General features: G+C 36.1%; 4 protein-coding genes across 4 annotated transcripts; 1 reads left to right on the forward strand and 3 right to left on the reverse strand.

Moving 5' to 3' along the window:
• The first annotated feature begins 24447 nt into the window (after positions 1–24447).
• Positions 24448–25916, forward strand: LOC127105133 (40S ribosomal protein S12-2). The gene is made up of 5 exons (XM_051042295.1): positions 24448–24553; positions 24652–24696; positions 25013–25310; positions 25404–25469; positions 25604–25916. Exons 2-5 carry the CDS (start codon positions 24689–24691, stop codon positions 25661–25663), a joined length of 432 nt encoding a protein of 143 aa, XP_050898252.1. The 5' UTR covers positions 24448–24553; positions 24652–24688; the 3' UTR covers positions 25664–25916.
• A 2830-nt stretch (positions 25917–28746) lies between these two features.
• On the reverse strand, positions 28747–29907 carry LOC127105132 (uncharacterized). The gene is made up of 3 exons (XM_051042294.1): positions 29431–29907; positions 29211–29349; positions 28747–29122 (listed from the first exon to the last, which is right to left on the reverse strand). Exons 1-3 carry the CDS (start codon positions 29800–29802, stop codon positions 28938–28940), a joined length of 696 nt encoding a protein of 231 aa, XP_050898251.1. The 5' UTR covers positions 29803–29907; the 3' UTR covers positions 28747–28937.
• A 1848-nt stretch (positions 29908–31755) lies between these two features.
• LOC127105134 (ras-related protein RABC1) lies at positions 31756–35694 on the reverse strand. The gene is made up of 6 exons (XM_051042296.1): positions 35405–35694; positions 35266–35334; positions 34839–34904; positions 33925–34046; positions 32347–32475; positions 31756–32133 (listed from the first exon to the last, which is right to left on the reverse strand). The coding sequence occupies exons 1-6, from the start codon at positions 35538–35540 to the stop codon at positions 32026–32028; spliced, it is 630 nt and encodes a 209-aa protein (XP_050898253.1). The 5' UTR covers positions 35541–35694; the 3' UTR covers positions 31756–32025.
• Positions 35695–51328: 15634 nt separating this feature from the next.
• On the reverse strand, positions 51329–55790 carry LOC127105135 (mitogen-activated protein kinase kinase kinase 3). The gene is made up of 11 exons (XM_051042297.1): positions 55248–55790; positions 54522–54842; positions 54058–54145; positions 53860–53922; positions 53576–53736; positions 53414–53489; positions 52919–52978; positions 52706–52813; positions 52387–52611; positions 51994–52097; positions 51329–51877 (listed from the first exon to the last, which is right to left on the reverse strand). The coding sequence occupies exons 1-11, from the start codon at positions 55652–55654 to the stop codon at positions 51610–51612; spliced, it is 1881 nt and encodes a 626-aa protein (XP_050898254.1). The 5' UTR covers positions 55655–55790; the 3' UTR covers positions 51329–51609.
• Positions 55791–72089: the final 16299 nt, after the last annotated feature.

Consider the following 72089-nt stretch of genomic DNA (forward strand, 5'->3'; position numbering starts at 1 on the left):
CACGGTGAATAGGCCTCATCTGGCCTGTTGGTAGTACCTCAAGTCTTTTCCTTGTGTTGACTGATCATTTGAATAAAACTCACAAAGTGTCCTGGATGATGCCCGAGCTTCTTGGAGCTAATTCTGATTGACGCGATGCAATATGGTATGAAATGCTAAATGACCTAAATAATGAATGCATGAATGGGGAGGGCAAATTTTGGGGTGTTACAGCTGCCCCTATTCAATCAACTGGGGACCCGAAAAGAAGATAGCTGCGGCTTTCGCACTTTCGAGGTATCGAGGGATTGAATACAATAAAAGCCCGAAAATTTGCACTGAAGTGAAGTGAAGTAACAATTCCTTGAAAGAAGAATCCGTCTGGTACGGTGAGAGTCAGTCTGAATACCGAAAAAGAAAGCTAACCTGGATACCAAAATAAATGGTAACACAGAAATAACCATGGCCTGAATGCCGCTCATCAGTCTGAATACTGGAAATGACTTCGATCTGAACATCGGGAGATATGAGATTATTACTATCGGTCTGAACACCGAGAGGCTGGCCTGAATGCCACAAGTTGCGTCGACCTGGACGTCAAAAACTTCTTCGATCTGAACATCGGAAAACTGGCCTGAACGCCACTTCGGTCTGGATACCGGAACACTGGCCTGAATGCCACTTCGATCTGAATATCGGAAACCTGACCTGAATGCCACTTCGATCTGAACATCGGACAACTGGCCTAAGTGCCACTTCGATCTGAACATCGGAAAATTGGCCTGAACGCCACTTCGGTCTGGATACCGGAAAAACTGGCCTGAACGCCACTTCGACCTGAATATCGGAAAACTGGCCCGTACGCCACTTCGATCTGAACATCGGAAAATTGGCCTGAACGCCACTTCGGTCTGGATACCGGAAAACTGGCCTGAACGCCACTTTGGTCTGGATACCGGAAAACTCATGCCTGTCGGTATCGGCAGAAATAGGGAATGATAATAGAGGCGGCGCATGGGCCAATGACACTTGCTGGGGATAACAAAGGTAAGTCATGAACAATCTTCAGTCTGAGTACTGGAAACAACTTCTGGCTTATCACTTGGGATACCGAGAATGTTTTATGCTTACAATGTGTATGTTTGAATTTTTCAATGGCGTAATGCTCCATGAAAATGGAAATGCTACGCGATTTGGAGGATGCAATGCAATATGATTCTACATGCAGGGATGCGAAATGCTGGGTAGAATGCCAAGCCGAGACAAGGGGATCTGCTGGAGAAATGATTACCATCCTCTGGGCTCTGGCCAGGCTGCTGGAGATACACACCACAATGAACTCTGCAGGGAGATGACTAGCCATACCGAGACTCTGATCGTGGGAAGAATGGCATTGGAAGCCTGCTGCTGAGGAAAGCTACAATGATTCTGGCAACCACGATTTGCGAGAGATGACTCAGCAGGGGGAGCAAACACTGATACGGTACCGAGGTTCTGCTTCAAGGAAAGAAACCATGGATCTGGCATTGGGATTATCGATCTGGCATCGAACTCTAAGGAGCAGCCACTTCTGCTGGGAAGATACAGTCTGGCACTGTCAACTCCGCTGGGGATATATAGTCTGGCACTGTCAACTCTACTGGGGAGTGTATGTCCTGAAACAAACGCTTGGGGAAGTACAGTGGTGAGAACCTGCTGGGGATTGAGGAATCCAACGCTCTGATCAGCTCTGCAGGGATAAGACACCAGATTCGTCTGTTGGTGACTTCACTGGGGAAGATATTCACGATCATCTGCAGGGAATTTTAAGGAAATGCCCCGAGGGTATCTGTTCTGAATAGACGATCCAAAGCACTTAAAATTTACAGCAATTTTAAATGTTTATTAAGCATGTACCTGTAAAGCCCTTATGTGTCATGATGCACTGTTTATCAAAAATTCGGACGTCATTTTTGCAAACAAAACAGTAAAATGAAAATGAAAACAGAGATATACTGAATAACATGATTTTATTGATTGAATGGCCTCTGAATAGGCATTTACATTAGGAAGCAATCCCTGGAAAGAGGTAATCGCACAAAAGATAAAAACAGAAATTAATCTAATGGCAATATGAAATGGATTTCTATTGGGTTCCAATTCTGCTATGACTTGCTCGTCTTCAAGATCCTCCAGATGATCAGCCTTCTGAAAAGGTGATTGGACTGTTTCCTACCTTTCGAAAATTTCCAATCATTGGCACGAGATGAGATTCAGAACTAACTCAGAACGCAGTCATTCGCTTAATCCCTAACTTTTGCCTGGATCGCCCTTTTCGGGTTTTCAATCCACCGGGATACCCATTTTTGCCTAAGTTGCCTTTTCAGGTTTTCAACTTACCGGGTGTACGATCTTTTCATTTTTAATCCCTAATTTTTGCCCGAACCTTTTCATTTTCTTGGTTCGTCGGGATGCCCATTTTTGCCTGGACTATTCTTTTTACTGTCCAGCGGGTCTATTTTATGCGAAGTATTTTTTAACTGCGTCTGAGTTCACAGGGGAAGTGAAGTTTTCACCATCCATAGTTGCAAGCATTAAGGCCCCACCATCAAAAACCTTGGTGACAATATACGGTCCATCATAGTTAGGAGTCCACTTGCCCCTGTGATCTGTCTGAGGAGGAAGGATCCTTTTCAAAACTAAATCTCCAACTTGGAAACAACGAGGACGCACTTTCTGATCAAAGGCTCTCTTCATCCGACTCTGATACAACTGCCCATGACAAATGGCTGCCATTCGCTTCTCTTCGATAAGACTCAACTCATCGAACCTTGTCCGAATCCATTCAGCTTCGTCTAGCTTGACATCCAACAGGACTCTTAGAGAAGGAATCTCCACTTCAACAGGTAGGACTGCTTCCATACCATACACAAGGGAGTAAGGGGTTGCCCCAGTCGATGTACGTACTGAAGTGCGGTACCCATGCAAGGCGAAAGGTAGCATCTCATGCCAATCTCTGTACGTGACGACCATCTTCTGCACAATCTTCTTTATGTTCTTATTTGCCGCCTCAACAGCGTCGTTCATCTTAGGGCGGTAAGGGGAAGAATTGTGATGCTGAATGTTGAAGTTCTGACACAACTCCTTCATCATTTTGTTGTTGAGATTAGAACCATTATCAGTAATGATTCTTTCGGGAATCCCATAGCGACAAATGATTTCTTTCTTGATGAAACGGGCAACCACATGTCTGGTGACATTCGCGAACGACGCTGCCTCGACCCACTTGGTGAAATAGTCGATGGCAACAAGGATGAAGCGATGCCCATTGGAAGCAGTCGGCTCAATCTTTCCAATCATGTCAATGCCCCACATAGCAAACGGCCACGGCGAAGACATCACATTCAGAGGATTCGGCGGTACATGCACCTTATCAGCATAAATCTGACATTTATGACACTTCCGAGCATACTTGAAACAATCTGATTCCATGGTCATCCAATAATAACCCGCTCTCAACAATTTCTTAGCCATTGCATGTCCGCCGGCATGAGTACCGAAGGAACCTTCATGAACTTCCTGCATTAACATGTCCGCCTCGTGTCTGTCCACGCATCTGAGCAAAACCATGTCGAAGTTCCTCTTATACAGCACATCGTCTTTGTTCAAGAAGAAACTGCCTGCCCATCTTCTCAAAGTCTTTCTGTCATTGTTGGATGCCCCTGCAGGGTACTCTTGATTCTTCAGAAAGCACTTGATATCGTGATACCAGGGCTTGTCATCGACTACCAGTTCAGCAGCAAACACATACGCGGCCCTGTCAAGGCGCATCACATCGATCCTGGGAGCATGGTTCCAACGAATTACCTTGATCATGGAGGATAGAGTAGCAAGTGCGTCTGCCATCTGGTTCTCATCACGAGGTATATGATACAATTTTACCATTGTGAAGAAAGTCAAAAGTCTTCTCGTGTAATCTCTGTAGGGGACCAGAGTAGGCTGGAGAGTATTCCAATCACCATTCACCTGATTGATCACCAGAGCTGAATCTCCGAAGATGTCCAAAGTCTTGATTCTCAAATCAATGGCTTGCTCAATACCCAAGATACAGGCGTCGTACTCAGCTTCATTATTTGTACACTCAAAAGTCAAATGAGCGGTGAAAGGCATGTGGGCACCTTTCGGAGTTGTAATGACAGTACCAATTCCACTTCCTCTAGCATTGACAGCCCCATCAAACAACAAAGTCCACTTTTCGTTTGGATCAGGTCCCTCCTCAACAACTGGCTCTTCACAGTCTTTTATCTTGAGGAACATGATGTCTTCATCAGGGAATTCAAACTTCATCGGTTCATAATCATCAATCGGTTGCTCGGCAAGGTAGTCTGACAGAATACTCCCTTTGATGGCCTTCTGTGACGTGTACTGAATATCATACTCTGTTAAAATCATCTGCCAACGAGCGACCCTTCCGGTGAGAGCTGGCTTCTCGAATATGTATTTCACTAGATCCATCTTAGAAATCAACAAGGTAGTATGGTTCAACATATACTGCCTCAGTCGGCGAGCAGCCCAGGCCAAAGCACAGCAAGTTTTCTCAAGCTGCGAATATTTGATTTCACAGTCGGTAAACTTTTTGCTAAGGTAGTATATGGCATGCTCATTTCGACCAGACTCGTCATGCTGTCCCAATACACACCCCATCGAGTTCTCAGTCACTGATAGGTACATTATCAGAGGTCTCCCAGGAACTGGAGGTATAAGGATTGGAGGTTTTTGTAGATACTCTTTTATCTTATCGAAAGCCCTTTGACAATCTTCATTCCACCTGATAACCTGATCTTTCCTCAGTAATTTGAAAATTGGCTCACACGTGGTTGTTAGGTGAGAGATGAACCTTGCGATGTAGTTCAACCTCCCTAAGAAACTACGGACTTGCTTCTCTGTTCTTGGCTCTGGCATTTCCTGTATCGCTTTTACTTTGGCTGGATCCACCTCAATCCCTTTTTCACTAACAATAAAACCCAACAGTTTTCCAGATCTCACCCCGAAAGTGCACTTATTCGGATTAAGTCTCAGTTTGAATTTCCTCAAACGCTCAAACAGTTTCTGCAAATTCACCAAATGTTCTTCTTCTGTCTGAGATTTGGCAATCATATCATCCACATAAACCTCGATTTCATGATGAATCATATCATGGAACAAAGTCACCATCGCTCGCTGATATGTTGCTCCGGCATTTTTCAGACCAAACGGCATCACCTTGTAGCAGAAGGTGCCCCATGGGGTTATGAAAGTTGTCTTTTCCATGTCTTCTGGTGCCATCTTGATTTGGTTATAGCCAGAAAAGCCATCCATGAAGGAGAATACCGAGAACTGAGCTGTATTATCCACCAAAACGTCGATGTGAGGTAATGGGAAATCATCTTTAGGGCTAGCTCTGTTCAGATCCCGGTAGTCGACACACATCCGTACCTTTCCATCCTTCTTAGGTACCGGAACGATGTTCGCAACCCAGGGCGGATAATTGGTGACTGCTAGAAACCCTGCATCCAACTGCTTTTGCACTTCTTCCTTTATCTTGACAGCCATCTCTGGTCTTGTTCTTCTGAGCTTCTGCTTGACCGGAGGACAACCTTCTTTGAGAGGCAAGCGGTGTACCACGATGTCTGTGTCCAGCCCAGGCATGTCCTGATAAGACCAGGCGAAGATGTCAACGTATTCTTGCATCAATTCAATCAGCCCTTTTTTCACATTATCTTCTAAAGCAGCCCCTATCTTGATTTCTCTCTTGGCGTCCTCGGTGCCGAGATTAATCACTTCAACAGACTCTTGATGCGGTTGAATAACCCTTTCCTCTTGTTTTAATAACCTGGTAAGCTCTTCAGGGAGTTCACAGTCTTCATCATCCTCTTCTTCAGCTTGAAAGATTGGATTTTCAAAGTCGAAGCGAGCCATAGCAGAACCGTTATCAATAGGATCCGGTGATGTGCATCTGCATGAGTGATGGTATGTGCTTATGAGTGTGAACAAGAAGTGAAAACTAAACAAAACATTGCCATTTTTTTTATTTTGAAAAACTGCAAAAATAGAAAGACAGGGAACGAAATATTTGAATGCAAAAAGACGTCCTTTATTTATGATAAAAATGCAATTGTCACATAGATGGGCCCTACAATGAGTCATTACGCCCTGGGCGGAACGTAAGACTTGGATATGCATGAATAAACAAAGAAAATTACTCTTCAAGAAGAGTGACTTGGATAATCTCTTCAGAAGACCAATTGTTGATGACTTCACCCGGGATCTTCGGACGCACCCAGTTGTCAATGTCACAATCACTATCCCCATCTTCTTTATTGACTGCAGAGACTTGACCATACTGAATGATGCCAGCACTGGAGAAGGCGATCGGCCCCTGAGGTGTTGTAGAAGTCAAAACTGGCTGATACCCAATACCGAACTTATCTTCTTTCACTGGTAATTCCAACAGACGCCCCCAACCGGGAGCAACACCTGAATCCACCACGGCCCGTGCCTACTTAAAGGATGAGATAGAGGCACCCGCCTTAACCTCTTCCATCGGAGCTGCATCCTTGACTTGAACTGACTCAAAAGCCTGACACAGAGTCTCATGAATTTCACCTTCTACTTCTACATACTTGAATGTAGACAGGTTACTGACCAGGATGTCCTCCTCACCACAGACGGTGATAATTCGTCCGTTGACCGGAAACTTAATCTTCTGATGTAGAGTTGAAGAGACTGCCCCAGCATTATGGATCCAAGGACGACCCAGCAGGCAACTGTAGGAAGGACTGATATCCATCACATAGAAGACAGTGTTGAAGGTTTGTGATCCAATCAGAATTGGCAATTCTACCTCTCCAAACACCGATCTCTTAGAACCATCGAAGGCTCTCACAATAAGATCTGAAGGTTTCAAGACCAAACCCTCTACTTCTAACTTCGACAGGGCTCTCTTGGGTAGCACATTGAGAGAGGAGCCTGTATCCACCAGAACATGCGATAGCACGGTGTCTCTGCATTCCATCGAGATGTGCAGAGCCTTGTTATGATTGCGTCCGGCTGGCGTCAAGTCAGAATCGGTGAAACCCAACCCGTTGTCGGCATGCACATTGGCGACGATCCCTTCTAGTTGGTTTACTGAGATCTCCTGAGGCACATATGTAGCATTAAGAACCTTCAGAAGTGCCTCCCTGTGTGCCTCCGAACACAACAGGAGTGAGAGAATGGATATCTTGGACGGAGTCTGAATCAACTGATCGACTACCTTGTAGTCGCTTTTCTTTATGATTCTCAGAAGCTCGTCCACATCCTTTGCAAAAGTGGGCTCAGAACTTCCCTGGGGTGCAGAGGTACCCTCGTTCACGACTTGCTTGCCTTTGGCTTTCAACGCGGCATCAGCACTATCAGCTTGAATAGCGGGTGGTGAGAACAGTCTACCACTCCTGGTGAATCGCCCGATTCCACCAACATTGTCCACTGCGGGACCGTCAAGTTCAGGCTTCTGACCCTCTTCTACTCTCAGTGGCTGTTCCCCCCTATGATCGTGCGTATACACGCTCCCCCCATAATGCCAAGGAATGGCCCTTTCACTGGTGAAAAGTAAAGGACCAGGGGTTGTGATGGTCATAGTAGATCGTCGCACTGGTGGCACGAGTTGCGCTTCTGGCACACTGATTTGATTAGTTGGGTAGAAAATAGTGATAGTAGCAACATCACAATCGTACTCAGAAATCTCATTTATTGAAATGCAAGCATCCGAAACATCGGGATCAAGTTCAATTACATCAGGATTATCCACATTGGAAAAAATAAATACATCATCACGGGTTACAGAATCAGTAGGAACAATATCTGCGAATTCATCAGTAGCATCTTCAAACCCTTCTTCCTCAACCCCTTCCACAAACTCTTGGACAGACAAATCCTCAACCTGGAGGATACCTTTGTCGAGCAAGGCCTGGATACCTTGCTGTAGCTTCAAACAAACTCTACTCTGAGTGGCACAATCCAAACAACCCTTCCCACAACCGGGGAAAACATCGGCCTTCAGCAAGCATCCTTTGATATCCAACAATGGAGTCCTCAACTTCAACACATCCTTAATGGACTTGGCTTCTCCCTCTACCAAATTAACGTTCGCACCACCATGCTGGGGCATGGGATTATTAACGACATTCGGAGCTGGTGCAAGGTCGATGGCCTTTGAATCTATGAGGTCCTGAACTACGTGCTTAAAAGCTTTGCAGTTCTCAATATTATGGCCAGGTGCCCCAGAGTAGAAGCTACACCTAGCGTTGGCGTCGTAACCCACCGGAAGTCTACCAACAGGAGGAGCCAGAGTGCGCAGTTGCACAAGTTGTAGTTGTTGAAGACTAGAAAGCATCTGAGCGTACGACATTGGAAGGGTGTCGAAACGCCGGTCCATCATCCTTTGCCTCTGTTGATAAGCGGGTCTGTTACCCGGTTGTTGCTGCTGTTGATACTGAGCTGGTTGACGTTGTGATTGTTGTTGTTGTAGTGGTGCTGCAGCTGGAATGGTCACAGCCGCAACATACGGTTGCTGATGATAATTCTGAAAGTTATTCCTCCGGTTATCCCTGTTCTGATAAGAAGATATGGCATTTGCATCCCCTTCTCTCCTCTTCTGTCCCTGAATGAACGGCTTCTTCACCCCTGATGAGGATCCACCTCCACTCTGGCTCTTATAGGTCTTTAGGTAATTCTCCACCCTTTCTCCGGTAGAGACCACATCAGCAAAGTTGGAAGCATTGCACCCCACCAGACGCTCCAGATAAGGTCCAGGCAGCGTATTCATGAACATGTTGGCCATTTCCTTTTCCAACATAGGAGGCTGAACACGGGAAGCTGTATCCCTCCAGCGTTGAGCGTATTCCCTGAAGCACTCATTACTTTTAAGAGACAGATTCTGAAGTTGAGTTCTGTCCGGAGCCATGTCTGCATTATACTGATACTGCTTCACGAAAGCCTCTGCCAAATCCCTCCAGCAACGGATATGGGCTCTGTCCAGCCTCATATACCATTCCAAGGATGCCCCAGCCAGGTTGTCCTGGAAGAAGTATATAAGTAGCTTCTCGTCGTCAGAGTATGCAACCATTTTACGGAAATAGGCTTGCACGTGAGTTTTGGGGCAAGAGCTGCCATTGTATTTGTCAAATATCGGGACCTTGAATTTTGGTGGCACTCTCACACCTGGGACCAGCCCCAAGTCAGCAACATCTACTCCCAGAAGATTCTGTCCTTCCACTGCTTTCAACCTCTCTTCCAATCTTTTAAACATGGGGTCCATGCCAAAGTCTTCCTGAAGCAAAGGGAACTGATCATCCTGACCATCCTGAATAGGTTGTTGATCTAGGTTGATATGCGGGGTCGGGATAGGCCCCGGTCCATTGGGACCATTAGCCTCTCCAGCTGGAGGATCAGCCAACGTCTCCGTTGAGTAATAGGGGGATCCCTTTGTACCAACAATCTAAGCTCCTGCTGTCCTTGTGCCACCCCTTGAACCAAGTCCATGAACTGATTCATGCGAATCTTCATCTCGGCGAGCTCTGCTTGTAGGCTCTCCATTGCTCTCTGTTGATTCCTTCGGGTACCGTATCGGTGAATGCCTGAGTCAGCTATCCTGCTAGTGGGACACCACCAAACAAAATGAGAACACTGCAGCGTTACCTGTTATGCAAAATATGACAATGAATATGTAAATGCAATGACATGTTTATCAATTCCAAAAGGCATTCTACCCCCTTGATTCCAGTCTCACATCAGGTGAATAGTGCAAGAAGAAAACCCCGACTAAAATCAAGAAGAAGATTTAAACCCCCTTGAAAAGGATAAACATGTGTTAAATGATATGAATGCAAATGATGTGATGATGTGAATGCAATGCAGTGGCATGTCAATCAGGGTTGTTGTATCTGCTTGAACATCTGTCGGGTTACACTGTCTGAAGAGAAAACCACTGAGGAATATAATACAAGATCAAAGCTCTGCTCCAGAAAACCGGGTTGGTTGGAGGTTAAGGTTTCCTGAATTTAGCCCGCCCCTCACTGGTAGGTTCTAAGAACAAAAGTTCGTCAACTTCAGCCCTTCAGTCGCGAATAATACGTTTACCACTGAAGGTTTGGCATTATTACGGGATAAAAGACCTCCACTGACTCCCCTCAACAGAACATCCTAAAGCAAGTTCCCAGTCTCGGGGTCCTCGGGTTGATCAGTGAGAATGCGCCCACCAGAGCTAACATAATCACGTCTCGGAGGAGAGGCCTCGACTGAGTTCTCGGGAAATGGTCACCAGAGTCGACAATTTCTAAAGGAACATCATGTCGTTACGGAACATCCGTAGGACATAATATATCCAAGAGAAACCTCGTCTGGGTGTGGTTCTTCACGAACGACTTAACGTAGCAACATGCCACGCAAGCCTCATGATCATCCACTCTAAAACCTGTGTGTACACTCAAGCCTGGGTAATGGGCTTATCTCTCGTAGAACATCCCATCCCAACAAACAAACAACAGCTCCAACAGATACATCAAATGAATGCAAGCAAGTAAGTAAATAAATGTACAAAAGCATGAACACCCACTAAACAAGAAAATCACACAAGCTAGGAGGGACTCGCTTAGGGAAGATGGACCAGCAAGAGGTCAACTTCTTAAACTCCCCAGCAGAGTCGCCAGCTGTCGCAACCTGAAAAATACAGTGTGCGAGAAAACAACCGGCGAAAGAAAAAGACAGAAGAGTCGCCACCGTGCGTTATTCATCCCAAAGGAGGGAAAGGAAACGCTCGAAGTAAACCTGAAAAAAGGAAAGGACAAGACGGGGTCTCGCAACCAAATCTCGGGTTCGGGAGTCGGTTACGCGAAGGGAAGGTATTAGCACCCCTACGCATCCGTAGTACTCTACGGGATCCACTTTTGTGGTTTTCGTCTAAAGGGTGTGGGTTTACCTAATGTGTTTATTTACTAAAAAGGTTGAGAGGAATGACTCGCGCGGATGTCGCATCCACTGCATATGTATCTCATCTGAATATGAGAATCAGAGTCTTCGTAGCTCGGCTGACCTATGGGTTGGGGGTAATTGTGCTCGCTAAGACATCGCGTCTTATGCCTACATATCTCATCTGGAATGAGAATCAGAGCAAGCCGTAGTTCGGCTAACTACGGGGTTATGGATTGGGTTTTGGACGAACAACGTTACTACGCAATCTACCGGATGCTCGACCTTTGGAGACTTACTCGCCTGTAGTAGAAGGAGTAAACGTGTGTTATGGTTTTTAGGGTTTGGGATGCTCAAGGGCAAACAGGCAGTCCTTGACGAAGGAACCGCGCTACCTGTGGGGATACGAATACAAAGCACAAAACATGTATCTCAAAGTAAAATGCCACCAAGGGGCTCAAACATTGCCTCCTATCGAGGTCTTCCAGCTAAGAAAGCAATAAAGTACGAGAAAGGGAAAAAATTACCACACGGATAAAGATCCGAAGTTTCCGCAACTAAAAGATTAGCAACCCTGAGATCTCTCCAGCTAGACCATCAAAGAAAATCAGTCAATACGAGTAATCAGAATAAACCTCCGAATGGTATCCCTGCAAGAGTGTATGAGTCCTCAGAAAAACTCGACAAAAAGGTTAGACAAACAAGATGAGATCCAGGGAAAACAATGGCATGGCAACACCAAAAACAGGTTAGAACAAAACAGAACAAAAAGCAGATACTGTCACGTTCGCGACTGCTTCGCCTAGCGAAGGCTTAGCGAAGCTTCGCTACAGGCTCGCCTAGCGAAGCGGCTAGCGAAGGCCTGCGGGTTTTGGATTCCTCCTTGATAACAGTTCGATCTCTATGATCCGAAACCCTGTGGTATCCAACTCATAAACGAAAATGATTAAAACATTCAAGATATTGTTATACATATTCATACACAAATATAAACCCGTGGGCAAAACCAGATGTTACCTCATATATTCACAATATTCAAATTCGAGGCGTAAAGTAGTAGGAACAAAGGCATACCTGATGAGAGAGACTGATTAGGATTGAATGGTGCGGCCAGATCTGCAAAGTAGCACTAGGGTTCGTGTGAGGCGGAGTGAACTTCTCAGAGCTGCCTGAAGGTTGCTGCAGAGTAGTTCCTAGGTCTCTTTCTCCAGTCTCTGGTCTTTTCTGTTCAGCCAGTGTTCACGTTTATTTCATTGACTACTCTGGTATTTATAGGCCAAATTTCGCAGCTTGTGGGCTTTGAATGAGGACAGCTCAGGCCCAAAACTTTCTGATATTTTCGGAAATGCGCGTCCTTCGCCTAACGAAGGATTTGCTCGCCTAGCGAGCATGACAGTACTCTTCGCTAGGCGAAGCATCTGCTCGCCTAGCAAGCATGACAGCTCAGCAGCAGATTCTCGCTTCTTCCAGCTTGGCGATTTGCACGGTGAATATGCCTCATCTGGCCTGTTGGTAGTACCTCAAGTCTTTTCCTTGTGTTGACTGATCATTTGAATAAAACTCACAAAGTGTCCTGGATGATGTCCGAGCTTCTTGGAGCTAATTCTGATTGACGCGATGCAATATGGTATGAAATGCTAAATGACCTAAATAATGAATGCATGAATGGGGAGGGCAAATTTTGGGGTGTTACAGAACCCTTAAATGTTTCCACTTTAGAGGGCGCTTTCTTTAAAAAGCGGCCTCTAAAGTGGCCCTTAAAGGGCTTAAAGAGCCACTTTAGACAGCGCTTTCACCAGGAAAAAAAGCGTTGTCTTTACCTATGCCAGTGCCAGATTAGAGGGCGCTTTAAAGCGCTGTTATAGGCCAAAAAAAGCGTCCTCTTTTCCCTTATCTGGCGTAGTGTCTTTAGTCTTTTACTCTCGTACAAAAACCTTGGTATTAAACCTGTAAATTGAGACCATAAAAAGAGTGATTTTATTTTTAAACGTAATTAATCCAACTTAATTTTGATTCCTTCATTCCGCTTACTTTACATACCGATACCTAAATAAATTAGCCAGACATGTTAAACAGATCTAAACAATCATCATGCTTAAATAAAAACATCTCAGGCAAATAATGTAAATAAACAATAAAGTAGGGCATATATAAATTCAAACAATAATTAAAGAACCTGAATAATTAATAGAGTCTTGAACACTCCACCACAGACCGGTTGGATTTGTTCTTGAATTCTTCAATCGGACAGGAAAATAAAAGTGAAGGAAAAAAACCTAGGGTCTAACGTAAGGTTAGATCCGGTAAAAGATACACAATAATTTCCGGTGTAGAAACTATTGTGTGAAAAATTAATTAAGTGCTGAAAGGTTGACTGGAAAAGAAAATAAAAATTGCAAAGAAAAGTAAAAACTGTAAAAAATAATGCTGTCAAGTATGCTTGCATGGCTGGAAGAGAAAAAGCACGAAGAAGAGAGGAGAGCCGCAGGGTTTTCTCCTTGGCTCTATTTATATTATCCCAATTTTGTAACGGTTTCCAAAACTCCTTCCGTAAAAGTGGTCTTCACGTTTCCAAGGGTCAAGCGTAACAATAGGCTTCAACGTGCCTCTGTTGCGCTTCTGAAGCCAAAAATATAGGAGAATGGTGTGACGTCCGTCACACCATGTGTTACGCTCGTAACACAAGGCAGCAGGGCATGACGCTCGTCACACCATGTGTGGCGCTCGTCACAGGCTCAACGCTAGTACTTTTGGGCTGGGCTTTGGTTTGGTGAAATTGCTTCTCTTCATTTCTTTTTGCACCTCCTTTTCTTCCTTTTTCACTTGTGCTTCAAATAAGCTACCTGAGATAAATAGAAGGAAAAATACCAAGTAGTATCGAATAAAATGAAATAAATTGAAGTGAATAATAATATAATTTAATTAAATCGAGTCCAAAAATGTGATATTATTTCATGTTATCAGAAGGCAATCACATGGATTTTTGGATATCTACTAAAAACAAAAAGTATTGGACTTCACTATGGCAGGTTCCCTGTCATACTAGAAGGACATACTGATGAGAGTTGGATAACTTACATGGGGGATCATAAATCTACAATTGGATGTATATTTACACTAGTTGGAGGAGCAATTTCTTGGAAGGGCAAGAAAGAAACATGCATTAATCCTTCAACGGAATCAAAGTTTGTGGCTCTTGCTTCCGATGGTCAAGAAGCAGAATGGTTGATAGACCTTCTGTAAGAAGTTCCATTGGCGAAAGATAATGTTTTAAAGGTTTTGATACATTGCGATAGCCATGCCACTTTAGCTAGAGTATTCAGTGAAGTGTATAATGGAAAGTCTAGACACATGGGACTTAGACACTCCTTTGTGAGAAAAATGATTAGGGATGGAAGCATTTCACTCACCTATATATGAATTAGCTATAATTTGGTTGATCCATTTACTAAGCCATTGGTCATAGACTTAGTAAAAACATCCCTGAGAGGTATGAGGTTGAAAATCCTTGAATAAGAATTCCAACAACAGAGGCAACCCAATCTTATGTTAACATAACTTTTGATAATAATGTTGACTATTTTAAATTGAGAGTTGAGTTTTTTCAAACTCTTAATGAGGTCAAATACTGAGAATAAGCATCTCATGGAAAAGGATACAATATGAACTCACCTATGTGCATTTCAAGATGGTGTCATCTCAAAGTGAGAGTTAGAGTTTCGTTCACGAAAAAATTCATGAAACAGGAAAGCATATGGCCAAAATAAGTGTTAGGAGAGATATGTAGGGGAGAAACCCTTAAATAGTGTGCGTAAGGTAATGTCGGTCTAATCATGTGGATTAATGGTTTAAAAGCATTGCTACCTAACATTTCGATTAGACTTTACGTTATTCTCACTAAGGTTAAGTTTTAAATCGAAAGATGCCTAATTGTATTAACATTATTTATACCTCATTTTCTTAGAACAAATGGGGTATTGTTGGAAATTATGGACAATCAATGCCCATGGGAGTGTTCCAATATGACAAGAAGTGCGCAATTGAGTTAATGACAATAAATGCATTGTCAATAGTCCCACATAGAAAGTGATATTCACTTTAAAAGCATTTATAAAGAGTTTAAAACATTAAACTCAATAAAGTAACTAAAGAGGATAAAGTACCACATGGACAAATGTGGTGGTCCTAAGCATTATGTCACATGTCTCATCCAAACAACCCCTCATCGATGTTGCCACTAGCAACGCCGACTCCGTCTCCAGGATCGGATCTGAGGGTGTGGGCATAGGGGGCTAGTGGTGGCTTGTAGGGGCACTTAGACATGACACATCAGAGCAATCGGGCTATTCACATCATTATACGGCGGCGCCAGTGGCGCTCCGACAACGCTCCAACGGCCTGCATGCAGAGAGTTTAATTATTGCTCCTGGTTTTGATCATTTGAATTTCGAATTCGAAATATACAACACTTCATGAAGTGGTGTATAATGTAACCATAGGTGAACCATTACAAACTTATGCTGAAAATGTGTTGTTTCATCAAGAGTTGCAACCTTGTGAAACAACATGTAACAACCTATATAATATATATCTAGAATAATATCATACAAGTGTTATTATTTGGTACTGACATAATCATAAGTGCCTATTGACAACATTTACATACTTGACCAATTATACAAAACAAATACAACAAATGGTATAAGATATGAAAAGTTCCAAAAATAAAAATCTAAGATCTAAGTACAATATATGTCATTGTACAAGATATACAACGAAATATCACAATGAAAAATTCCCTTGAAACATCAATGCACAACTCCTCTTGCACAATAAAACCTGCAAACAAAACCTGAAAAGCAACAACAATAATAAGGTGAGATAATAATCTCAGTGAGTTCCCTATCTTATGGGTCCATTCATCTTTACAAAGTTTTATAATCAATTTCATAACTCAAGTCTTCAAAAGATAAAGACTTAAGCAACTAGGGTATTTTCACATTTGTATGGAAACATGTATACTTGTGTTCACCAACTCAAAACAATCATTATTCGGAAACCTACCAAGGCATCTTTCCCCGACCAACCATATGTCTAGGATTCTCGACACAGGTCACGGATCCTGGTATCATGCTTCGAATTTCTTGAGTACTTCAAATTCTTCTATGGGACTCTAACCCATTTGGTTGAACATATGAGACTCTAACCCATTTGGTTGCACTATGCGACTCTAACCCATTTGGTTGAACATGCGAAGTAATAATACATATTTCCCAATTCTTACTTTTCATAAGCATCAAACTTTGGAGCGACGCGACAATATGGTTGTTTCTGAATACATGACTAGTTCATCAATGCAACGTGATTGTATACATCAATCACTAGGTGTTCATATCCACCAAGTCTCATAACAACAAATCATGTTCCATACAAGCATATTAGTTTGTGACTAGATTATAACTCTAGTGACTACTAGTCAACGGTACACACCAAGGTACCCTTTGCGTCCAAGCATCACAATCTAAGTCATTTTTATAACCTAAGTTATCTTTATAGTTCATATACATAGTTATAACCCTAGGTTTCCTCACTCATCATTATAGACTTTTAATCATGTTATTACATAAACCACACAACAACAATCCACAATATAAAGCATGCATCATGATAAAATTCATAACCTACATAAGGCACAAACAAGTCAAACATAAATCAATATAAGTAGTTCATAACATACATAACAGTTTATCATCACTATCCTATCAATCATTTACAAATAATCGTGTTTTTACTTCCTCACCTAATAAATTATTGAAATAGATTTCCAATGCATTTGAGCGTGCGTCAAACAGAGTTACGAAGCTCAAGTTATCTAGCAATCTAGCCTAACCAAGATTTAGGTTAACAGTTATTCATACACAAGTATTCAACAACAAAAGCCTTGGTCTAGTGGTAAGGCTTGCACCATGACAATGAGGTCTCAGGTTTAACCCCATTGGTGGAGAAATTCATTTTTTTTCAAAGAAATAGGTCTATAGGTCGACCTATTAAGGCAGTGTGTCAACCTATGAAGGTCTTAGGTTGACCTACGGGAGGCAGCACATAATTCAGGGGATACATGCTTCAATATTAAGGCGTGGGTTTCAATCTATAAACATATGTGTCGATCTATACTGAAAGATAACTTCCATAGGTCGACCTAAACAAGATTTGAAGATGAAAACCAATACAACACACTGCATAACAAGACTCTGATCCTTGACATTTAAAAGAGAAGTTACTCGGTCAAATCTGCTAGACTTAGAACATCTTAACATTGTGTATATTTTAGAAGTTATTAAGTATTAGAGTCTTTATAAGTTGTATTTTGTCTACACCTATGATTGTATATCAAGTGTAGTTGTTACCCTAAATCTCTTAACAATTTGTTATAGAGTCATAAGTCTCTTACTTTAGTGCTTGAGCATTTGAAGTCTCTTGCTTGTGTGCTTGAGCATATAAGTCTGTTACTTGAAGGTTTGAGCATTGGAAGTATCTTGCTTACGAGCTTAAGCATAGAAGTCTCTTACTTATAGGTTTGAGCATTGAAGTCTCTTGCTTGGTGCTTGAGCGTTTGTTATCAGTTTGGTTATAGTGAAAATCCCTTGGAATTACAAGGGGACTGTACTACTCTCAGGTTATGAGAGAAACCAGGATAACTATTTGCGTCTCTTGCTTTACTTTACATGCTTCTAAACTATTATGTTGCTATCATTTGTTTACCTCTGAGTCATATTCTATTTTCGAATCTGATAAGGATATTCAAGAATTTATACTCTGAGTGACTCTAATTCAGACTCTGAACCAAGTGTTCAGAATCTGACTAAGATCATTCAGAAGTAGAAAAAAGAAAGAAAAAGAAAACACAATTCAACCCCCTTCTCTTATTTTTCTTACCTTCAAAATCTGTTTAATTAGCATCAACAACAACAAGATTAAGCCTCTGGATTTAAGGTCTAAACAACGAGTCTCAACAATAAGAACAATAACGACAACACCAACACTACTAAACCTATAACATAAACATGTTTAAACAACAAAAACAACAAGAGAAAACCTTTAGGGTTTTGGATCTCAATAACACACCAACAACAACAATATGAGTAGTGATGTTTAACAGACCAGGAAGAAGAAGTAAAAAAAATAACTTGGATCTCTAAAGAAAAAACAAGAGTCCTAAACACAAAACATCTTCATGTTTTGCTCCATAAGCCCCATATGTTGGGCAATTTGTTTTGCCTTGTGTTTACACAATAATATGTTATACTTAGTTGCTTCCAATAACAAAGTGGAACATGATTGAGACTGATCATAAGTTAGGAGATGAGTAGTGTGTCAGGCTTATGAATTTTGTAGATGTTGTCCAAGGCAATTCTAGAATTAGTATTTCTTATTCCCCTGATATTCCAATAGAATACATTCATGAGGAATGTTTCTGTTGTCCACCTTGTAAATTGGTGTTGTATGACTCCCTTGCAATATATGATTCCAATACATACCTTCATTGGGAAGTTTTAATTCATAAAATCCCTTATCCGGTGAAGTTGACTTCCATAGTGATAACTCATTCTATACAACATTGAGTTTTATTGCAGTATCACACATCTTTAAAGGTCTGTAACCTTTTCCTATGATTATACTCCAATGAAGATAATTTTTGCAATATCCTAAGCCTTTGTTATACTCTTCTTGGATTATCTTAATAGTAACTATTTCCGTTTTTATTCAAAGTTTTGGCAGTTGCGAAAATGGAATCTCTTCTTGTGTTGAAAAAACCTACACATAAGATTTCAATATGTTCTTACTCGTTCCGATGTAGTAGTGCCAGGAACAAATCATTAATTTTTTATTGACCATTAGATCCTCTGCCTATGGTGCACACGCCTAGGTTTAGTGTAGAAAAACCCTTAGCACCGAGAGCAAAACCCTAGCAGCTATTATCATTATTATTTTGAAAAAATTATTTTAAATTTAATTTTATATGCAATTTAAAATATATTATTATTATAAATTTTGAAAGATCATAAAAAGTTATTTGAATTTGTGTTGTCAATAGTCATGATATTGCGTTTTTCTTTACAAAATAAAAATATGATGAATTTTCAATACTTACTTCATATTGTAATTTTTTCAATAATTTAAATTTCATCTAAAATTAATTTTAATTATTTATTTTTCTTACCATTAAAGTTATTTTTTTTAAATATTTAGAAAAAAACTTTGAATATTTATTGGAAGATTATTTTTTATATTCCAAAATTAATTTAATATAATGTTTTTTAATTAAACATTATAATAGATATAATAAAAAGAAATTGTACATAAAAACTATAGGACATATACTCTAATACAATGCAAATATAATCCTAAAGGATAAGGAAATTAAAATTATTTAAACGTCTTGTTTGAGGGACTTAGAGTCTCTTCAGACAGACTCCTCTAAAACGTCTCGCATGAAGGACTTAGAGTCTCGTCAGACTGACTCCTAAAAAACATCTCGCCCAATGGACGTAGAGTCTCGTTAGACAAGCTTAAACTTAAAGTCTTGCTCAAGGGACTCGGCAAAAATCTGACCTGAGAGACTCAAATTAAAGTCTCGCTTGAGGGACTAAAGTGAAGTCTAGCCCAAGAGACTCATATAAACACCTTGTCTGAGGGACTTAGAGTATCGTTAGACATACTCCTCTAAAATATTTCGTTTGAGGGACTTAGAGTCTTGCCAGACAAGCTCTTATAAAATGTCTCGTCTGAGCGACTTAGAGTCTCGTTAAAAAACCTTCAACTTAAAGTTTTGCCTCAGGGACTTAGAGTCTCGTCAACATAAGTTTCAATCTAAATGCCTCGCCTGAGTGACTTATAGTCTCGTCAATAAGGATTCAATCTAAACGCCTCACATGAGGAACTTTGAGTCTTGTCAAATAGGCTTCAACTTAAAGTCTCTCCAGAGGGACTCTGCTAAAGTCTAGCCCAAGAGACTCATCTAAACGCCTCACTTGAGGAATTTGGAGTCTCATCAGGTAAAACTCACCTGAGCACATCGTCCGCAAGTCTAGGTTCCATTGATGCAAAGTTAATTAAGCATTTCTCCCTTTACCAAGTCCTTGTGGTTGAAGAATTGTGTAGTGACATATTTGTAAGGGCCCCACAAGGGGCGAGGAGACCATGTCGCCCACAAGGGTCGATGGGATCATATCGCCCATAAAGAGTCAACATCGTCCACGATATGCCTCACTCGCCCAAGATTAAAAAATATGGGAGGTGGTGTGTCTTGGTCAGAGATAGTTGAGAGAGGGAGTCCAGGGAATCACCCAAGTCCTCATAAGAAATAAGGAGTCAACGAGCCACTACCATTATTAGGGTGGACGATTGCTATTTTTGAGAAACCCTAAATCTAAACCCATTAACCCATATACATAGCTCAACCAGAGAGTTGAAAAGGGACATTCTGAATGTCCCACGAATACTCCCAAATATAGACATTTTTACCCTCGTGAGTTTGCTCTAATGTCATGGAAAACACCATCCATACAAAGTTTCTCACGGTCGTGAGCTTGACCTAATCACCACAAACCCTAAAACCTCTAGTCACCTATAATAGCATGGGATGCCACATATTTGTATTTTTTTAACAAATACAAAGTTGTATCACATTCTACTTATAATGACCAAAATTTAATTTGGCATCACACAAAGTGAATGGCTATACTCAAGTCATGATAAAAAAAAGCAAAGTCATTTGCCAACTGAAAAAATAAGTTAATGCTCTCCCAAAATTTGTCTAATCTAAGAATTTAAATTAAGATCATATTCTTTATTCACATTCACACGAGTAAAATTGTGGACTTCAATTTACGGCGAAGAGAATAAATGATTACAAATTAAAATTTCTTCGACTAGAAAGTAAAAAAAGTTATAAAAATAAAAGAACAAAATGAATAATAGCAAAATCCTAAATAGTTTAGTTTAATTATTAAAAAATAATTTTTTTGATTGTATGATGTTACCACTATGTTCCTGTCCATATAAATAAATAAAAATGTTGACCGAAGGCTTATAGACACTCTTTAAAGGTTAAAACTTTTTTTAAAGAATTTAAAAAAAAGATGCTTTATTACTTTATAAGTTTTCGTTATTGACCTACCAACAATTATTTTTATATATATATATATATATATATATATATATATATATATAACAGTTTTGAAGTAAAAAAATATAATTTTTTATGAAGTAAAAAAACAAAATCTAATTTTTTTATTGAGATAATAAAACATTCAAAAATTAGCTATTTTTTTATATAAAAATGTAATAGACTTTGTTTGATTTCATATAAGAAAATATAAGGTACGCTTAGGACTTTTCATTCAAAATACGGTTTATCGTTTCTCTTTTACAAGTGTATAAATTACATTTTTCTCATATTTAGTCACCAACTATATTAAAAAATCTATTGATTTCGTCTGAATTATCGTGACTCTTTTTATTCTCTCAATCTCTTTTGCATCAATCTAACGGAACAAAAATTCTCGTTGTTTTGTTGATTTTTATTTTTTTGCAAAGTGCGTTATTTTTTAATTATTTATGTTATTAATAAAGAAATAAAATGAAATAAATATTTATTTATAATTCTTTTATAAAAAATATTAAAGGGTGTGTTCTAGAATAAATAATATCAAATGTTTATAACCATATAATTGTTAAATAACTAAGTAATGTATAAATTAAATTGTATTAAAGTTGTATGATAGAAGGTTTAACTCATAATTATTTTATGATCATAAAGATAAAATTGTCATATGATTCTTTATTAATTAAATAGTGAGTGATACAAATACTAAAACATATTAAAACATAATTAATGATATCAAAATTTAAATTTATGATAAATTAATAAAATTATTTTGTACTGTTTTTATTTATAGTAGTTTTAATTAATTCATCGTTTCATTCATAGTGTTTTAAATAAAATATTTTGTTTACTTATAATCATTATTATAATTTATTTTTAATAAAAAGAGGAATTTTAATAGGATTATTTTAAATGATTGTTAATTTAGTTTAAAATATTATTTAAATTTTAAAAATTAATTTAAGTTTACTTATATCACTAACTGAATTTTTAGAATGAAGAAAATTAATTTAAAATTAATTTAAATTTAAGATACATATTTTTTTTAGAAAATCATAATAATTTGTTAATTTTAAAACATCATAAATTCTCAAATAAAATAAATTAAAAAAATGTGAAAATAGTTGTCACTGATTAAAAAAGGTGTGTCATTTATGACTTATTTTAACTTATATAACTTACAATAATTATACATTAATATGTGTCACTAATGAATTCAAAATATTATCAATGAATTTAAAGTATAGTATCACAAATAGTAAAATCTAGAATAAATATTATAAAATAAAATGTATGATCCTTTATATATATATATATATATATATATATATATATATATATATATATATATATATATATATATATATAATAAAATAAATTTATAAATATTATAAAGTTTACAATATATATAAGTATATATATATATATATATATATATATATATATATATATATATATATATATATATATATATATATATAAAAGTATAGAATAAATATATACATATAGTAAAATCTAGAATAAATATTATAAATTAAAGATGTTAGACAAAAAAAACATAAGTAATGTATGAATTAAACGATATTAAAATTATATGCTAATATGAACCATTCATTATTATTTTATGATCACCAAAACAAAATTATTATATTTTTAATTTTTTACCAAATAGTGTGAGCTGTATAATAATAAATGTTTTTTTAATTAAATAAATTAAATAAATTTCAATATAAATAAAATTTAATTGGTATGCACGGATATAATAAAGATTTTTCAATTACTGCCACCGATTTATTTAAAAGATTTAACTTTTATTTTAAATATTTAAAAAGTAAAATAAAAATGGATTAAATAGTGAGTGATATAAATATTTTTTTTCTAATTAATTTTAAAAAATAATAATAAATAGTCTTTGATTTTTTAGTATTTAAAAACACTATATTTTATTAGATTAAATTATAGTTTTAATCCCTTCGTTATAGTGCCTTTACAAAATCAATCCTCCTATTTCATTTTTGAAAGATAATATGACACATTCATTTCAAACTAGTTAATTATATTTTCCATGTCATTTAAATATATTTATTTAATCTAAATTTATGAATCATATTTTTTTATATTAAATATATTTGTCTAATCTAAATTTATTTAAAAAATAAATATTCTTTTTTCATTTTAATTAATAATTATAGCACAATCCATCTAATAGTGATTAAATCAAAATATCAACTTAAAATTCCATAATCTCTCTATTGATATCTCTAACAAATGAAACTTATTTTGTAGAATGCCACAAATCTTTTATCATTATCATAGTCATCCTTATCTCATGTGGTTGAAGGAGTGACAATACCTTCTTCAACCACAAGAATTTAGATACAAGAAATTTTCAATAAAACATCTTCATTAAAATAAAATGACAACGATGATTAAAACGTGAAAATCCACTTCTGAAGTTACATAGAAACACTTGAAAAAAATGAAAGGATTTGTTGTCTGATCTTTTGATCTTTTAGATCCAGAGGAATAGTGTATCTGTTTTTTTTTATGTTTCAACTAAGGAGGAAGAACATAAATAATGTTCAGTGGAGGAAGAACAAGATTTTTCTCTCTTTCTTATTTAATTTCTTTTTTCTAATTAACAATTTATTATTAAATTTTGAGTTTCATTTTTTTTAATTATATTTTTTTGTTTTATTTGTGGTACAAATATAATATAGTTTTTTAGTTTAATAATATGAAATTTAATATCACATCATCAAATCATAAGTCATATATTTTAAATATTATAAATGAAGGAGAAAAATGTTATTTTTATTAAATTATATGTATCCAAAAGACGAAAGTAATATTATTAGAGGATAAAATTGAAAAAAATGGATTAGAATTTGAGATGGATATTTATTTTAGGACAATTTTTTATTTCAAATAGACCACTCATTGTGTAGAATGGAGAGAGTAATTATTAACAAAAAAAAATATTATTTATAATATATAATATTAGTGTATTTCAATTAAATCCTAAAAATAATTCTTTTATTTTAAAATTAATAAATTCTTTTAATTAAACAATTTTATTTTATTTTGTAATTTTATTTTTATTATATTTTAGAAATAAATACAGCATTTTCCTAAAATATATAAGTTTTGAAGTTAAAAAATATTTTTTCTTATGAGTAGAAAAACAAAATCCAAAATTTTTATTGAGCCAAAACAACATAAAAAAAATTAGTGTTTTTTTTTAATACTTTTTTTATTTAAAAATGCAATAGAGTTTATTTGATTTTATATTAGAGAATAAAAATAACAGGGACATTTAGGACTTTTCATACAAAGTAGGGTTTAAGAGTTCTATTTTATAAATGTATAAATTACATCTTCTCACTTTTACACATCAGTTATATTAGAAAACCTAGTGATTTCGGCTGCTTCATCGTCAAGGTTGGTTACTCTTTTTTCTTCTCTCAATCTCTCCTTCATCAATCCATCTCACAACGCGAATTCTCAATTTTTTTTTGTTGATTTTTGTCTTTATGCAGGAAGGAAGAAGAGTCTCTTTGAAATCAACTAGCAAATATGTCTGGGTATGACCTAATTTTCTTTAATCCGTACCTTATATGTTTTATACTGATTATAAGGGTGATATAAGGGTTTTGGTGATTCAATGTTTGCGAGATTTTACTTGATAACGGTGAATTAAGTATATAGGGTAGTTTCGGTCCAACATTTTATAAGGGTTTTGGTGATTCAATGTTTGCGAGATTTTACTTGTTAGCAGCTTTTTGAAATAGTTGGATCTGATCAACATTTTTTAGTATCTGTGATTTGATCTTTATGCATCCGTTTAGATTGAGATTCTTGGATTATTTGCTTACTGTTGGTAAACTTTTGGTTTTTCAGTGAAGAAGCAGTTGTTGCAGCCGAGCCTGTTGTTGCTGCACCTGGAATTCCAGGGGAGCCAATGGACATCATGACTGCTGTTCAGCTTGTGCTGAGAAAGTCCCGTGCTTATGGCGGCCTTGCAAGAGGTCTTCATGAGAGTGCTAAAGTGATTGAGAAGCATACGGCACAGCTTTGTGTTCTAGCTGAAGATTGTGACCAACCTGATTATGTCAAATTGGTCAAGGCTCTTTGTGCTGAGCACAATGTTAGTTTGTTGACTGTTCCAAATGCAAAGACCCTCGGAGAATGGGCTGGTGTAAGTGCCTCTGCGTTGCTGTACATTATAAATCTTTGTCACAATTATTGAATTTGTATATTATTGTGTATTGATTTGTGTTTCTTCTTGCAGCTGTGCAAGATTGATTCAGAAGGAAAAGCGAGGAAGGTAACTGGTTGCTCCTGTGTGGTTGTCAAGGTATGACTTTAATTTCAAATTGAAATCTCTGAAGTCGGTTATCATCATCCTATGTATGTATCATCCTATGTATGTATCATCCTATGTATGTATCATCCTATGTATGTATGTTTATAATTATTTCCATTTTGCAGGATTTTGGCGAGGAGCACGAAGCATACAATGTTGTTTTGCAACATGTGAAATCTAACTGAGTTGCACTTTTCCTAGATTTGTTGTTCTCAATATGAAGTTTTTGTATAAGTCCTAAGATTTTTGTTTTTATGGATTATCTGCCTAGGGATTTTGATGGTTTAATACTTTACCATTCTCATGTCTGCCTTTTACTCATTTGTTGAGACTGAACTTTCTTTTGGGATCCATTCTCTATTTATACACTTACTATCAGCTTGATGCAAACCCACTTGAACTTGCAGAAATAGAATTTTGATGTTTTTCATTGATTAATACCATAGTTGTTTATGCCAACTTTTTTGATTTTTTTTTTTTTTTTGAGATTTTGACACTAGAAAAATTTGTTTTAAAATAAATGAGCCCATAATATTACTAAATTGCGATGAATTGTTCAAATGTGTGGAGAAGTGAAGTCTAACTGTAGCACATTAAGTTTTTATGATTATTGTTGTATATCTCGTTTGTAATGATTTTGTAATAATAGCATGCTGATTTCTTTTATCAATAGCTTCTTTACTCAAGTTAAAAAACCTTTATGTTGATGGTTTAGCAATTACTAAACAATCTTAACAAGCACGAGGACAATTTTCCCAATCAACTATTCTTTTCAGTTTATTTGCTTCTCTTTACTTTTCCTCCAATCAAGACCATCCCAAAAAACAACTTAATGAAGCAACATCTTTTTTGTAGCGACTTCTTATTTATTACGAGAGGAATTGAAGAAGAGAGGAAAGAAAACCTATGTTGACTCTGCACAGTTATTTGCATCTAGACTCATTCAATTATTATTAGGACTGTTGCCTATACTCTCTTATATTTCCTTCAAAGATATGGTCATCTATTGAGAAGGAGTTGATATGTCCACAACTTGAAGTTTGTCCCTGAGATAAAGAAACTTGAGATGAGATAGGTTTAGTCAAAACATCAACATATTGGTCCGTGGCAAGGATTTGCCACTACTTTTAGATTTGTGTTGATCACTTTCTCCTTGGAAAAAAGATGACCAAATTCATATGTTTTATCTTGGCATAAAGGGCATGATTATGAGAGAGAGCAACAATGTTCAAGTATCCACAAGTCTTCTGAGGCTGTGTTAGCAAGACTTATATACTTCGCCTTAGTGTTAAACCTTGCTACTAAATATTGTTTCTTGGACCATCAGAATACAAGAGTAGGTATTAGGATTATGCATGACCTAGATGTGGATTTTCTATCATTAGGATACGCACCCTAATCAACATCTGAAAATGCTTCGAGAGAAAAGAGAATGAGAGTAAATTCTAGATTAAGTAAAAGTCCATGATGCAAAGAGCCTTTTAGGTATCTAAGGATCCTTTTCACTACGACCCAGTGGGATCATTAAGATAGTCAGAGCCATGCCTTGAGAGTTTCAAATTTGAGATCATAGGTGTAAGTAGTCCTTTTGCTTCAGACAAATTTGCTTTTGTGAGTAAATCTCTTGAGAAATGAAGAGTGATCCATTCGTTTGGTGACTAACCTCCATACGTAAGAAATACTCCAGGTTGAAATTATGGTGTGGAAATTTGGGTTGTGGGATGAAGTTGAGTTGGACATGTGGTTCAACTAATGGTTTAGATGTAGAAGCTATATGATTAGTTTACTGAGATTTAATAGGAAATTTGGAGGGTTTGGATTACAGGGTTGGACTAATAACAAGACCAATATTAGAAGAAGGAAATAGTTGTGTGTAAGGAAACTTAACAACATTGAAGAAGACATCCTTTGAGATGTAAATCCTACCATTGCTTGCAAGGCATATAACCTTTATGGCTAGGTGAGTATCCAAGGAAAATGCACTCCATGGAGTGAAAATTGAACTTGTCAGATGATTATGGCCTAAGCAGACACAATAAAAAAATTTGAGAAACTTGTATTCAGGTATCTACTTGTAGAGCATGAAGAATGTAGACTTCATGTTCTAAAGACCAATAGGCATTCTATAGATTAAATAAACTACACTTAGGTAAACATAATCCCAAAATTTGAGACGCAACCCTGCTTGAGCAAGAAAGGTGAGATATGTTTCAAGCACATGCCTATGCTTGCACTCAATTGAGCCATTTTGGTGATGTGTGTGAGGACAAGCAAACCTGTGAACTACGCCTCTTGTGCTATACAAAGTGGCGCGAACTTGAAACTCACCACCACCATCTATTTGCACTGCTTTCACCTTAGTACTAAATTGTACTTCTGTAGCAGTGACAAAGTGTGTGAAAGTGAGCAGGACATTTGATTTTAACTTGATAGGATAAACCCAAGTGTATTTAGTGCAAGCATCCACACAAGTGAGTAAGTATTTATAGCTTGAAGTGGAAAGCATAAAAGCTGAGGCCCCTCCCCTACATTAGGATATAACAAGTCAAAAGGGGAATGCCAAACTGAATGAGATAAAGAACTAGAAGTCTGAATTTTTTTCTAGGCAACAAGAACTACACAATTCAAGGCTAGTTTTATGAGGATGTTGCACAGAGAAAGAGTAGTTTTCAAGGCTTCATGACGAGGATGTCCATGTTTGTCATGCCACACATTGTACAGAGAGGATTCCACATCACTATGCTGAGTAGCTTGATCACAAGTTAGAGAGTTGAAGTCCAAGTTAGAGAGTTGAAGTCCGATGAAGAGGTTGCAGATCACTAAATGCATAAAGGCCATCTTTACCTAAAGACCCTTGCAGCAGAACTTTAGATTGAACCTGATATTTGACGAGACATTTATCAGCATGAAACTCAAAGAATACATTATTGTTTTTAGCAAACTTGCTAATAGAGATAAGATTCTTAGTGATGTCAGGAACAAGCAGTAAGTTGTTAAGTGTCAATTGTGTGCTTTATAGAGGTTATAGACAAACCTTAACCATTGCCAAGAAGGACCTGATTAGAACCAGGTAGGTTGACTCCGTCAAGAAGGAAATTTGAGTTGTTTGTCACATATTGTGTGGCTCATGAGTCAGAATAATACCATTACCATTGTTGATTGGAAATATTGAAAGAGTTTATCAAAATTTTATTGCTATAGTAGAATAACAATAGAGCCAAACAAAACTAAATTCTGAGAAATACCTTCCCATCCAACATCGAAGACAACAGCAAAAAAAGTTATAACACTTGATTTACATTTCAGAACCACAAGAGTTAAGGAATAAATAAGGTATAAGATATTGTTTACTATTATTACATTTGAAGTTGTAATAAAGGTCCAAACCTGAGAAACTTTTCATATAGCTGGTAGTGTTAACTATTGATTAAACAATAAGTATAAAAATCATGCAAGGCCTTAAGATAGTGTAATGAAATGCTGCAGAGAACTGATCAAACTTGGAGGCCAGTGCTTCGTGTCTCTAACATATGAAAGATCTGTAAAGTGAGGATCAAGAAGAGTCGCAATTGTAAACTGGTTTTCAGCAAGCAATGCCGCATGCTTATCTGAGTATAACGCTGCTGCAAGAGCTGCGTGAACTTCTGCTCCAGAAACAAAAGTAGCATGAGAGAAATGAGAATTTTCATTTTTAAGCGCGATTCTGTAATGAAAATGCGAACATATTCATACCTGGATACCCCTTTAGGGATATTGAAACGTCTTCCATCTCTGCAATTGCTTCTTCTCTGTCACCAACTTCATATAGGGCCAGTGCTCTCCCTACCCTTGCATACTCTGAGAATGCCAAGTCTTTGTAGCTTTCAATCACCTGAAAAAACAAGTAGCATGAATACAGTACAGATTTGACAGATTATTAAACCATAGAATATGAGCATAAACTTATTGACACCTGAGAGAAGTATTGAAGAGCGCCATTGAAGTCGCCGAGAGCTTGCAATTCCCTACCTTTCTCCAACAACTCAACGCCTCTAGAAACTCTCTGTGAGATTAAAGCACTGGCGTCTCTTTCAGAACGAGTTACTGGATCATATTCTGTGTCAATTACACTGTTATCTTCACCAAATGCAGGAAAAGGAAGGAAAAGGAAACTAGAAAGAGGGAGGGAGAAAAGGAACAAGCGTCTGTTTGGAAGTTGAGATATGGAAAGGGATGGTAGAGGTGATGATTTGGTCTGCTGGAAGTTCTGTATTTTGTTAGTTTTGGGATTTGGCAATGGAAGATGGGAAATGGGTGGTGCTGCTATGCAGCATGCACCTACCATAGTTGTCACTTGTGACCAAATATTGTAGGAATGCTTTTTCTTTTAATAGATAGATTTGTCACATGAGATATTTTTTTGTTATCTACCTCATAAAATATCCAATGCTTAAAATTGCATTTTGTATGGTAAGTCACATTTCCATATAATTTCACTTTGAATTAGATTAGTTTTTTAGTTTGATTTAAGTTTTAGAAAGGTTTTTATTATATATATTTTTTCTATTACAATTTTATATTTCTTAATTATTGAGATAATTAGTCTCTTGTGAATCACAATGCCTATACAATGATTTTTGACAGAATTAACGATTACATGAATCACTTTTCGCCATAATATTCTATCAATGATTAAGTTTTTATCCAAATCATTAATCTCGCAATCTTTTTTAATAATTTCTTTGATTGTATTTCTAAGTCTTCCTCTTCCTCTAATTGTTTGTCTTCTCTCTATCTGATAAACTCTCCTTACTACATAATTTATTGGTCTTCTCTCTACCTATCAAAATCACCTAAGTCTATTTTCCACAATCTTCTCCATTATACACACTCTCTCTCTAATATTTTCATTTCTAATTCTATCCTGTAGAGTCTTACCACATATCCACGGCAGAATCCTGATTTTTGTTACACTTACTTTATTCTCGTGTTATTTTTTAACCGCCAAACATTTTGTCTCATACAAAATCGCATGTCTTACCGCAACCCGATAAAACTTTCCCCTCAACTTGAGCAGTACCTTTGCATCACATAAAACACCTTATACCTTTCTCCATTTCAACCCCTCAGCTTGAATTCGATGGTTACATCCCCTTCTATTTCTTCATCATTTTATATTATAGATCCAAGATATTTGAATTGTGTTACTTGAGAGATAATATAGTCTTCAACTTTCACCTCTAGGTTCGAAATACTACTTCTTTTGTTGAACTTACATTCCATATATCCCGTCTTACCTCTACTTAGGCAAAAACCATGTATTTCTAAAACTTGTCTCCAAATTTTCAACATCTCATTTAAATCCACATTTGACTCTCGAAAAAACATGCATCTTGGTTCTAACTCTTGGATGTGTTCCGTGAGTACATCCAAAATTAAGGTAAAAAGGTAGTGGATTTAGGGTTGAACCTTGATGCAAACCAAGGAAAATCGTTTGTCTCTGCACCTTGTGTCCGCATACTAGTCGATGCTCCTTCATACATATTTTTGAATAACTCGAAGATATGCAATCTTAACACCCTTTCTTATCTAGAGCTTTTCACAAAATCTCTCTAAACACTCTATCATATATTTTTTACAAAATCAATTAAAATTAAATGCAAGTCTTGTTAGTTCATCCTTATAATGCTTCATCACACGCCATAATAAATAAATCGCTTCCATTGTCAACCTTCCAGGCATGAAACCAAATTGATTCTCGGAGACTCGAGTCTCTTTTTTTAATCTCCGTTCAATCACTCTTTCTCATAATTTCATTGTATGACTCATAAAACTTAATCCTCCTATAATTTACACAATTTTGTATATCCTTCTTGTTCTTATAGATTGAGACTAAAATGCTTCTTTTCCATTCCATCAGCATGCGCTTTGACCTGATTTCATTTATTAAAGAGTTTGATGAGTGACTCTATGGCTTCAAAAAAAAACTTCCACACCTCACTAGGAAGTTTCATCCCAATTAGATCTCTACCTAAATAAAAATTAGCTAATCCAAGCATGGCCCTAGATAGATAGATAGTTAACATGCTTTTGATCATTTTCAACCCATTAAGATGGCAACAGACAAAATGTCCTCATATCAAGCTTATCAAATAAGTTCAAATCTTATTATTTGAATATATCTTCCGTGATTGCTTTTATTATGTTACTCAAGCTCTGCAACATCCACAGTTGGAGCACATCTTTGCTCAGACATTATTATATACAATTTGACTTTATTTGAATCATCTGCTGTGACTTAAAAAACAAAATAATTGCATATCTTCATATGAAATTGATGTGACTAAAAGAAAAACAAAAGCCTCAGGAAATTGGGGACAACCTTCATCACTATATTGCATCTACATATACAAGACAAAACAGAAACCTACAAATTTAAAATGGCTTTCACTTGTGCTAAAATAAACAGCAAATTATGTTAGAAATCCATGAAATGGATTCAGCACGCCCTTTTCTGTGAGACCGTGATTACTAAATTGCAGCTTCTGAATGAAACAGCTTCTTAAAATCAGCAACAGCCACTTGTGGATGCATCAGACTTGGGTAGGTTGTCCTTAAAAATGTTCTTTTTTACCCCCTTAGATCCCTCGGCTAAGAGGCTAGGTGTATCAAGAATCTGCATACAACCAGTGAAAAGAAATCCCTGAGTCACCATCATATATTATTCATCACAAATTACATAAAGGAATTCAACCCGTATCTCAATTCATTTATCGTCTGCCATTGAGAACTTGTTTAAAAAAACACTCCTTTCCGATATTGCAGTGCACACACTTATTGACCAAAGTTAGGTTTGTATTTAAATGGGCACATATATCACTTAACATACCTTCAAAACAAGCTCTTCAAAGCATTGCTGCACGTTTACTCGAGTTTTAGCACTGCATTCGATAAATAAGCAACCATATTCCCTAGCAAAGTTTATTCCTTCTTTCTTTGTCACAACTCTATCCTCCTCCTGAAAATAGGCACACATGCATAAACACTCAATAGTAGAAACCTAGGTTGTTAATCTCGGATAGTAGAGCGTAGCGCCGGACCCCTAAAATGCTATAGCGGCATAGCGGATAGCGGGATGACCGCTATTGTGAACTTTAAAAACCAAAGTAAATACTTAACATGAATACATAAATACTTAAAATAAGTTCCAACAATATACATAATGCCTTAAAAACAGAAGTTGCAACAACATACATAAATTCCAACCGCACCACAATATAAGTTTCTATCAAAATCAAATTATACAATTAATATCAACATCCGCCTCATCTTCACTTTCACTTCTAAGTTCCACCACATTAATATCATCTTACTCATCACTTGATTCAATTTCAAACTCTTCTTCTTCCACCTCCAACTCTTCATCTCCATTAGACACTAATGTAGCAAGTCTAGAGTTATGTCTACCAACTCTTGTTGGTTCATTAAGAATAGGTGAAGAGGAATGCCTAGAGAAATAAATGTGAATGTATGAGAAAGTGAAGAAAAAGATGAATAGATGAAGAGGAATGTGGAAGAATAAATGAGAAATATCCACCGCTTGTTGATTTTTGGCCGCTTGATGATTTTTAGGTTGAGAAGAATGTGGAAGAAGAAAATTTGCAAAGAGAGAGAACGGCAAATTAGATCCACTGCTTGCTGATATAAGTGAAGAGAGAAGTGAAAATGATCTAAAGCATCACTAGGAGCTTTTATATTAAGTCAAATAAAAGAGAAAAATATCAATTTGGCCTTAAAAAAATTCAAACTTACAATATTGGCCTCATCTTCAAAATAGCAGTCTGTAAACCGCTACAAAACCGCTATTGCGCCGCCACGACTTCACAAATAACGGCCGCTATTTCCGCTATCGCGGATAGCGGTTAGCAGCCCAAAAGCGTGGTGCCGAGGTCTTGTACTGCTACGCTATAGCATGCTATCGACAACCTAGGTAGAAGCTAAGCTAGAGTTGTAAAACTGAGGCCAAAATGGAGTCCATGCAACTCATGATTTGTATATCCTCCTGTTGTTTATGGGAGGATAAGCAATCATGCTAGAAGCACCATATGCCAAAAAAACACAAGTACATTAAATCGAACAACAGGAGGAAACTCCTACCAAGACGTGCTGATATACCCAAATGGAAAACAAAAACTTTATTCCATATCAGATGGTAAAGAGGAAACTTCTGATAAAATTTTAGGTGTTGTGCTTTATCCAAAAACTGTCTCACCCTCCTTTTGCAGAACTTTCTAAAATGAAAAGACAAAAAACTGGTTGGATAAACTGCTATTTACCGCAATCTGTGATTAACTTAAAAACATTTTAAACTACTTACCCAGTCAAAATTTTCTAAGATTGAATGCCAAGGTTAATACAAATAAATATTAAGAGACAGCATGTGACAGTAAACTTCCTTAAAGAATACCTTATCTACTTTGTTTCCAACAAGCATCCTCATGCAGTCTTGATTTGTCGAATAAAGCTCTATTTCCTTTGCCCATACTTCAGATAGATCTGTAAATGTTTCTCGCCGGGTTACGTCATAAACTGCATCAGTTTTGGGAGCAAAATATCAGGTAACCAGCTAATCCAAAACCTAATTTTCAACGCCCATCAACTTAAAGAAAAGGACATCTCCCAACTCCAAAGATCATTCAACAGAACGCATCTAATAGAGATATTGCAGTCATTTTAGAAGGGAATCTTATCACTAACAAAGAAAATACAGTTTGGACATTGAACACCACAGAACAATTAAATGAAAGACTAATTCAGTAACAATTAACAAACAAGGTGTTTCCAGGATCTACTAGCTGATATCCAAATTAGCCTTCAACACATGATTTTACAAAGCAAGATAAATGATATCAACTCTCACAAGATCCAAATCAATAGAAACTAAACTTGAAATGAATAGATATAGAAATAAAAATAGAAGTGGTATTCTAATAATCAAAATCATCATCTCAGATCACCAAACATTCCCGGCAAAGGTCAGAAAAATGACAAAAAGATTTCCGATGTGAACTAACTCGCAGGTAAGTAGATGTCAACGTGTTTTAACTTTCCAAGGCAGCAAAAAAGCTTAAACTATGGAGAAACTCTGGCCTTAACCCTACTAGAAAACAACTAATACAAGACAAATCACATAATAGATATCATTAGTAGTGGCAGCTTAACAAGAACATATCAACTCTTCTCCGGCCTAATAATCGACAACAAACCCAGAATAGCATTCTACTATTCATCTACTAGTAGTACCGGTCTAAGTTGCCGTCAAAATTCAAGGCATTTCACACAAAGGAATAATAAATGTTCAATTGGAAAAAAGAAACTTACCCATAATGATTCCTTGCGCCCCTCTGTAGTAAGAGCTAGTGAGTGTTCTAAATCTCTCCTGACCAGCTGCATTATTCAGTAATAACAAAGACTTCCAATTTCAATCAAATATGGTATTGGCCATCACACATCTGAAAAAAGACGTGTCTGTGTGTCTATGTCCGTGTCGATGCGTCACTGACAAGTGTAATTACTTTCAATTTATTTAATTTTTTAAATTATTACCAGTGTTGTGTGTTGTGTGTGGTGTCCGAGTGTTGTGTGTTGTGTGTTGTTTGTGGTGTCCGTGTCTTGGTTCATAGTTGGCCAGTCAATTAAAAAAGCTTCCATGATAGCCAAATCTACAGTTAGGTTCTAATCTAATAACCTAATAGACAAGTAATTGTAATTAAATAAAGGTATAGATAAATACACTATAAGTTTATACCAGTATCCCAAATTGCAAGCTTGAGTTTTTTACCCTCCATGGAGACATATTTGACCTTAAAATCAACACCTGTAATAGGAGAGATAAATCAAAGTGTGCATAAAAGTAAAGGAATGAATTGAGAAGAAGAAAAACGGACCAATGGTGGGGGAGAGATCTTCAAAATCATCGGAGGTGAATCTGAGAAGAAGACTACTTTTGCCAACACCAGAATCCCCAATCATTAATAGTTTGAACAAATAATCGAATTCTTGATTCCCCGAACTCGAATCCATCGCAACCAATCAAGAATGATAAGGAATGAATCTCAGGCGGGTCGGCGATGCAGTATGTATATGTATCTATCACTTTATGTTTCAAGAAAATATTAAGCATTTGCTTAACCAACAAGCATCCCTCCAATTATTATTGTATTTACTTTTTCTGAAAAAATATTGAGTCATTTTTATGAATATATAAGTTTAATAAATAAATTAACTAACATATATCTAAGATGATATCATGATGATGATTTAATTAAATGTATTTTTTTTTGTATAATCTAGCCTATGAATATTTAAGGTTTAATGTATATCCCCTAAGTATTTTGAACACATGTTCAAAACTAATATTTGACCAAATAAGAGCGAAGGAAAAATAGTAGTTATTTTTATCAATTGGAATTAAAATAATATTTGTGCAATATAACCTTTTTTACTTTACTTAATAATTTGGTTATTTAGTTTATCTTACGCGCGCACACACTTCTGATTTATTATTATTTTTTTCAAAACTCCTTTCGGCTTCATTAGTCAAATTTAACCTTTTTTTTTTGTTTTGTTTTAAATTGTAGAAGGAAGTGATGAAACTAGAAAAATATAATATAATGAATAAAATAAGACAAGATGCGTAAAGTAAGAGAAGGTTGAGGATTAAGAATTTGAGTGTGTTCATTCAACTTGACTTTATTTTGTTAATCCCTAAAACAATTTCTCTACTTTATTTTATTAAGAATTTGAGTGTGTTCATTCAACTTGACTTTATTTCGTTAATCCTAACAAAATTTCTCTACATCTCTCTCACATAATTTCATTATCTACCTCAATTATTTTCTTAGTCAATTTCTCAGATTATTCCATCTTCTCTCCTTTGACATATTTCTTTTAGAGTTATGCATGCATGAGATAGCAACAAGACACTTTCACAATAATTTGTTCTGTCGGCAGAAACGTAATTTAGGAATTCTTATTTCTTTTATAAACTTTATGAATAATGAATAATACAGTCTACTGGTATTTAGACCATATATTCCGGTATACATATAATACAATTTAGAAATTAATAAGCTAGACTATAATGCATATAATCAAAACAATAAATTGCTCAAATATTTGAATAACACTTATATAAAATAAAAAATGTCATTGAAATTTTTGAGTTACATTTTCGGATGAATCATGCATCACCCGTCACTAGATTAAAATAAAAAATTATTTCAAAGATCCATCTTCAAATATTTTTAACAAATATATTAATATTTGAACAGTTCAATGGACATTAAGCTGCATCTTCGGAGGATTGGGTCGAAATTTTAAAATTTATATAACGTTTGTATGTCTAATTTTTTTGAAATTGTATTTCCAAAATAATTTGATAAAACAGTCACATGCATGATCACACAATCATACATGTTTTCTACTTCAAACCCTTACAAAAAACGATTTCATTCTCAATTCACATTTTCACTTCAAATCTTCAAATGTGTTTCATCACATCAAAGAAAAAATATCATTTATTTCAAGTCTCATTTGTCACATTAATCTTGTTTTTAATCTGAAAAATATGTGTTTATTTCAAAGATACATTTTTGGAGTATATATGAACAAAGTCATCAATTAGGTTCTGCCTTCTACCTGATTTATGGCAGGTTCCAGAAATGTATCACTGAAATAAGATAATAGGGTGTCGTACCGGAGATATATCTCCAAAACCAACACTGATACACATGATAGAGTTTTTGAGGTTCACATTTGTTCACAACTTCTATAAATTAAGGGGCTATTGTTTTTTATTTCACACACACACAGAAAATATTTCAAATCTCACAAATAAACATCATCTGGTATGTCGCGAATGTCTACTTCTCCAGCGCGACATCCAGGCAAAAGTTTAAGCTCAATGAGTACGTCTCTTTTGCAGATCTGAAATACAAAGTGCATAATCTCCTATCTTACGGAGGTAATCAAAAAATTATCAAGCTCGAGTACCATTCACCGTCGACTGACAACGAAGGGAAGATTGAGTTCAACAACTTTGAACTTAAGACGAATGCAGATGTAAGGGCTATGTGGAGTACATTTTTCTGTCTCAAAACAAAAGTTTCGTTCGAGTTGGAAGCGATGATTTCCATATTGATCGAAAATATCGTGAAGATGTTGAAGCGTTCACCTGAATATTGAAATGTAATGTTTCATTTTAGGTTGAAATCACCTATGTAATGTTGATTATATGTTATAAGTGGTAATTTTATTTTGTCAAAATACAAGTTTTGGATTTCTACCTCTAATACTAGTGCACGTATGTTACGAAAATGCATCTACAAATAAATTTCGAAGATAGGTGTGAAAAACAAAAGAAATGGGGGGTTTGAATTAGGTTTTAAAAGCAAAAGCTTTTTCCAAAACAAAAACTCTACTAACAAGTTGAATAATGAAGAGATAAAAACACAGTGATTTTTATCCTGGTTCGCTTGAAACTCAAAGTTAATCCAGTCCACCCGCCAAGGTGATTTTCCTTATACACAAGGACTTAATCCACTATAATCAACAGATTACAATAAACACAAAGAATACCATTCTTTGTCTTCTCAAAGATCCAACTAAACCTTAGTCTCCTCAAGGATTCACACAGAAAAGTTTTCTTTGTCTTCTCAAGGATAACCTCCTTAAGGAATCAAACAAATAGTTTGAATACAAGTTTATGTGTTACAAGAAGGTTCTTCAAAAGCAAATTTTACACAAATGAGTAATAAATACTTAAAGAACACTGAATACAAAAGATGAGCTTTTCACAAAGAAAATTAGTTTGTGTAGCTTAGCAGCAAAACGCGAGCGAGCGAGCGAGAGTTCTTCAAGTCTCCAATACATGCTTATATAATGTAAGCATATGACCGTTGGAAGGGAAAATGGGGAAAGCTCCTTGAGCGGCTACCCACTGTTGGATGAGAAAGGAATGATACCACATACATCCTTTTACCCATAAAAACAATGATAGGTGTGATGAATAGTATAGTCCTTGTCCACGAAATCAGGTAGTGGAAAGGTTGTTCGATTTATACTATGTACTATTTGATCATGTTCCCATTTTATCTTATCTTCATATTCATTGGCTTCTGATAAAAGATGATTGAAGTATGAAGTGAAGAAATAGAGAGATGGATTCAGAAACTTCAGAACCTTGGGTCAGAACCTTGACAGCATCAGTAGTCTAGCTTGAGTTCTTTAGAATCTTTAGAATCTTCAGAAACCTCACTCAGAACCTTGATAACTTCAATCGCCTGTCTTGAGATCTTCAGAATTTGCAGCTACTTAACACAACTTCAGAAGCTTATCATTCTTCAAAAGCTTGTTGATCAGAGTCACGTCCAGAAGTAAAACAACTGAGAGAATATTACAACAATAACATAATGTCTCCTCAGAAGCTTCTGATGGATGAGATAACACAAAAGCAGAAAGAATATTGCAGCAGCAATACTGACGTCTTTCAGAACTTCAAATTGCAACGCAGAAGCGAATTTGGAGCACAAAATTCAGAAACTGATGATGTTGCACATCAATATGATCAGAATCAAATATGTTTATTAAAGCTACACAATAACAAACCATTAGGGTTCCAAAATTATTCTCACACAAATACAACGTTGTTATCATCAAAACTCAAGGTATAAATGCAGAACCAAATCTTATTCTAACAATCTCCCCCTTTTTGGTGATGACAAAACATGTATTTTTATGAACAATTTTGTATAGGGTAATCACATAAGAATATATTTTTACAGAAGCACAAAGCTCCCCCTAAGATGTATAGTCCTATAAAGATAAACTCAGAATGAAAGAACACTTTCCTGATTTACCTTTTGAAGTACCATAATGAATAATTAGTCAGAATTTGGTTTAACTTCAGAAGTTGATTGACGTTGTCCAGGATACTGGTTGATAACACCATTCTTTTGATAGACCTTCAGAAGGGCTTTCTTCAGAAACTTATTTGAAGAGTCTTTCTTCAAAAACTTTCTTGAAGACCTTTCCTCAGAAACTTCTTTGAAGAATCATTCTGATTCTTATGACAGAAGCTTTAACAAATCATTCTGAATCTTGAGAGTTAACCCTGCAAAAACACTTAACAAACTTTTCTCGAAGTGTTTGTTAATAGAAACATTAAAATAATATTTGGGTTTTTTACTTAGGAATTTAGATTTCAAAATAAACTCTTAATTCTTCCCCCTTATAAGGTTATGTTTTGTCCCCCTCTGTCATCAATCAAAAAGAATAAAAAGACAAAATAAATAAAAAGAAATCAACAAAAAATTTCATTAAAACATGTCAAACTAGCATTGTAGAGTACAAAAACAAAAGCAAAAAAAAATGCAAAAACAGTTAAAGTAAAAACAAAATTCTAGGGGTTCTGAGGAGGAGGTGGGGGAGGAGGAAGTCTTGACAGAATCAACTGGAACATCAGATCTTGCTTATCCAGACGCTCGTTAACCTTTGCATTATCAGCCTTAATCTGCTCAATGGTTCTCAGAAGAGAAACCAGAATAGGCTGAGATGCAGAAGCTTCAGAGACCACAATCTGGTTTGGAGCTTCTTCCGTTGCAGCATCTTCAAGTTCAGGAGCAGAAGGCTCTGGAGCAGCAGATTCTTCAATGTGCTGAGCAAATTCTTGGAGCAGCTTCTTCTTCTTCTACTACCATGGGTTTTGGAGAAACTTCCTTCACTTCTGGAGCAGGAAGACAAAGATGAGAGTTCCTTACCTTCCATAATTCCATCAAGGGCACGAACCCAGAACGAAACTTATTTTTAGCTAAGGTATACCCAATATCCTTCATGCTGGAGGCTTCAGAATTCAGCCAGCTTCTATAAACTTCCCATGCTGAATCGTTAGAAGCAGGGTTTGTAGAAGAATGACTAACAATCATTTCTTTCTCCAAACGCTTCTTGGATTCTGAATCAAATTTCATGAGAATCTTATCAAGGTCAGGAGAGGATGCTGTTTGGATTTTGGGATATTTGATGGTTAAATTGATTCTAGACTCATCAAAGTCAGGACCAAAAATGGATGGATGTGAGGGTAGAATGATGGGGGATGATTCTGGTGAGGTGACTTCTAGTTCAAAGTCGAACATTCCCTCAGGAGTTCCTTCGGAAACATGTCCGTCAGAAACACTCCTTGCAGGAGATGTTCTAGGTGGTGTGACATTTGGATTAGTTGGTTGGGGAGCAAAAACAATTAATGGTGGTGAGGTGGGTGTATTTTGTAACTGTGGAGGGGATGATGGAGGTGGTATCAATGGTTGTTTTAAAAATGGAACAAAAGCTATAGGAGTTTTTGTGACAGGTGTTGTTATGGTTTCTATAGGTTGTGGTATATTGATAACATGTGATGGTGGTGGTAAAAAAATAACAGGAGTTGAAATGGGTGAAGTTATTTCTGGTGTGTGTAAAGTGGTTCAGACAGAATAGGTTGAGATGGTGGTGTTGGGGGTAAGATTCCAGATGGAACAGAAACAGAATCAGAAGAGTCAGCAGGAAACTTACCAGAAGCTCTTGAGGGTTGAACAACCCCAGACGTATCTTTCAGGATCATAACCTTCTGGCGCTCTCTTAGAGGCACCTCATCTTAATCTTGAAAGATAACGAACTTTTTCTTCTTCTGAGCTCTGAAGGATCCTTCTCCTTTGAATTCCTTTTTCCTTTTACCGTGAACGTCTGGGTAAGTTTCTGGAAGATTGAAGGGATCCACCAATGGGTCGAGGCCATCCTTGAGACAACTTTTTAGATATGCCATCAGAACCTGTGGGGGATCCACTTTGGTGAAGATGGGATAGTCATCTATAGGATTGCTGGTACCACAAATATCATCCTTGGAGATAACGATATTTGGTCTTCTAATCTTTGAGATCTAGAACACTTTCCCAACATCCTTTAACAACTCCTCTATTAGCCCACTGACCAGAAGGTCATCTACCACTCCACTTTCCACTAGAATGTCTGAGATTAGCCTGCCATTTTGGATGAATTTGCTTCTGGCTTTCTTGGAGGATCCACCAGTTCTGAACAGCTTAACTCCTTTCTCCAGATTAACTCCTTTTCTCCTGAAGGAACAACATAAACTTCTAACGAGTATTGATATAGTCAAAACTATTGATACTTGTTCTGTGATTGATACACCCCAGGATAATCTTGAACCAAACTCTCAGATTGTTGGTTAAATAACTTATGAATAAATTCAACTTATCAGAACGTAAGCTAGCAAAGACTCTGATGCATCCTACATGCATTCTGGAAAAAGAAGAGGTAAGCAATAAGGTAAATCAGAAGCTTTTCAGAGGTATGATAGGTTCTCTTATGTATCTAATAGCTTCTAGACCTGATATTTTGTTTAGTGTATGCATATGTGTCTGCTTCCAATCAGATCCTAGGGAAACTCACTTAACTGCTGTTAAGAGAATCTTTAGGTATCTGAAAGGTACTATTAATCTTGGTTTATTTTATAGAAAATCAAGTGAGTATAAATTAGTAGGCTATTATGACGCTGACTACGCTGGAGATAGAAGAAAAAGTACTTCTGAAGTTGCCAATTTCTGGGAGAAAACTTAATCTCATGGTCCAGCAAGAGACAGTCAACAATTGCGCTTTCAACAGCTGAAGCTGAATACATTGAAGCTTCTGGATGCAGCACTCAGATACTTGATGCGTGTTTTTCGCAAGTATACGAACGCGTCAGAGTAATATAAAAGATTGTTGAATCCACAGAGACCAAGTGTCAATCTATCGTTATCTATTGTTATGGTGTTTATCTAAGGTAATCAAAATAGGGGTTTTAAGAGTGTGCAATGAAAAGTAAAGTGTTGAATAAAGTTCAATTGATAAAGACAGGCTCGAATGTAATTCACATAATCAATTAATAATCCAAGTACTTGCTAATAGAACTACTTATGGGCAGTGTTTCCTACTTTGAAAAGAACCAATTTAACAGGAATTGTCGCTTTTGCGTATTCAGAACCGAGTTCTACTCCCTAATCAAACCCTCTTATTGTCACTTATAAAAAGGCGCACATTGCTTTAGAGTAGTAAAACTATTTTTAAGAAATATAGTATCTTGACTAAGTTGAAAAGTATTTTAACTTGGATTTCTTAACCAAAAGAGGCTCTCACGAACCAGACTCTAAACTTATAAACGCATCCGAAAATAGTTTTAAAATCACTTTTCTTTTTAAGTTAAAAACTCCTAATGAACTAAACAAAACACTTTCGCTGTATTTGAAATAGTTAAAAACAACTAAGTTTAAAAAGACGTTGGACAGCTTTCGATCTTACCCAACGGAAATTAAGTGCGGGAAAACTTAAGTTGAAAGTCAAAATAGCCCTTAAGTGTTTCTACGAACAATTGTACGGATTATCGGTTCAATTACGATCCTTACATTCTAACCTTTATAGATTTAGTTAGACATGGTAAAGTAAAGGTGCATTTTAATTTAAATAAAAGTAGTGTGAGTGCGAGAAATAAATAAAAGTAGTGCGAGTGCGAGAAATAAATGAAAGTAGTGTGAGTGCGGAAAATAAATAAAAGTAGTGCGAGTGCGGGAAATAAATAAAAGTAGTGCGAGTGCGAAAAATAAATAAAAGTAGTGCGAGTGCGGGAAATAAATAAAAGTAGTGCGAGTGCGGAAAATAAATAAAAGTAGTGCGAGTGCGAGAAATAAATAAAAGTAAGACAGTGCGGGAAATAAATAAAGTAAAGATAGTGCGGGAAATAAATAAAGTAAAGGCAGTGCGGGAAAATAAAGCAGATAAAGGTAAAGCAATAAAAACCTGCTCCAATCGGAGGGTTGAATAAAATGCGAAACAGAAATGAAAATGGCGGCAGGATTAACTGCCTTCCAAAGTGCTCCAAACTCGATTACAAACTCGATCACAGACTTGATTACACAATTGTGGCAACACCTCGATGAGAAGCGATTACCACTTTAAAATACTGAATATATGCCTAAGTGAAACTAAGTTTGCTCTAAGTTTGGATGATTAAACAAATGAATTCGAGTCTCTATTTATAGGCAAGTAAAACAATGGAAAAGACAAGGATGCCCTTCAATTTGAAATTGGGAGGGGAAAACTTCCTTCTTGTGGCGCCCGCCACAACCCCATGGCGCCCGTCATAAGAGCAAAGTGTAGTGCCCAAATGGAGATAGTGGGAGACGTGGCAGTTGAGGAAAGTTGAGTTGTGACACGTCATGGCTGGACCCATGCGCCAGCCACAATGGGAGCCACAAGTGTAAAATGCTGAATTTTAGGGTTTTTAGCTCGTTTTCACTCCTTTTCTCGATCGGGGCTCCGATTAGACTGAAAACCTGAAAACAAAGAGAAACATAGTAATAACATAACAAAATAACAATAAAACCACTAAAATGTATGCGAAATCGGAGTCGAAAATACGGTGAATTTCAGTGTCATCAATACTCTGGATGAAGAGTCAGCTGGAAGATTATCAAATATCTGAGAGTAACATCTCTATTCTCTGTGATAATACTTCTGCTATATGTTTATCTAAGAATCCTATCTTGCATTCTAGGGCTAAGCATATTGAAATAAAACATCATTTTTTACGTGACTATGTTCATAAGGGAATTTTTCACTTAAAATTTGTTGATACATACCATCAATGGGCTGATATCTTTATAAAATCCCTTACTGAAGCTAGACTCACATTCATTCTGGAAAATTTGTTTATGAAACCTTGTCCAGAATGAAAAGATGTTATTCAGAATGTAAAGTCTCAAGAACTCTAGATTAGATTCTAAGATTGTTTTTCTTTCTGACTCTGAAACTTGAAGATTTTTTAAGTAAGGAAGTTTTCAGGTATCAGAAAGGTTCTGATCAGAAGCAATCTTATCGATTTGTCTTCCTGATTCTGAACAGTTGAAGCATTTAATGGTTATATTGTCGTTTGATTTCGTGTGATTCTTAATGGAGACAGATGTCCCACTTTATGAGCATGCATGATTAAAGTGTGACACATTGGGTTTAACAATTCTTAGAATTAGGTTTAAACCATTGCACTTCCCTCCATGTCTGCGCACACCTTTTGTCATCATTACTAAAATTGTCTATTTAAACTCACATCACTCACATTTTCACAATACGCGCACATTTATCCCACACTTTCAAGTTTTTCAACCTCAAAACTCTCTCTCTCTCTCTCTCTCTCTCTCTCTCACACACACACACACACACACACACACGTGCACAACTATTTTTCATCTCTATCTTCATCACTCAAATGGCTGAACAACAATCTTTAATGGCTCAATAATCTGCAAAGTCTGCTAAATAACAACTTTGTCCTAAAGGCACCGTACTGGAAGGAATCCCTGAACTCACTCTCCACACTCCAGTAAATGAACTTACTATGCTCTGTGAAACGATCGTGGACTTCAAAAATTTGAAGGAAAATGGTTTCGACTTCACAGAAACCCTAAATGTTCAAGGATGGAACATGTTCTTCGAGAGACTCACAAGTCCAGTCTATCTTGTGCTTGTCAAGCAATTTTGGGTTCATGCCACTGCGGAAAGAGAAACAAACTTCCTATGTTATGAATAGGAAAATTGTCATCATAGAAAATTCCATTGATGACCTCAATGGGCATGATAGCAAAGGGAAAAAAGTTCATAATGCAACCATCTCAGCTAAGAGGGACGTTATCATCTCTCCAGTAATCTTCAAAGAGGGTACCAACTTTGCTGATGAAAAGGGTCTCAGTGCAAAGGTCTTTGTATATTTACTTTGATGAATATACGTTCCTTCTGGTATTTGATCATTTTGAATTCCCAGAAAGAACTTTAGTTCTCCCACCAGACTCATTTCAAATTCTGCCTGCATAGACTTAGCAAAATCCTTGCACAACAACGCATTAGCAGAACCAAAAATAATATCATCAACGTATATTTGCACAACTAGAATGTCATTCTTGAAGGTTTTGCAAAATAGATTTGTGTCCACTTTTCCACTGGTAAAATTATTTTCCAACAAAAAGTTGCTTAGTCTATCATACCAAGCTCTTGGAGCTTGCTTTAGACCATACAAAGATTTTTTCAGTTTAAAAACAAAATCAGAATTTTGAGAACTTTCAAAATCAGGAGTTTGATGCACATAAACTTCTTCAGAAATATAACCATTCAGGAATGCACTCTTAACATCCATCTGATAAAGTATGATGTTATGATTGACTGCAAAAGAAATTAAAAATACGAATAGACTCTAACCTGGCAACTGAAGCAAAGGTTTATGTATAGTCTATACCTTCTTGTTGACTATAACCTTGAGCTACTAGTCTAACTTTGTTTCTGACAACTTCACCTTTCTCATTTAGCTTGTTTTTTAAAACCCATCTGGTTCCAATGACATGGAAGCCTTTTGGTTTCTGAACAAGATACCAAACATCATTTCTGGTGAACTGATTTAGTTCATCTTGCATGGCCATAATCCATTCATTATCCAGAAGAGTTTCATCAATGAAGGTGGGTTCTATCAGAGACATCAAACCTAAAAGGGTCTGAATGAAGATCTAGTCCTGACTAGAGCATTCTTATCTCCCGTAATCAGTTCTTCAGAATGAGAAGTTATTGATCTACTCTTCTTCTGATGATTTGGATCAACAGTTGCTTCTGGTTAAGTCGTTTCTTCAGATTCTTTAGCCTTGCTTTTTGAGTCTTTTTCTTCAGAGACAATTTCTTTAGATTCTGAAAGATTAATCTTCAGATCTACAAATTTCTCAACTAGCTTTGACTTTTCATAGTTAAGCTTATCATTGAATCTAACATGAATTGATTCTTCAACAATTCATGTTTCTGTATTAAAGATTCTATAGCCTTTAGAGCGTTCAGAATATCCTAACAGTAAACACTTATGTGCCTTAGAGTCAAACTTGCCAAGATTCTCTTTAGTGTTTAACATAAAGCATTCACATCCAAAATGATGAAAGTAAGAAATATTGGGATTTCTGTTCTTCCACAATTCATAAGGATTCTTACCCAGAATAGGTCGGATAGAAATTCTATTCTGAATACAACACGTTGTGTTGACTGCTTCTGCCCAGAAATGCTTAGCCATATTAGTTTCTTGGATCATGGTGCATGCCATTTCTTGTAAAGTCATATTCTTCCTTTCTACAATTTCATTTTTCTGTGGAGTTCTAGGACAGGAGAAATCATGGGAAATACCATTTGAATCAAAAATATTTTCAAAGTGTTTATTTTTAAATTCGCCACCATGATCACTTCTGACTTTGACTATTTTGCAATTCATTTTTGTTTGCAATAGTGAGCAGAAGGTTGAGAACACAGAGTGAGACTTATCCTCGTGTTTCAAGAACTTTACCCATGTCCAACGACTGTAGTCATCAACAATGGATAATCCATACTTCTTTCCATTGATAGAAGCAGTTTTCACTGGTCCAAACAAATCAATATGCAGGAGTTCTAATGGTCTAGAGGTAGAAACAACAATTTTAGCTTTGAAAGATGTTTTAGAAAACTTGCCTTTTTGACATACTTCACAAAGAGCATCTGAAGCGAACTTCAGTTTGGGTAGACCTTTGACTAATTCAAGCTTATTTAGCTGAGAAATCCTTCTCATGCTAACATGACCCAAACGTCTATGCCAGACCCATTGCTCTTTGTTAACAAACATTAGACATTTTACATTTTGATCTTCAAGATTAGAAAGTCTAATTTTATAAATGTTGTTTTTCCTCTTTCCATTAAAAAGGATTGTACCATCTTTCTGACTAACATCCTTATAAGACTTTTGATTGAAGATGATATCATAACCATTATCACTAAGTTGGCTAATGGACGATAGATTATGCATTAGACCATCAACTAAAGGAACATTAGTAATATAAGGAAGTTTACTGTTACCAATGGTTCCAAAGCCAATGATCTTTCCTTTCTGGTTTCCTCCGAAACCAACATAATCTCCAGGCTTAAGTTCCAAATCTTGAAACATAGACCTTATATCCGTCATGTGTCGCAAGCATTCACTGTCCAGGTACCATGATTGGTGTTTCAGCTGAGCTGTTAAGGATGTCTCCAACATAAATGATTTTATCCTTAGGTACCCACTTTATGGGTCCTCTTTTGTTGTTTTCTCATAGTTTCTTACAACTTTGGGTCTTTTAGCAGAAGGATAATCATGAGAGATTTGTGCATGATACTCAGGTTTTAGAACTTAGTTCTTATCCTTAGTATACTTCTGTGTCTGCGCAGTAATATCAGACTCAATGCCAGCAAGTACGAAATGCACATAGAGAGGTTTTGGTTTAACCTTCTGACTTTCGTCGAGTTTTGTAGTTTCTGTACAACCCAAACATTTCCTTCGATTTCTGCTAACTCCATAGATCATGGAAGCCATTTTGCTTCTATCTATGCTTTTAGCCAGAAAGTACTGGAATGCTCTGTCATATCTGATGACATAATCAGTACCAGAAGCTTCTGAAGTTATTTCCTCCTCTAGTTTTGAAAATTTTCTTTTCAAAGCAGAGTTATTACTTTCTAAAGAAAAAACTTTTTTGTTTAGAGAGGAAATATCATTCTCAAGCTCTTTCTGAGTTTCAGAAGCAGTTACTTGAACTTGTGTTAAGGTCCTTGTATTTGCTTTGAGGACTTTGGTACTTTTCCAGCATTTCAGAAAGACAACTTTCAATATCAAAACGAGATAGATTAGAGAATACCTCTTCAGAATCGGAGTCTGATTCAGATTCAGACAGAACCTTGTCTTTTGGTTCCTCGGAGCTTGTGGGATCCTCAGTAGTTTCCATCAGTGCAACATTAAATTTTTCTTCGTCAGAATCTTCTTCTTCATATTTTGAGTTATTCCAGGTAGCCATACAATCCCTTCTTGACTTTGAAGAAGTTCTTCTTGGGCCTTCTGTCCTTCTTTAGCTTGGGACAATTATTCTTGTAATGGTTTGACTCCTTGCACTCGAAACAGATAACTTCTTTTTCAGAAGTTTCCTTCTTTTGACCATAAGAGGATTCAAAGCGACCAACAGTCCTTCTGACTCCTTTGAATTTCCCTTGACCACTTTGCTTGTGTTTCCAGATTTTGTTGACTCTTCTTGAGATTAAAGATAGTTTATCATCATATTTTAAGTCTTCATCAGATCATCCTGATTCTTCCTCAGCTTGATATGCTCTAGTCTTCTCAGGCTTAGATTTTATAGCTACAGATTTACCTCTTCTATGAGGTTCATCTTCTTCAAACTCAATCTCACGACTTCGTAAAGAACTAACAAGTTCTTCAAGACTGATGCTATTAGAGCAGTTACCATAGGTCTCCATTTTTTGGGAAGACTTCTGATAATTTTCTTGACATGATCAATTGTAGAATACCCTTTGTCCAGAATCTTAAGTCCTGCAACAAGCATCTGAGATCTTGAGAACATGGTTTCAACATTTTCATCATCTTCCATTTTGAAAGCCTCATATTTCTGGATTAAGGCGAAGGCCTTTGTTCCCTTTACTTAAGCGTTTCCCTCATGAGTCATTTTTAGAGAGTCAAAAATGGATTTGACAGAATCTCTGTTTGTTATCTTCTCATACTCCATATAAGAGATGACATTGAGCAAAATGGTTATGGCCTTATGATGATTTTTGAACTCTTTCTTTTGTTGATCAGACATAACACTTCTTGCTAACATATTTCCTTAAGCATTTACTGGGTGAACATAGTCATCAACTACGAAATCCCATAGATCAACATCGTAACCAAGAAAGAAACTTCATATTCTGTCTTTCCATTAGTCAAATTTTTCACCATCAAAAATAGGTGGTTTGGCACTATAATGATCTTTATCATTATTAACGTTAGCAGCAGCTATTATTTCTCACACAACTGGATCGGTACTGAACAGTGTGAGGTGTTGATAATTTTTTTTATCACAATCAGAACCGGGGCTTTGATGTCAATTGAAGGTGTGAAAAACACAAGAAAGAGGGGGTTTTAAAAGCAATTTTTTTTCCAAAACAAAAACTCTACTAACAAGTTAAATAATGAAGAGATAAAAACACAATGATTTTTATCCTGGTTTGCTTGAAACTCAAAGCTAATTCAGTCCACCCGGGTGATTTGCCTTATACACAAGGACTTAATCCACTATAATCAACAGATTACAATAAACACAAAAAATACTCTTATTTATCTTCTCAAGGATCCAACTAAACCTTAGTCTCCTCAAGGATTCACAAAGAAAAGTTTTATTTGTCTTCTCAAGGATAACCTCCTTAAGGAATCAAACAAATAGTTTGAAAATAAGATTATGTGTTACAAGATGCTTCTTCAAAAGCAGATTTTACACAAATGAATAATAAATACTTAAAGAACACTGAACACAAATGATGAGCTTTTTACAAAGAAAATTAGCTTATGTAGTTCAGCAGCAAAACGCGAGCGAGCGAGCGGGAGTTCTTCAAGTCTCTAATGCATGCTTATATAGTGTAAGCATGTGACCGTTGGAGGGGAAAATGGGGAAAGCTCCTTGAGCGGCTATCCACTGTTGGATGAGAAAGGAATGATACCATGTACGTCCTTTCGCCCACAAAAACATTGACAAGTGTGATGAATAGTACAATCCTTGTCCACAAAATCAGGTAGTGGAAATGTAGTTCGATTTGTACTATGTACTATTTGATCACATTCTCATTTGATCTTATATTCAGATTCAATGGCTTTTGATAAAAAATTATTGAAGCATGAAGTGAAGAAATAGATAGTTGGATTCAGAAACTTCAGAACCTTGACAGCGTCAGTAGTCTGGCTTGAGTTCTTCAGAGTATTTAGAAATCTCATTCAGAACCTTGATAACTTCAATCATCTGTCTTGAGATCTTCGGAATCTTCAACTACTGAACACAACTTCAGAAGCTTGTCATTCTTCAGAAGCTTGTTGATCAGAGTCACATCCAAAAGCAAAACAACTGAGAGAACATTGCAACAACAATATAGTGTCTCCTCATAAATTTCTGATGGGTGAGATAACGCTGAAGCAGAAAGAACATTGCAGCAACAATATTGATGTCTTTCAGAAACTGATGATGTTCTAATTGCAACGCAGAAGCGAATTTGGAGCACAAAGTTCAGAAACTGATGATGTTGCACATCATATGATCATAATCAAAATTGTTTGTTAAAGCTACACAATAACAAACCATTAGGGTGCCAAAATTATTCTCACACAAATACAACGTTGTTATCATCAAAACTCAAGGTATAGATGCAGAATCAAAATCTTATTCTAACACGAGTTGGAAGCGATGATTTTAAGATCGATCAAAAATATTGTGAAGATGTTGAAACGTTCACCTAATATTGAAATGTAATGTTTCATTTTAGGTTGAAATCACATATGTAATGTTGATTATATGTTATAAGTGGTAATTTTATTTTGTAAAAATACAAGCTTTGGGTTTCTACCTCTCATACTAGTGCACATATGATACAAAGATGCATCCACAGATAAATTTCAAAGATGTATCTCCAAATTAAAAAAAAAATCAACTACTAGAATGTCACTCATAATGACCTAAGTTTAGATACGTCTAGAAATGCATCTTCATTAGAACATTTTTAGTATTTTCACATAATATAACAAATATATGCATTAAATATTCTCAAATAATTTGGTCATCCGGTACAATGGCTCTATGAAGTCAATTCTGTTCACGATCATGTGATGACGGCCTTGAAGCCAAACCATACACTTATCCAATCTCAAGTAGAACTTCTAATATAAAATTAAGAGTTGGGTGTGATTTTTTTATCTTCTGTCATTATTAACTAGCAATATACAACATGAGCGTTACTACAAACAGTATATTTTCTTTACAATAATCAAGAAATTGGTACAAGTAACAAGGTCTCCCCAGTCCAATGCACTCAGAGCTTAGGGCCCCTCATTTCTTGTGTGATTCGGTTCTAATGTATAAAGAATAGACCGGAATCTTTTAGTTTTGTGCTTCAGAGCCCAGATTGAAGTGCAACCACATACAACATCGCATGCTGGGAAAACCTGTTGGTATTTACAATCAACTCAAATGAACCTCATTCTTGGAGATCCACCAGGTGGTGTATGGGCTTTGTATGTAGATGTTTCATGCCGCCAAGGGTCAAGAGTAAATGTTGCATTTGATCTCACTGGATAAGAGGGTGTGTCATTCAGAGTGTAACTATTTTGTCCCATTGTTGTGTAAGATGGATGAGGAGGAGAATAGAAACAGCTCCTATGATCTGCTCCATACTGTCGCAATGGACTTGAAGAGGGAGATACTGGTAAAGATGTGATCATTCTTGTGTGATCTCTGAATAAGGGAATTACAAATGATGTTAGTCTAATAAATACTACAAAAATGATGAAGTATATATCAAAATGCAAATTAATGCCCATGTAAAATTCAACATCAGGTGGATATTTTACCTTGGACTCCTTGTTGCACGTGGAGCTGCAATAGCTGACTTCGTTGCATAGTCTCCATCAAGTGATGTTATACTTCTTCTATTGGAATGAGGCTCTAAAACAGGCTGCAAAACAGACAAATAATTAGAAAGTGCAATCCAGCTCAGCAATATTCAGTATCATGCTCAAAGCAATTGTATATTCTCATTCTGCATGTTATTATCATGTACTCCTAACATCTTCAGTTGACCAAACCTCAAGACAGCGGAAAAAAAAGGGCAACCTAGTGCTATAAAGCTGCCGTCCTGACAGGTTATCATCTCATCGTAATACTTTATAATGATTATTTATAACCATGATTAGTAAGTAAGTATGCAAGTTTTAAAAGAAAACAAATAACATCAAACACTTTACCGGTGTTCGGCTTCCATCAAACATGTAAGAGGAAACATCTCTGGTTGCAGCTCTTGTTGCTGATTGATCTCTAATGAAGGGGTGCTCTAGTAATTTCTGGGCTGTTGGGCGAGCTAATGGGTCCCGCTGTAAACATAACATAATGAAATTCTTCGCATCATTTGACAGATGCTCAGGAATTTCAGGCATATCTTTGCTGTTTCCAATTTTAAATATGGCAGCTACCTGTCAATACAATATATAAAAAAATTGGTCTTTCATACTCATCAAACAGGATCGTACATTTACGAGGCTAGATCTGAAATATTCAATATCTTACCCCTTCATACTGACTCCAAGGAGGCTTCGACGCTGCCATTTCAATAAGTGTGCATCCCAAGCTCCATATATCAACTGGAAGGCTATAGCCATTTGTGTTCATTACAACCTAAGAAAGACATTGGAATACAATAGTTATGGTGAGATAGAAGAACGGGGAATAATCTGCTTACATTGAAAGAAATTTCATGATTCAAGAGAAAAAAATACTCACTTCAGGTGCCATCCAGTACGGACTTCCTTTGAATGAAAGCATTGAAGCGGCAGAAGTTATCTGTTCCAGAAAAATAAAATCTCAGAAAATTCACCACAACTCACAAACCATTCTAAACATAAATTATTTTCTTAAGCACTCTAAATTATATTTTCTTCATACCAGTAAAATCCTATTCTAAAACATAAAACACTGAAGAGTGAGGAATTTTGTGTGTAAGTGCAATGCACATCCATCATATATGAGAGTCATAAGTGTACTTGCTCTCGTGTCAGCCATGTGCATCCGAGAGAGAGGGAGATATCTTCTACTAAGAATTAGTAGATTTGCAACTTTTTAATCTTGAGCAAGAGTGTGTGTAGTTCAACAACTCAACTAATTATACATCATGAGTGTAGTTAAACTATTTTTCTGTGCCAAAAACAACAAATGCCAATTACTACCTTTGAAGTGAGCTAGAAGCAATTTGTTGCTTACAGAATCAGATGAACTTACATGTTTAGCCATTCCAAAGTCTGCTAGTTTGATTTCACCATTAGGATCAACTAGTATGTTAGCCCCTTTGATATCCCTGCCAAAATAAAAACACGATAAATTGAATGAGAATAGACTAGCTTAGATGTCATATTATAAATTGAGTAAGAATAACCAAATTACCTGTGTACTGTATTTCTTCCATGTAGATAGGCAAGCCCAGAGACAATCTGCCTGGTATAATTTTGAATAACAGGTTCCTTGAACGGTCCATATTCCTGAAGTAATTTATGGATAGAACCACCAGAGACATATTCCAAATAAATTGAAAGTGATTCCTCTCCCTGAAAACATGGCATATATATTAGATATATGGCCATTATTCAATTTCTGTTTTGAGTATGGCAAAGCTATAATAAGTATATGCATGGCTAAACCGATTCTAAAATTGGAATATTTTAGCATACCGGTTCACTCCCATGGTATTGAACAATGTTTGGGTGTGAAAGCTTATTGAGCAAATTTATCTCCTGCAATCAAATGGAGAATGCTTCATTACCGTAAATTACATTCGAACTTATTAAAGTAAAATTCAATCCAAATGTGCAAAGGTAAACGCAAAAATACTGAAATATGTTTAAATCTTCATAAAAATACTAAATTACCTGGTTAAGTTGTTTGAGGCACTCTTTTGAATTTTGATCATCACAGCCAACCCTAACTTCTTTTATTGCACACATTTGTCCATTTTCACTATGATGCATAAAAGTAGAATAAAAAATGTTTCAGTAATTTTACCTTATTATTGACATTTGGGGAGAGAATAAAACAAGGTTATGACTAATGAAGTGTTATGCAATAACCATATTTTAACCCTTGGATTTTTAATTGGCAATAACATCTAACAAGTTGTGTTTTAATGTTTAGTTTATAATTTTAACATATCATATCCTCCTCATACATTATAAGGACAACAGCAGAAACCATAATTCTACCTTAAGATATTCAATAAATGAAAAATATCCATATACATGATAATAAGCTGCTTGACCGTTTGAGGTTACCCCGAAAGAGTATTGATAATAAATTTCAATCATAAGAAGACTAAAAAGAATAACAATATAGTTACCTATTGAATCCAAGATAAACATGCCCAAATGTTCCCCGGCCTAGAAGCTTTCCTTTCTTCCACTTGGACAGGTTAGGGGTAGTGTTTTCAAACGGTCCACTTGAACGTGTGTTGCAAAGAGCAGAAGAAGGACTAGTGGGAGAACCTGGCGGAAGAGGCAATGGATGACATTGACTCCTTCCATCGTCTTGTTTTCCAGTAGGTGAGTCTAGACTCAAAGCCTGCAACCTTGGATGAAGAGGTGATGTAGGGCTAGTAGGTCCTCTTGACGCAGGACCTGGACTTCTTGACCTCACATTGAACTTCACCTCATCTTGTCCTCTACACAATCAAATGGCATGGATTTATTAGGCAGTAGTTTGAGAGGACAAACACACTGAACATTTCATATTATTTCAGTTCCATAAATAGTAATCACTGCTAAAACAAGTGAACACTAACACTACATATACTAACTATATCAAATCATTGTGATTATTCACTAAAACTGGGAGATGGAAATGGCTTGCATAAACATCATCTAAAAATTAACAAATTTGTTCATCAAAACTAACAACTTCAATTTCCCCCAAATAAGAACCCCTAAATCTTCAATGAACCTAATACTAGATCAATCAACAATTCAAAAAACCTAAACGGAAGAGCGATCAACTAGCTTAAAAAACGAAGAATCAATACAAATTTGAAGAAAAAAAATTGAATTAAAAGAAAAAGCGAAGAAAAAACCTGTTATTAGAAACAAACTGAGGAGAAATTGGATGATCATCAAAAGAGGTAGATGAACTGACACTAGAGCCAGAAACGGAAGGAGATCCCAAAGCCTGATCACAGTGAGCAGGAAGAGGCAACGGAAGTCCTTTCTTTTCAGTGGCGGCGCCGCCATCAAATTCCCTGCTAGTTCTCGGTGAATTCCGGTTGAAAACCTCATCAAAACTCTTGGGCTTCTGTTTCTTCATCTTACTCTTCTTACTATCACCGTTGCTACCGTTCCTAATCGCGTTGATAGGCGATTTCATGAAATTAAAGTGAAGAACGCCGCCGCGTGATTGTTCTTCTTCATCTTCTTCATCATTATCGTTACCATCGCGCTCTTGTTTGTTCTTTGATGACCTTCTACTCCACCACGCCGGCATTCTAAAAGGGGTTTTACAGAGAGAATAAAAAAATCAACAACAGTTATAGGTATAGTGTAATTAATATGTATGAAGCAGAGGAGAAGAAGAAGAGAGAGAAAGAGAAAGAGAAAGAGGTTTATATTAAGATGAATATGAGTTATTAGCTAGTGTGTGATTTTTGTAATAAGGTGAAGAAAACGACAAAAGAAGGAGGGACCATACAGCTAAGAAGGAATAAGGAGAGGTTGGAGATGGATTAGTGCTGCTAGTTGTGATTAATTAATGTTGATTAGAGTGGATTAACGTAATGAAATTAACAGTGTTAACAACCAACCAACCATGTCTATTTCATGCTTTATTTATTGTCTCTTTTGGTTTGGTGGTGTTGGCCGTGGTAGGAACGAGATGTGTGAGAATCGATGTTGGTGATTGTGGATTATTACCGTTTCCACGCGCTGGAGCCAGAATGGCCACCAACAAGGGGCTTCACCCACTTGACTAATTTCTTTTATATATATACTAGTATTGTTTTTAATTTAAAAAGGTACTATTATACTAGTTGTTGGAGTGGTGAATTTATGTGGGTTATTGACCTAATCCATATGATTAGGTCACGTTAATTAAGTTTGCTAAGTAGTGATCATTTACTTGGCTTTTGATTTTATCACTACTAGATTCCCGCTAAGATACAAACCAAGTCGTGGCTGAAGCGTGTCTACTGGGATAGTATGTATCATGATTCATGAGGTTGGATTTGATATTTCTAGTAATTATAAGGCTTTAATATTTTTTTTTTGTCTTTTTATTAATTCTTTTAAAAAAAAATCATTTTTTTTATCATTCTGTTCAATATTATTTGAGATTTTTTTTAAGCCCTCATCAAATTTGCATAAGTGACATTTTTTTTATGACTTGGCAGAGTCTATATAACGCCACATCATATATAATTTTGTCATGTTATATATTTAAAAACTAAAAATTGGTTTTATAATATTATTTAATAATAAAATAAATTATTAAACTTAAAAATAAATTAAAATTTTTAAATATTTATATTTTGAAAGAATAGTTAATTATTTTGAATTAATATTTTTTTAGAATTTTAAGTAATTAATTAATTATATCAATTATATAAATTTTGAAAAATTATTAAATAATAATGTAGAAGTAAATTTTAGTCCTAGTTGGATTCGGACCAACTATACCAAAGCTAAAGATGGATAGTTTTGTCGGTTGTGCTACAACTCGAGTTGATAATTTAATCTCATATTTTATATTTATTACATGTTTTATTAGCAGCAATAATTTTTCATTTCTCTATGACATTTAATCAAACACCATTAAGGTTGCATTGCTCATCAGAAACAACTATGTGTGACATCAGAATAAACCAATAAAGTGTGGAATAATATAACTCACGCCTACTACAATTGTGGCCATGAAATCCAAGAAAGCATTGACAACTTCCATCAACACGATCTCCATTGAAGTTACATGCATCAGGACATTTCCTCTAGGCAACCACTATGTATGTGTTACAGTATCCACTTACCATCCATAACAAGTTGTTTTCTAAAGTAATTATTTTAGGAGTTGTAATGTAGTCAACTCGTTTGAAGATTGAGTTAATATTATGGGGGATATCTTCATGTATGCTACTGTTGTCATCACTATGTTATGATACTGCTAAGCTTTGTTTGAAAAATTGGTGTTGTCAAGAAGTAACTTTCGATCGTTTCTAGGAGTTGAATGACTGATTAGCTTGAAGAATTTAACATGGTTGGAGAACGAATTTAATATGGTTCTTGTGGTTTCTCACATCATCACTTTCGAACACCATAATAATGAGATTTGCTAAATTTGAAACACCATAAAATGCATGGTTTCTCTCTTGAAGCTCTGCCATATTTTTTAATTCCTTATCTTTTCACTATTTATCGGGTTGAGATCTAATATTTTGGTTGGGGCGTTGATATTTATTTTGTTCTTCTTGTTTGTGTTTTGTTGTTGGCACGACTTCAAGGCCTTTTTAGAAATGTTTTCTTAAGAAAAATAGTTTTGAAAACTTATTTCTGTGTGTGTGAGAGAGTGAGAGAGAGATTAACCACATATTTTACGAGAAAACTCTTATGCTTTTACAATGTACTGTATATACACTCAAACGTATTGAGGCAGGATTTCATATATTTCAAGACTTGCCATATGCTTCATTAGTGCATACACTTGTTTGAGTTTGAGATGAGACTTGAGTTATATTGCATTTAGATGCCATCATTAGATAATCAAGTTTATCAAATCATATTGGTTTGTCTGCATCTTTAACGCATTTGAACTTGACTTTAGTTGTTGCCATTAGGAACTAGTTGTCATCATCAAAAATATGTTCTTCTTTAAGAGGACTTCCTTGACAAATAACATGTAAAACAAAGTTCCACAGTCTCCGCTTTTTGGATGATGACAACGCATCCCTCAGGGATGTGGTAAAAGAAATAACACGTATTTTTTTTGCAGTAATTAAACTTCCCCTCGATTAAGTAGAGAGTATATTTTACTCCTCCAAAGAGTATATTTCTCCCTTTTTACTAAAATTAAAAGGCATGTAAATATGCATTATGATAATTTAAATATAAAAATATATTGACAAGTAAACACTTAGGAAAAAGAAAAACATCACTCTTTTTATTAATTTAAATTGCTAGGAATTTAAAATACACCAGGAAAATTACAGAATTGAAATATTACGAAAAATAGGAATTAAAACAAAATATTTAATATTCTAAAATACATACATGAAATCATTCATTACCATAAGCATCCTTATCCATTGAAACCGTCTTACTGACTATTTCCATGTCATTTGCTAGATTTTGACAAATTTTAACACTATGTAGATCTTGGTATCTTTTATCTCTCCGGGCTATTCTTATTCTTCTTCCTTGATTGATGGGTCATCATGTACCTCTCCATATTTGACGATGTCGCTACCGAGATTTTGCGATAACAAAACCGGGACTAAAGAGATGTCAAAGAGAGGCAAAATCAAAAGAGTCGCCACCGAATTTTATTTGATTTACCTCTATCGGAGAGGAGAGGGGAAATAATCAATAAAACCCTTGGAAAAGAGACGCGCACGGGAAGCACTAAAAGAGAATAAGGAATCGGTCTCGAAACCGAGATTTGGGTTCGGAAGTCGGTTACGCAAGGGGAAGGTATTAGCACCTCTTACGTCCATGGTACTCCATAGGAACCATTTGGGTTGTTTTACACACATGAGATTTATCTATCATTGTTTTATTATTATAGTGTTCGCCAAGGATTGAGACCCTTGTGCCTACGTATCACTCATTCGGGGATGAGGAATCAGAGCTCCATAGTTGGGAGTAGAAAATGTTTGTGTGTTGGTTGATTTTACCTTTGAGAAAAGGGTTTTCGGGATGATGCCCTAAGGCACAAAATGAGTTTGTTGAGTTGTATTATTTTTTACCTTGAATAAGGGTTTTATGAAAGAATGTTTGTGATTATATTGCACTAAAGTCTATGGGGGAGGCGATTATTCTAAACAATAAGTCAAGCGTCTTGCGTCCAAAATAATCAGAGTAAGGGTAGGAATGCTCCATTCTTAATCATTCTCCACCACTTAAGGCTCGTGGCGCACAATAATAATCATAATTTTATTGTATTTTGAATTTGATTATGAAAATGCCACTTGACGTTGAATCAAGGGTTTGTTTTATTTAATTATGAAATTTGGCTAATGCAACATGAATGCAAAGTAACCAACAAGAAATTAAAGGGTTTCATTGTAAGGTAGCCCAAGAGAAAGTCTTTTGTGTACAAAAAGTGACCTAAGCTAAACAAAGGATAATGATCTTACAAAAATTCCCCCCTAAGGTGGTGTCATGATGTCATTCTTACAACACGCATGTAAATTACAAATAAAATCCAACATTTACAAAGTATCACAAAGATAAGGAAAAGACTTTCAAGCAAGGGTCCTAAAATGAAATCTTCTAAGTCCAAGTTGATTAAGAGTGGAATGAATATTTTTGGTTTTATCATTTTATCATGTTTTTGTTGTTTTTAATGTATGATGACAATAAAATAAATTACAAGTAAATAAACATGCATGATGAGTTTGTACAATGATGATGGTAATGGATACTTGAAAGTAAATTACAAGATAAAGAATAACAATATTACAATAATAATGGTTAGTGGATATAAATAACACAAAATAAACCACAAGTTAATGGTAACAAAATCACAATAACAAAGGTTAATGATGAACAAAGTTAGTGAAGTAAAATTAGTGGTTAGTAATATGTACAAAATGAACATTTTTTAGGATTATTTTTCATGGGTCAAAAAGATTCAAAATATGACATATTAAGGGATAGCTTATAATTGATGCAAAGTATTGAAGATGATTAAAAAATCAACTAACAATAGATTTGTAACAAAGAAAATTATGCAACCCTAAGTCCATCTATCAATATTTTTTTAAAAAAAAGAATATGATTTGTTCTCTTCCTGTTATTTTTACTCCTCTTTTATTTAGCAAGATAATAAGGTAGTAAATAAATTAGCATAATCTAACTGATATAGTTAGATAACAATAAATATAAACATAAAATACTTGAAATAAAGTGAACAATAAAACAAATTGCATGAAAATAAAGTGCAATAATATAAATGTTAGAAGTTAGTAGTTAGTGAACATAAATATAAAGTAAATGAAATAAATTGAGCAATAAAATAAATTGCAAGGAATTAAAGTGCAATAATATAAATGTTAGGAGTTAGTAGTTAGTAGTTAGTAACAATAAGCAAATGGATTAGCAAGTTAATGTAAAAATATGGTTTCATCTATGCATCAAATGACTCAAATATGGTTAAAATAGAGGCAATCTATCAATTTCTCAAAGTATCATGAATGATCTATTGATCAACCATTAATAGCTTTGAAACATTGAAGATTCAATCAACTATAAACAACCATGATCATGATCTAATAGACCTCATCAACCAAACAAATACAACAACAAATCCACAATAAAAGAAATTGATAACAAAAATAAAGCAAGACTAAAAAAGGTGAATAAAAAGGTAGTAATAGCAAGAAAACTCAAAAAAAGTGTGTAAACCAAAGTTAACAATTTTTTGCAAGTTTGAATCTAAACTCTCTCAAAAGATCAACCAAGAACAAACACCCTTTTTTCAACAAAAAACAGAACCAAAAAGTTACTAAAGTTTAAGCTAAAATCATTACCCAAAGATGTGAAAAAAACTAGGTTGAAAGGGTGTTCAACTTGAATGTGAAGCAAAGGGGTTTGGGATGAAAGTATTTAGGATGGAAGCTTAGTGAAGGGGCTTATTTGTGAGTGTTAGAGAGTGAAAAGTTTTGGGAAAAAAATGTGAAAGAGGACAAAAAAAAGTTGGTGGGGTGACTTTTTGAGAGAGAAAGATTTTTTTGTTTTGACCTATGTTTAGAGAGGAGAGTGAATGGTACTTGGACAGAACTTTTGGGGGCTATGAAGCATGAAAAATGAGGGGAAATAGTACTTCTATTTATAGGGAAAGTAAATGGAAAGAGGGTGAAACAAAATGTACTCTATGTAAAAAACAGAGTTAGTGTTGTTGTCCTCGCAGGTGTAATCGATTACCAAGGTTGGTGTAATCGATTACAGGCACCAAAAATGGCCTGGGAACCTGATTTTTGCCAGGTAATCGATTACCAAGGTTGGTGTAATCGATTACAGGCACCAAATAATGGCCTGAGAGCTTGTTTTTTGCCAGGTAATCGATTACACTGTCCAAAAGGTGAACTTTTCCTGTTTTGGTGGTGTTTTCGCAGGTATTAACGCCATGACTTGAGCCCGTGCAATGTGCCTTTGGTTTTGGATGTTAACGCAATTATGGTGATGGAATGATGAATGTATGAAGGGGTAATAGGTACATGGGTCAGATGAAAGTTGTATGGGGGTAGGGTGATAGATTGAATGAAAGTTGTATGGGGGTAGGGTGATGGATTGAATGAAAGTTGTATGGGGGTAGGGTGAATTTTGGGGTATGACAGACGAGAACTTTTATTTTTCTAAAAGCAGTGTATGAGATCCTATGGTTGATCAACAAAGGTAAAATCAAAACATCATTAATGAACTTTCAAATCTACCGTTCAAGAATTACAAATTCTTCACTTGCAAAACGACTTTCTCGGAAGTGTTATGGCTAAACTTTAGTGAGAGAAAGTAAACAGAAATATTTTAGAAAGAGAGTGAGAAGTGAGGAATGAGAGCTCACATTTATGGATGTGAAAATATATAGGAATGTACCTCAATTATAGACTATAAGTTGGTACAAAAAGGGAAAACATTTATGGCTAATAATGATGAGCCAATCGATTGGCATAAAGCTTCAATCAATTGGTAGGCCTAAAAACAATCGATTAATAAGTTAAAAAGGTAAGAAAATATATTTAGTTGTTAAGATGTATTTAGACAATGTACTAATCTTTTAAGGCACATTTTTCAACTAGTCCAATCGATTAGACATAAGTGTCAATCGATTGACAAGAATAAATACTTGCCAATAGCTATTCTGACAGTTCCCAGATCATCTGACACTACTTCAAGGCATTTTTAGAAATGTTTTCTTGAGAAAAATATTTTTAAAAACTTGTTTGTGTTTGTTTGTGATTAACCATACACTTTACAAGAAAACCCTTATGCTTTTACATTGTATATCTACTCAGACATATCGATGCAGCCTTTCATATACTTCAAGACTTATGAGATGCTTCATTCTTTTAGACACTTGCTTGAACTTAAGATGAGGCTTAAGTTATATCTCATTTAGATTCCATCAGTAGAAAATTAAGTTTATCAAATCCTATTGGTTTTCTGGCATCTTTAACAACTTTTACACTTGACTTTAGTTGTTGTCATCAGGAACTGGTTGTCATAAGAAAAAACATGTTCTTCTTTAAGAGGGAATCCTTCACCAGTAACCTGCAAAACAAGATTCCACACTTGAGAGCATCGTTCACAGGAATAATCCCTAGGTTGACCATGATTATGTGCAGATAGGGGACAATGGCATACTTGTAAAGGATAAAGGGAGAGAAGGCGAGATTACAGATGACAAGCAACAAAAGATCCAAATGTTGGAGCAAGAGAGCTGATAGCCAAACCCAAATAGAAGATATGAGCGAAGAATATCAAGAATTTGAAAAGGGACTTTGGGGACAAAACCTAGTTCTTATAAAGACTCAGTTGATAATCAATGGCTTAGAGAAAAAAAAATAGGAGAAAGATCTAAAGGCAACAAGTCAACCGCCCCATCAAGGAGAACGAAGATAAAAAAAATACTCAAGTATCCTGAGTAGAAGAATCATTCCCCAACTTGGACACCTAGAGTAATATGTTGGGATTAGGTAACAAAAACATTTCAACAATCAGAAAACATTTAATGCATTGTCACCTACTACTTTTTCAACCGACTCCAAATTTTACCACTTATAGTTCGAGGTGAACAACTTCCTCTGGGTTGACCACGACTGGTAAAGGCTTCCCCGACTCCTTAACACCCGATAAGCATTGGGATAACTATTCTTGATCAACCAAAGGCTTAAATCGCTAAGGCCTGAAGCAATGCAAATACACTCCACATGACTTAATGTATAAAATTCATCTCACACAAAATACAAGGTACACTTTATAATCTCCATTTTTCAATATACTAATCTTGAATTTTAATCTGGCTTGACAATTGAAGTGTTAACCTAGCAGATCCACCTTATATCGGTGCATCGGAGATCAACACCACTAATTAATGATTTCACACAATCCAATTACATCCCAGTATGGTTCTATAATGGAACATGATTGATGTTGCATGAACTTTATTTTTAAGGTTATAGTTAAGGTTATAGTTTTTCTCTCATTTTCTTTTATTTCAACCTTCTAACTAAAAAACAATTTTTTACTATTCATTATGCTTTTCTTCAATTATTTTCACTTTTCTTTTCTAAATCATTAATTAAAATAATTTTGTAAAATAATTTTATTTTTCATATAAAACTAAATATATTTATTAATTTGTATAAAATGATAGAAATTAATTTATAATTTAGGATGGAAAAAATGATAAATTCTATACATATGATTTGTGAAATTGATATGATGAAAATTAATTTAGTGTAGTCATCAAACGGTTATAATAATAATTTAAAAGTATTTGGATACCATGATAAGAGATATCTTTCAATACTTTGAATCTAATCCTACACATATAACTATTAAATTATTTTAGAGAAACCTTTCTAATTTCGAAAAAATTATTATAATAATTTGTAACAAAAAAACTATTATAATCATGTAAAATATTATACTTCTAAATATTTACAAATTATATTTTTATTATCCCTCCTTTATTTGAGATTAATTATTATAATAATTTGTAACAAAAAAAACTATTATAATCATGTAAAATATTATACTTCTAAATATTTACAAATTATATTTTTATTATCCCTCCTTTAATTGAGATTAATTGTTATGCATTGTTAATATAATTTTTTTTATAATATTATTGATGTATCACAATCATCTATTTATATTATTTTTTAAATATTTTTAAAATAAAAAACAAATATTTTAAATAAATTAATGATTATAATTAATTGACACTTAAAAAATCTTTATACGATTCGGTAGATATTTATGATATTATTACAAATGGTGTTTGTATTTCTAATTCTAAAAAGTTGCAATCGTCGATTACACCTCCGCGTAGATGTGATACTATATATTTGCGTCAGTTACCTCGTCACCAATTTCATTCACCCACCTCAAGGTGACGTACGTCTTTCTCCAACAAATACTCTACTCGCATCACCTGTTTTAGTACTGTATTTGTTTTCTAATTAATCTCTATTTAATCTTGTCCACGAATCACTTGTGTTTGTTTCAGCTTTTTAACTCCTTAATTTTTTTAAAGGAACTATTATCTATTTATTTTCAAGTAGTGAGTAAAAATTTGTATTAGTAACTATTAAACAAAATCAAATTATCTTTTCCGTGTGTATGTTTATGATATATATTATATATATATATATATATATATATATATATATATATATATATATATATATATATATATATATATATATATATATATATATATATATATATATATATATATATATATATATATTCTTTACTATAAGAAGAGTTTTTCTATCGTTTTTTTTTTAAAATAACCCACTTTTTCAAGGAAATTTTCAAAATACTCTTGGTTTCAAAAAAAATCTCAAATTATCCCACTTTTAGGAGGAGGCATCAATTGAATTGACGACTCCTCTTAAATAGTTGAATGGGGGCGCCAATTGGATTGGCTAAGGCAGGTGCCCTAGCCAATTATTGGGTTGGCGCCCCTGTGTAGTACTTAAGAGGAGGCGCCAATTCAATTGGAGTCTCAGTGTAAAATGATATTTTTTTTGGTAAATGGTATGTGATAGATAAATTTGATATAGGACCAATTGATATTAATAAAATTTGTCATTTACACAAAGAAACCTAATGGTGATGACCGGGATCACCTAACCGACCTCCGGTCCCACATCCTCTAGCTATCCTAACCCGTGACCATAACCCACGTTGATGATTCGGTACCGGCGTTTGAGCATCTGAGGGGTCAGGAGCGTCACTTCCAACTACAGGAGAAGGCCTGTTGAGGTAGTCAAACAAGTCGGCATAGTCTTCAGTATGCATCGATGGTGTACCGCCGTAGCTGAGCTCATGATCCATGCTAGAGAAGTTGGGTTGTGGTTGACTCATTGATGGGCGACCAGGACGGTTGAAGGGAGACATGGGTGTGAACGATGCGTCGAGGAAAGGTTGGAAAGGTTGTTGGGGTGTTTGGTAGAGATAGGGTTGTTTGATGTTTTGTTTTTGTGAGTGTCATACCCCAAAAATTACCCATCATCTTTCCTATAAAAAAAAAAAAAAAATTTAATTAATTAAATAATTAAAATAAATAAATAAATAAAATATAACAAATTATTTTGGACTTGGGTCTCCCTCATTCCAAGCCCATTACCCACGAAATTAGTCTATAAATACTGAAGTTTCAGTAGGGGAGTGACACTTGGAGTTTACACTGAGAGATTTACTGGAGAAAGAAGGAAGAGAAGCAAAACACTCTGAGGTTTCCTTGGAACAAAACCTTGAGGAAAAAGAAAGAGAGAGAACAGAGAAGGACGGATAGAAACTTTGGCATAGGAACCCTGCCTACCCAGAGAATTCAGAGTAAAGAAACCCTGAAGGCAGCCCATCTGCACCGAAGCCATCGCCGTCCAATTCCCGCTGCCTAACTTATTCTGATACTACAAGTGGTCAATCCCTTCAACCTTGAATTGGCAAACAGGTTTGCGTATCTCTATTGTTTATACTTTCAATTGGCCATATCTACATATATAATGCATCATGATTAAATGTTGATATATAATTTGCTTTCGTATGGGAATTTAAATATGCCTGAATACCCTGAATGTTTGATCATGTTATTCCTGTGATAAAATGTCATAAAATTCAAAGTTCCTAACGTGGGGCTGTTTTCAAATTCAAAATCCGTGGCCTATTCTGTTTTTTTTTTATGTTTTATCATAGCCATGCATTATTCATCCTATCCTATTTATTGTTGTGATATTTCTCCGGTGTAATCTTCGATTGCACCCTGATTTGGTGTTCTAACATGTTTCTTTTTTTTGAGTTTCGTAAAGGTTCACATATCCCAGGAAAAGGTTATTGGCTAGGTATTCCACTTTATTTGTGGGATACCCTTGTGGAGTTTCACCCTAAATTAATTTTTAATGTATTAATTTCTAATGTATTAATTTTTTAATATATTATTTTTAATAATTTTAATGTGGAGTTTCATCCTAATTATATAATTAATTGTAAAACTTTGCCTTTGAATAAGTGATCTTGGACCTCTCTTTGTTGCCTTACGATTACGATATTACGGTCATGTCCCGCGAACGTGGGGATACCCTTAGCAAAGACCCTTCGGTTAAATCATCATAAAATAAATTATAGTCCCTCGGATGTTGCCTTCGAATATACAACTTTGTCCCTCGATGATCCTCCGATGTTGCCTACGGTTAAATGATGATAGTCCCTTCGAATGCTAAGGTATCCTCATAACTGTTGCCTTCAATGACCAATCGATGACCCTACGATGACCCTTTTACATCCAAAGGATAAAACTACTTATTTCTCAATAATAAGGACAGTTTTATCCTCATAAGGATAGGAAATGCCCGTAAAGACCTTGGGTCGGTATAACTCTTAATTGCTGGCTCACAACTTAAAACATTTTTTTTGCACCTCACACCTTTCAAAATGCCTTTAGAAAATCACCACTTGGTATACATTCATACTAGAATCATTACCGAGTTATATTTTTCTAAACAATTTTCAAAACTAAAACGGGATAACCACTTTGTATACATTCATACAAGAATCATTACAAAGTTAAATTCTCTTTTCAAAACAATTTTCCAAACAATTCACAAACACTTTTTTTTCAGACAAAAATAATATAAGTGATCGAGCAATTAAGAGCCCATGGATAACCATGGATACAAAGGGTGCTAACACCTTCCCTTTGTATAATGTACCTCCCGAACCCAAAATCTAAATTAAGGTCTTTCCTGTTCTTTTCCACCTTTCCTTATTGGATAAAAGAAAAGTCGGTGGCGACTCTTGCTAACCGCGACATTGCGATAAAAAACACAAAAAGTCCAGTTCACCGTATGACAGAACTGGCGACTCTGCTGGGGACCCTAAATATTTAAAAAGAGAGGTTACCTTAAAAACAAGATCACTTATTCAATTTGTCTGATTTATTTTTAAGGGATTGCTTGGGTATGTTATGCTTGAGTAAAAGATCCTACACCCGGATCTAGTGTACCTTAGGTAAGTAGCAAGAGATCATCGCGACTGTCCGGCGTATACTGGAATGGTCAAAATGATGGCTACGGTTAATGTGGCACTTTGGATGTCCTGATGTTCCTCATGTTAGTTGAGGAAATATTTGGCATTCGCGTGGTGTCATAAAAGCATTAACCAGACCTTTAGAACCCTAATTGACTCATCCTGGCCATTAGAAAGTAGTGAGATAACTGGCTTCGGTTCCGACTGGAGTTGGTTGAGACTCGATACTACAATCTTTGAGATTGGACTTTAGGGAAGCTTCGGTCAACCACTTGGTGTTGCACTGAAGTGGACTTAAGGAAAGGTCAATGATTTGAGATCCTTCTAGAACCCGGTTACTATTCTAAGACAGGTTGAACCAACCAAACTTCAGTGGGGAGGGTATTTACCTATGGAACTCACGCAAGCCTTAAAACCTAGGAATGATTGTTGTGTGACTTGCTTGTGCTTGTTATTTATCGAACAACATGACATCATAACAACATAACATCATAACATCATGGCATTGTACTAACCATTTCAAGGATTTAGGGATTTAACTCTGCTAAAAAAAAAACAGAAAAAACAAAAACAAAAGCAAAAACAAAAGAGAAAAGAAAAAAAAAGCTCTTTTTGTTAGTTTATGCAAAGTTAAATCCCGAAAGTCCTTGAAAACATTTCATACATTGCATTGCATCGCATAACAGGTATTCTAAAGGATCAGTGTTCTCACGATTTTCCTATCAAACAGATTCCAGCAGATTCAAACAGATTGAACAATGGCTCTCGAACAAACTGTCAAAGATCTCCAGGCCCAGAATGCTCAATTCCAGGAAATAATGCTGAGCTTATCTAAGGGGCAGGAAGAACTGAAAGCTCTTTTGATGGAGAAGAAGAAGGACCAGAAACCTGTGGGTTACATCAACCCGGGGAGAAGGCTTAAGGGACAGGTTACAGGAGTCAAGATTAGAATTCCGAAGGATTCAGAAGAAGAGACCGAGAATGATTCGGAAGATGAGAATCCTAATCTCGTCAATTCTGAGGACGACGATGAAGATTATGAACATGAACAGTACTCTCCGAAGGATGATAAGTACAAGTTGCTGGAAGAACGTATGCTAGCTATGGAGGGGCAGAAAGTGCCCGGTCTGGATTTCGAAAACTTGGGTCTGGTCTCTGATGTGGTCATTCCCCGCAAATTCAAGGTTCCCATTTTCACTAAGTATGATGGTGCCTCTTGTCCTCAGATGCATCTAAGGGCTTATGTGAGAAAGATTCAGCCGCACACTACTGATAAGAAACTGTGGATCCATTTCTTCCAAGAGAGTCTGTCTGGCACACAGTTAGAGTGGTATTATCAGCTTGAGAGCTCTAACATCCGCACATGGACTGATTTAGCAACAGCTTTCTACAAGCACTACCAGTATAATTCTGAGTTAGCGCCTACTCGGCTACAGCTACAAAATATGACTATGGGCTCTAAAGAAAGTTTCAAAGAATATGCTCAAAAGTGGAGAGATTTGGCTGGCAGAGTCAAACCCCCTATGACTGATCGAGAGTTAGTGGACATGTTCATGGGTACACTGACTGGCCCATTCTACAGCCATCTACTGGGAAGTTCCTCGTCAGGTTTCACTGAACTTATCTTGACAGGTGAACGGGTTGAAAGCGGCATTCGAAGTGGAAAGATACAGGCAGCTACTTCTGCAAGCACCAAAAAGTCCTATCAGGGAAAGAATGAATCAAATGCTGTGTACAGTGAGAGGAAGCATAACAAGAAGAATCGTGACCATACTGTTGGGGCAGTTACAATTGCCGCACCGCCATCTCAGAACTTCCAACACAGACAAGACAGGTCGAGAAGACAGTTTACCAAGATCAATATGACTTTAACCCAAGCACTGCAGAGTATGTTAAAGGCCAATTTGATTACCCTCAGAGGCCCTCCTGCAAATCCCGACACCACTTCTCCTCGTTATAATCCCAACGCCAGGTGTGCCTATCACTCCGATAGCCCCGGGCATGATACGAATGATTGCTGGTTGTTGAAGAACAAGATTCAGGATATGATCGACGCTGGAGAAATTGAATTTGATCCTCCGGCGACCCCCAATGTCATCACAGCACCTATGCCTAATCATGACCAGAATGTTAATGTTGTGGACGACAATTCTCACGTTACTGACGTTGCTGATTTAGCATCTCCTCTCCTGATCGTTAAGAAGAATTTATTGCAAGCTGGTTTATTTCCAGGTTGTGCTGAAGATTGCGATCTCTGTGTACTCCGACCCAATGATTGTTTGAAGTTGAAGAACGGCATTCAACGACTGATGGATGATCGTACAATTCTATTTGAAAGGGTTCCTAAGGTGGACAACTCTATTGAAGAGGTATCTGTGATTGCTAGGTCCAAAGCTCCAGTGAAGATTACCGCTACTAGAGTGCCTGTGAAGATTACCGCTAAGCCCAAAGTGGCTCCCCTGATTATTACCGCACCTGGCCCCGTGCCATATTCCTCCAGCAAAGTTATTCCGTGGAACTATGGAGGCGACGTTTACATCCATGGCATAAAGCAAGTTGGTAGTTCTGCTAATCCTAATGATATTGTGGGGACTAGTAAAGTTACTCGAAGTGGAAGGATCTACTCCCCAGAAATCTCACCTCCCGCTCCCGAAATTCGAGGAAAAAGACCAGTCAATCCTCCTCAGTCAGAGACATCGGTCGAAGTTACTTCTGAAAATGTTGCCAAACAGGAAATGGAAGAGATGCTGAAAATCATCCGTAAGAGCGATTTTGATGTAGTGGAACAATTGGGGCATACTCCGTCTAAAATCTCAATGTTGTCCTTGTTATTATCCTCTGAATCCCATGCCAATGCATTGATGAAATTCTTGAAGACCGCTCATGTGCCTCAAGAAACATCCGTCGATCAATTCGAACATTATGTTGCTAATTTGACTGTTGACAATGGCCTAGGCTTTTCCGATGCTGACCTGACGCCAGCAGGAAAGAATCACAATAAAGCTCTGCATATCTCCATCGAGTGTGAGGGGATCACCCTGGCTCACGTGTTGATCGACAACGGCTCTTCCTTGAATGTGCTCCCGAAAGCTGTACTCGATAAATTTGACTACAAAGGCATTGAACTGAAACCTAGTGATGTTGTGGTGCGTGCTTACGATGGTGCGAAGAGTGTTGTCTATGGTGAAGTGGTTCTCCCTATCAAGATAGGACCTCAAGTCTTCAACACTACCTTTCACGTGATGGACATTCGTCCCGCCTACTCCTGCTTGTTGGGGCGCCCTTGGATCCATGGGGCAGGTGCGGTAGCTTCGTCGCTTCATCAAAAGCTGAAGTATCCAATAGCAGGCATGGTTGTCACTATATGTGGAGAAGAAGAGTATATTGTCAGTAGTGTACAAGCCTTCAAATACGTCGAGATGGATGGTGAATTCTTTGAGACTCCTTCTCAGTCATTTGAAGTGGTTCCTCCACCCAGTCCTGTCCTTAAGCCAACTCCCCTTGTGCCCAAGGTTGTTCGTGCTCCCCCTGTCATGATCTCTCTGAAAGATGCTCAAGCCGCGGTTGAAAATGGTGATCGTGCTGGTTGGGGTCAACTGATCAATGTACCGTACAAGTCTGATAAAGCTGGCCTGGGGTTTAACTCTGGAAAGATAGTCAAAAATCAGATTAATGCTATGGAAGATGCTGATAGTGATTGCGACTTGGATAGCTGGATTTTCCCAACAATTGGTGACGGACTCAACAATTGGAAGACTGAAGACATTATCCCGATTTCCTTTAGTCAGGAGTAATTGTTATTGTTTATTCTAGAATTGCAAATTTTAATTTTCTTTTACAATCAAACTTCTTAAAGCATTGTGTCTATGCCCGAGGCACAATGGCTAATTTGTTAGGGGTTTGTCATTTTCATAAGCATATTCATATTCAATAGATCAATGGACTTTTTGCATTCAAATATTGCGCTCTTTATCTTTCCTGTCATTTTTCAAACAAGCTATGTTTCTTGCACACACTCACGTAACAATTTGCCGATCCATATCCACTCTGGATCCTGTTGGTAATGACTCTGCTACTGTTCATTATGACTTTGAAAATCCGATCTACCAAGCCGAGGATGGAAGCGAGGAAGATTGTGAAGTCCCTGGAGAACTTGCCCGACTACTGCAAGAAGAAAAGACTATACAGCCGCATGAGGAATCAATTGAAATTGTAAATCTGGGTACTGAAATAAACAAGAAAGAAGTCAGAGGTTTCTTGGGGCACTCGAATTACATTGCCCGATTCATTCCACACTTGACTGCTACCTGCAAACCCATCTTCAAATTACTGAGACAAAATCAAGAGATGGTATGGAATGATGAATGCCAAGAAGCTTATGACAAAATCAGGAAATATCGCCAAGAACCTCCAGTTCCGATGCCACCAGTTGAAGGAAGACCTTTAATTACGTATTT

Source organism: Lathyrus oleraceus, chromosome 7 (genome assembly GCF_024323335.1).
Source record: "Lathyrus oleraceus cultivar Zhongwan6 chromosome 7, CAAS_Psat_ZW6_1.0, whole genome shotgun sequence".
NCBI lineage: Eukaryota > Viridiplantae > Streptophyta > Magnoliopsida > Fabales > Fabaceae > Lathyrus > Lathyrus oleraceus.

What these genes read in the sequence shown, in the direction of transcription:
- LOC127105133 (XM_051042295.1), top strand. An exon ending in CCCTCGGAGAATGGGCTGGT is followed by an intron (nt 25,311 to 25,403) that starts GTAAGTGCCTCT and finishes TTCTTCTTGCAG; the next exon opens with CTGTGCAAGATTGATTCAGA. An exon ending in GCTCCTGTGTGGTTGTCAAG is followed by an intron (nt 25,470 to 25,603) that starts GTATGACTTTAA and finishes TCCATTTTGCAG; the next exon opens with GATTTTGGCGAGGAGCACGA.
- LOC127105132 (XM_051042294.1), bottom strand. Translation starts at nt 29,802, where the DNA reads ATGGTAGGTGCATGCTGCATAGCAGCACCACCCATTTCCCATCTTCCA. An exon ending in CTCTTCAATACTTCTCTCAG is followed by an intron (nt 29,350 to 29,430) that starts GTGTCAATAAGT and finishes TTGTTTTTTCAG; the next exon opens with GTGATTGAAAGCTACAAAGA. An exon ending in ATCCCTAAAGGGGTATCCAG is followed by an intron (nt 29,123 to 29,210) that starts GTATGAATATGT and finishes TTTCTGGAGCAG; the next exon opens with AAGTTCACGCAGCTCTTGCA.
- LOC127105134 (XM_051042296.1), bottom strand. Translation starts at nt 35,540, where the DNA reads ATGGATTCGAGTTCGGGGAATCAAGAATTCGATTATTTGTTCAAACTA. An exon ending in GGCGCAAGGAATCATTATGG is followed by an intron (nt 34,047 to 34,838) that starts GTAAGTTTCTTT and finishes AAACTGATGCAG; the next exon opens with TTTATGACGTAACCCGGCGA. An exon ending in TTGAAGAGCTTGTTTTGAAG is followed by an intron (nt 32,134 to 32,346) that starts GTATGTTAAGTG and finishes GGTTGTATGCAG; the next exon opens with ATTCTTGATACACCTAGCCT.
- LOC127105135 (XM_051042297.1), bottom strand. Translation starts at nt 55,654, where the DNA reads ATGCCGGCGTGGTGGAGTAGAAGGTCATCAAAGAACAAACAAGAGCGC. An exon ending in AATACCATGGGAGTGAACCG is followed by an intron (nt 53,737 to 53,859) that starts GTATGCTAAAAT and finishes CCATGTTTTCAG; the next exon opens with GGAGAGGAATCACTTTCAAT. An exon ending in CTTGGAGTCAGTATGAAGGG is followed by an intron (nt 52,612 to 52,705) that starts GTAAGATATTGA and finishes TTGTATTGACAG; the next exon opens with GTAGCTGCCATATTTAAAAT.